Source organism: Brassica napus, chromosome C2, assembly GCF_020379485.1.
Source record: "Brassica napus cultivar Da-Ae chromosome C2, Da-Ae, whole genome shotgun sequence".
NCBI classification, from domain to species: domain Eukaryota; kingdom Viridiplantae; phylum Streptophyta; class Magnoliopsida; order Brassicales; family Brassicaceae; genus Brassica; species Brassica napus.
This window is the reverse complement of record NC_063445.1, coordinates 39,922,344-39,994,432: the sequence shown is the minus strand read 5'-3', so window position 1 is coordinate 39,994,432 and position 72,089 is coordinate 39,922,344. Positions and strand designations below refer to the sequence as shown.

The 72,089-nt window shown below is 41.2% G+C and overlaps 3 protein-coding genes, 1 long non-coding RNA gene, 1 other non-coding gene and 1 pseudogene across 5 annotated transcripts; 2 read left to right on the top strand and 4 right to left on the bottom strand.

Moving 5' to 3' along the window:
- Positions 1 to 12,532: 12,532 nt before the first annotated feature.
- BNACNNG60970D lies at positions 12,533 to 13,918 on the bottom strand. The gene is made up of 2 exons (XM_013857025.2): positions 13,519 to 13,918; positions 12,533 to 13,078 (listed from the first exon to the last, which is right to left on the bottom strand). Exons 1-2 carry the CDS (start codon positions 13,799 to 13,801, stop codon positions 12,705 to 12,707), a joined length of 657 nt encoding a protein of 218 aa, XP_013712479.1. The 5' UTR covers positions 13,802 to 13,918; the 3' UTR covers positions 12,533 to 12,704.
- A 1,123-nt stretch (positions 13,919 to 15,041) lies between these two features.
- LOC125581693 lies at positions 15,042 to 21,774 on the bottom strand. The gene is made up of 2 exons (XM_048747550.1): positions 20,367 to 21,774; positions 15,042 to 15,279 (listed from the first exon to the last, which is right to left on the bottom strand). The coding sequence occupies exons 1-2, from the start codon at positions 21,757 to 21,759 to the stop codon at positions 15,257 to 15,259; spliced, it is 1,416 nt and encodes a 471-aa protein (XP_048603507.1). The 5' UTR covers positions 21,760 to 21,774; the 3' UTR covers positions 15,042 to 15,256.
- A 1,092-nt stretch (positions 21,775 to 22,866) lies between these two features.
- On the bottom strand, positions 22,867 to 28,484 carry LOC125581694. The gene is made up of 2 exons (XR_007319354.1): positions 23,628 to 28,484; positions 22,867 to 23,531 (listed from the first exon to the last, which is right to left on the bottom strand). It is a non-coding gene; the product is annotated as an uncharacterized LOC125581694 (long non-coding RNA).
- Positions 28,485 to 34,485: 6,001 nt separating this feature from the next.
- LOC106412626 lies at positions 34,486 to 36,222 on the top strand. Its single transcript, XM_013853542.2, has one exon. The coding sequence runs from the start codon at positions 34,486 to 34,488 to the stop codon at positions 36,220 to 36,222; it is 1,737 nt and encodes a 578-aa protein (XP_013708996.2).
- Positions 36,223 to 47,793: 11,571 nt separating this feature from the next.
- Positions 47,794 to 47,900, bottom strand: LOC125582580. Its single transcript, XR_007320037.1, has one exon. It is a non-coding gene; the product is annotated as a small nucleolar RNA R71 (small nucleolar RNA).
- Positions 47,901 to 51,789, top strand: LOC125582390 (annotated as a pseudogene).
- The last annotated feature ends 20,300 nt before the right edge of the window (positions 51,790 to 72,089 follow it).

Here is a 72,089-nt window from a genome sequence, read left to right as displayed (position 1 = left end):
TTATGCGCTCCCTGGTTCTCTTCCTCCCCGTGATGGACGATTTTGTCGTTACGGGGGTTTCTCCTTTTAGGCTTCTGATCAGACCCAGGATCCCTCCACGATGTTTTTGTCATCCTCTGTTTTTGTGACAGGACTTTTGTCGTCTCTTCGATGATTATGTAGTCTATAGCCTTATGGAGCGCGTCCTGAATCGTGCGCGGTTTATCCAAGGTTATCCACTTCCTGAATTTTGACTTGTACCAGAGCATTTTATGGAGTGCATCCACCGCTATTTTGTCGCTTATTCTGCTGACTCTAGCCATGACGATCTTTAATCATTTTATGAAGTCGCGGAGAGGTTCGTCCTCTCCCTGGGACATGCTCCAGAGATCGACATCGGAGGTTTCTCGGTCTATGAACATAGAGTACTGCTTGAGAAATTCCGAGGCAATTTGGCGAAACCTTCCAATGGAATTTTGCTTCAGGCGAGAGAACCATTCGAGTGCTGCTCCTTGGAGATTTTCGACAAAGAGGCGGCATTCGCCGGCATCCCTTTCGCTTTCTCGGAATTTGGCTCTCCCCATCGTGATCTGGAAAGCCTGCAGGTGTGCCCTTGGCTCGGTCGTGCCGTCGTAAGGCGTTACCTTGATCTTTCCGGGATCTGAAACCCTAGTTCCAGTGATGCGGGTAGTAAAAGCCATTTTTCGAGATTCCTTGAGCAGCCGGTCGATCTCGGGCGCGGTGCTAGTGGCGTGGTGAATCTGAGATTTCACCGCTCTGACTTCTGCAGCCATTTTTCAGAGATGATCGTAAAGATCGCGGATCTGGGATTTCTCGCTAGCCAGTTTCCGATATTGTCGTTGTTTACCGCGAGTGTTCCGAGTCTGCTCCTCGGCCAGTTCTTCCTGTTCGTCCCTGAAGATAGCTTCTTCTTCTTCGGTCATAGGATTATCGAACTGGGAGCCGCACGACTTCTTGTCCGACGCGGATTTACGTCTGCGTCTTCGTCTGTAGGTTCGGACTGACTGCTAGAATCCACATCGACACGTTCAACTTCTCCATCTTCCTCGTCTTCCACGATAGGGGGAAGATCTCCTGGATGTTTTCGTCGCAGGGGTGTTTTCGTCGGGACTCTGCTCAGGACGTTTTCCCCTGCGCGTTGCCGGACTGGTTTAGAGGAGTCGTAAAATCGAGTCTTCTTCCGCGGATTCGGGCCGTCCCGCGAGGAAGGACGGCCCTTGTTCTTACCGTTTGGCTTTCGACCTGTTTAGCGAGAGAACTCATGACCTTGTCTCGTTCTTCCGACTTCTTTTTGAAAACTGAGAACATCTTCTGGACCTCCTCAAACACTGCGGTGTTGACGTTAACCGCGGTAATGTCTGCTGCTGGAGTGTTTTGAACGTTGTCGTCGACGGGATCGCCGTCGCGAGTTTGTTGGTTGCTGAGATCGTCAGTTGACATGTTCGATCGAGCGTTGGTGGCCGAGAGTTAGATTGATCCGTAATCCCCCCCCCCCTCCTCCTTCTAGCGCCAAACTGTGGGAACCAAAATTCGCACTGTCGATTTCCATTTAAATAAGGAAAGATAGGAAACCCTAAATTTCCCAGAGGTCCTGGATATCTGCTAAACCACACACCAAGCAAATCAGAACACGAAAGTATAGATAAGAAATAAATATATGGAATCGAAAAGAGAGCAAGAAGGGTTTTATTTTGAATCCGCGTTTGAGCGTAACAACAAGGTAACAGCCCTCGGCCACGAGAGCTGTCGGCAATATTCCTAGTTCCAGCAACCTAAGACTTGAAAACCTAGTTGTGTCGCAGCTCGAATAACAAAACCGGAAAAATACCTAAATTGCTCTAAGTATTGCTCTGGGTGACAAATCTCGTCTGTTCTCGCCCTTCAACCTCGATCTCCTTATATACTTCCTCTAAGGCGGTTTACCTTTTTCCCTTTCTGTCCCCGGTCGAGTTTATCGCTTCGTGGAAATATTCCATTTCCCTTCGATCTTGACATTTATCTTCGGAAACTTGACATTTATCTTTTCCTGCATAACTAAAGATAAACCGTTGTAAGTGGGCTCTTAGCCGAGTTCTGGCCCCCTTTTGGGCCATTTTCCGACTTAGGCGTTTTTACGATTTTATACAGAGAGCGCTTTCGAAACGACGTCAAATCTAAGGAACATTCCAATTCCTCGTATAGCGTAGGCAATCTGAGGTGTTTAGTTAACCGTTGCCGTTTTACACGATCAATCCGGATGTCCTTCGAAAAAGGACGCGTTCCCGCGGTTTTTAAATCGTAAAGTTCCAACGATGCCTCCGATCGAAACGAAAAAAGAATGATTTCGATGCATTTTTGGGAGAGGAGTTACGAGGACGAGGCGAAGACAGGTTTTGGTTGATCCCGCTTGGCCGTTCGCCGAACTGGACTGGTCCAGCCTGGCGAACGGCCAAGCTGTATCAGTTCGGGTCCAGCTCGGCGAACAGCCGTGCTGAATCCGTCTTGGGTGCAGCTCGGCCGTTCGCCGAATTGGACTGGTTAAGCTCGGCGAACGGCGGAGCTGAATCCGTCTCGGGTCCAGCTCGGGGAACGGCCAAGCTTAATCCGTGTTTCGATGATCGAGTTTGTATGTTTCGACGACTGATCTTTAGGCCTCTGATAGTTTTTTCCGTTCTTTCCTGACTTCATTTTTTTAATGAAGAGAAAGTTTTCTCGGACGTCTTTTCCTGCGTTGATTTCGTCGTAACCGATTTTGACCCCAACATTCACTTTTGTGGATTGTTCTCAGAGGAACTCAGGAGGAATTGTCAGAGACCTTGATGTGCAGATTGGTAATGCCCTAGTTCCAGTAGATTGTCATGTCTTGGATATCAAGTTGAACTGGAACGCTTCTCTATTACTTGGAAGAGCTTTCTTATCAACAGTAGGAGCAGTATGCAACATGTAAACCAACCAGTTGTGCCTGACACTCATAGACCCGCACGTCTACTATGATCCAATTCAAGTCATAAAGGCACAGACGTCCTCCAGAACAATCGAAGATGATCCAAGACTCATAGCTGTATGTCACTTTGGAGCTGAGTATGAGACAGAGTATTCCGCGTCGATCTAAACTCACACCCCCACATCAATCGACAATGCCAATCAGAAATCGATCGACAATCACCTCAAAGAATCGATGGACAGTAGTCCAAACGACGTAATAGAATATTTTCCAGAAGGTCCTATTGGCAGTTGGGAGAATGACTACTACAATCCCACTTTTGTAGTAGACACTGCAACACTTTCAGACAGAGCTAATCTGCATACATAGGAGTATGTTGAGGATTAGGAGGAGGAATGAGCTACAAAGTATCGAGGTATTCGTGCTGAGGAAGGTAGACTTCTCCACCATTCCTATTGGATAAGGAATGCGACGTCGACCGATAGAACCAGATGAGTTTGGTATTTTTAGGGAACCAGAAGGCTATGCAAGAGCAATGGATGGACATGCACTGCAAGTATCCATAGAGGACATCGCTAACATCCTTCAGATGGCTAATGGAGCAGAAAATCTCTTCATGCAACAACGCAACACTCCAGAGCACCTGCAAAGAGTTACAAACGAGTTTTATGACATAATTAGTGGTGTAGATGATCGTTTCAAGCCAATGTATCGACAACATACTCGACCATCGATCAACATTTGCATCCCAACGTCGATCAACAGACGCCCAAAATTTGGAAAAAGACCCTACGACTGTGATGGAATAAGGAGATTCCACTGGGAACAGAAGGAAGAGTATGGAGTCTACAGAGATGATCATGGACATGCACAAGGTGTAGATGGAAACATCATCAATGTATCTAAGAATGATATCATATATCTTCTCGAAAGAGCCTCAGTGGATGACCACAACAACATATGTCTTCCAGAACATGCAAGGACATTCACACAGACCAAGCTGGTACCAGAAATCTACACCAAATATGAGATAAATGGGATGCTTTATGGAATCTGTGGAGCTCAGGAAAATAATGAAGATGACTTCGAGATGAAAGCTTGATGGTGTCTACTACGCTTTGAATGATAGCATTAGTTGGTTGACTACATGCATGGAGGAGATGAGGCAAGACATAGCCAGAATGCATTCACAGCGTGCGGACGAAGCAACTACACCAGCATCGATCCACAGAAACATCTCGCCATCGATCGACGATGACCCATCACAATCAAATCCGACGAAGTCTGAACCAGATTCTTACACCAGAGGAAAGGTTTATCAGATGTTAGAAGAGATCTACAGACCTTTGGGAGCAGCAGTGAGATCTATTTCCCATGGGACATCACCATCAGTTCTTTGACTTCTCAAACAGAAGCAATGCAGAGGGAGATAGTGGAGATTCAGAGATACATCGCGATTCGCCCAGAGGCATCGACATCGATCGACAGACACATCAAGACATCGACCGACAGTCACAGTAGAACATCGATAGATAAAGGCACACCAACAGACCGAGGAAAACTAGTAACAAAGGTGACATCAGATATGTCTGATACAATCAACCATGGAGAGGAGATCTCAGATGACACATATGCCACACTTGTGAGACATCAGTTCGAACTTGAATGTCTTGGAGACAAATTGCAGAAGATAGAGAATACAACTGCAACAATAAAAGACAAATGGCACAGAGGAGACGAGGCAATGAGAGACTTCACTGGTACATGGTTCAACAAGAGCAAAGAAGAGATTGAGACTTGCTTCCCAGCAAGTACCTGCTTTCCACATTAGTAGCCAAATCACCTCCAAAGTCAAGTTAAATGACTATAACAAAGCGCTGAGTGGGAGGCAACCCAATACTAGATAATTTTAATTGGTTTTCATTAGTTTAGTACTTGTGCTAGTTTTGAATTTTTGTAGGTCATAAAGAAAAAAAAAACAGATCCGAGTAGCCAATTGCCAAGAACATCGACCGACGAGACCCTGCTGATATCGATCGATAGAACATCACCTGCCGCGACCGATGACAACATCTTAACATCGATCGACATGTATACCGGCTGGTGTATCGTTCTTACTTGTTAAATTGAGTCCTTTTGCTTTAGTTATCACCATAACTACGACTGAATTTACACCGGAGACAGTGTAGTTTATGTCTGGGGGAAGTTTACTGATATTAGTTTATTTAATGGGTCTTGTTGAAATGTTTTCAGAAAGAATTTTTTATTGAGTCAAGAAGGTGACAATGAACTTATTGATTTCGCTTGTTTTCTAACCACACCATTCTAGACTTACTAGTTGCAGATAGCACTAAAGATACCAAAGTTGATCAACATGTCAACTATGTTACACTTGCTGAGAATGTTTGAAGGAACCAAAGCTGACCTCCAACCTAACTGAGCTCAACTTTGCATGTCTTGGGCTTGGTATATATGGGATCGGATTCTTCAAACAGGTCTGGAATGTAAAGCCTTGTGTAGATTTATCACCATCTCTCTCTCTATTTCGAATTTTTTTTAAAAGTTATATATATATATATATAAGTATAGATGATAATTTAGGAAATGAATTCGAACATGACTTGGTGGTTACAACCATAAAGGCTTAATTCATAAGAATTCTATAGGTAAAGGATTAGAACATGATTTGGTGGCTACAACCATTAAGGCTTGATTCACAAATAATCCTAGGATATAGGTCAAAAAGAAGTGAACAGGATTTGGTGGCTAAAACCATTAAAGCTTGATTCATGGAAGCCTATACAATCTTGGTCAATGATCTTGCAATAAAAGCAGAATTTGACTGAGAGAGAAACTAGTAGAGAGAGAGGAAAGGAACTCTCATTTACCTTCAGGTCCAAATACTTGTTTGAGCATCCTTGCATCATGTGATCGATATTCCCAAGGTAAAGGCAACACTTTTATTTATGCAAGAAATGAGGTTGGTAGAGGGGATTGTCATACATGATTTGCTAAGTTGTTGACTAGGTGAATTTGGTTGCTAGACTAGGATACGGTATAATGTGCTTGGGAGATTAGGATTTCCTAAGGTGATGATTCTGAATTAAATTTGTGAGTACCTGCTGTTTTCAAACCTCTTTCAGAGAGACTCACTGTATGTTTTGCTTGAGGACAAGCAAAAAGGTAAATGTGGGGAATTGATAGGCCATGAATTTTACCCACTTTTAGCCATGGTTTATAAGTGTTTTAATAACTAATTACTATGTGTTAGAGTCTATTTAGTATATTTATAGGTTCAGGAGTGATTTGGAAGAAAGTGATGATTTTAGAGCATTTTTGAAGATAAAAGGAGAAGACATCCGAGCTGACCATCGAGCAAGACCAGAGGTCGAAATTCAGAGGAAATAATCGATCGATGCACACCTTGTGACATCGATCGACAGCGAAGCGCGCAGAAGCTCGTTTGGTTCCAGCCGACTTAGAGCCCAAGACTTAACCAAATTACAAGATTTCCCTTGGCGAGTTTTTAACCTAATATTTATAGTTTGCCAAAGTGTTTTAGGCAAAGTGTGCTTTCTTGTTTTCACAGCAAAAAGGTTTTCTAGGATTTTAGTAGAGTTGGAGAAAAGATCCAAAGAGATTTGTGATTGGAACTCCATTATTATCTATTATATATCTACTCAGTTTTTATACCTTACTGTTGTTATGAATTCCTTAGCTATGTCTGAGTAGTTCTACTGTTAGATTTAGGGTTCAAATAGGTTATGAGAGATTAGCCCCAACTATAGATTTCTAGTTGGGATATTCATCATTAGGATTGTCATTAATGTATGTTTCTAGTTTAGCTAGCTAGAACCTTGACTTAAGAGTTGTAGGCACAACTTAACACTTGAATCTCACCCCGAAACCGTCCTAATTGAGCTAGGATTCTTAGAGTAAGGCGAAAGCTGATCTAGGAAGCCTAGTGAGCATTATTCAACCCGCGCGTGAAGCCTGACTAAGAGCGCGTCGATCAATATTCCTATAGAATAATCGACCGACAGTGCAAAAGGTGCATCGATCGATATTCCTCCAGAATCATCGATCGACACTTAGATCTGGTCAATAGACAAACCTAGAAAGCAAACGCCGATCGTTTTGTTCATAAGCGATTGAGCTCTATAATATCATGCATACAACTGTTAAGCATATGCAGGATTATAATCGTGATTACCTGAATAGAAACCCTAAGTCTAGCTATTTCATTTAAGTGTCAAAACCCAATCAAACCAATCGAGCAACTACCTTACTCACAACCTGCTATTTACATTTAAACATAATGAACCTAGCTTCATCAATCTGATTAGAGTTATTAGGTTCCCTAGCTCCTTGTGGATTTGATCCCTAAGTAATACAATTGAACTTTTTATTTGAGAGGGCAATTCAGTCTTTAGGGTAATTTGAGTGAGATCAATACTTCAACTTCAGAAAGCTCCTCCATCGATAGTTTCACTAATGTGTTGTCCATGGCTTTTCCTTTTCGCATTGCTTCTTCATTCCTATGAGCTGTAGTGAGTGATTCCAGAGTTTCTCCGTGTTCTGCTACGGTTTCTGTAAGGGCATCAATCTTCTTCAACATAAGCGCGAGTTGCGCCATCACCAGGTTTTCGTCTCCCATGGTTTCGTTCGGCTCTGATACCAAATTGTTATGAGCCTGTGCCTGCGTTTGAGATCTCGTAACCGGAGCCGTGATTAACCAAGTAAGAACAGAGAATTGATAATAGCTAGACTTCCTTTAACCCTAGTCTCTCTTGAGAATAAGGTTCATTGCTGGAAGATGAATTTTATTAATCTCCTTGAACCCCTTTTATAGATCAAGGTACATATTAGTTTTCCTAAATTGATTTAGGAAAAGATCTTTATACTTAACAATAAGAAAAACACCAAAAATTTATTCTATTGAAAAAGGAAACTTGCTTTATCCTAACTTAGAAATTCCTTTGCTATGTCGGTCATAAGTAATTCCTTTACAGGATATTGGTTGCTTGCTTGACTGTTTTTGAAAGAGTTGGCTTTGCGATGGCTTTGTCTCATGGTGAGCATTCTAAACCAAACTCCACTTCATTTCTCCAACTATGATCATGTTTTTTTCATAACTTGTCTTCATTTCTTCTCAAGGGGTTCCAACGTACAGTTAAACTAAGTTAGCATTCTTGATATACCTGTGGTACCCTTAAACCAGGGCATGTGCACATATATGTCTACGAGTCCTTCTTAAGGTCGTATCTCTCACTCCATGAAAATGACATAGACCATACTTTTTCGGAGCTGAGGACAAGAGCTGGAGATATGGCTGTTATATACAGGCAATGACTTGCAAGCTATGATCAGAACAGAATCTTTGATATTCTGCAATATGTTGCTTTGCTTCACAATCAACTCCAAAGCCGCAGCAACCTCTGGTACACGACTTTAACTATATCTGATGGATAAGTAAGTCAATTTCCATTGTCATATTCATATCGTTTGTGATTCAGAAACGTGGAGTCAGAGCTCCTGCTAAGCCTAAGAAAGCCCCTAACGCCCAACCAGAACCTGAAGAAGTAGCGTCATCTAGCTCATCTTCATGTGACAGTGAAGCAGCAGGCCCTTCAAAATCAACTCCTGCACCAGCCTTTAGATAACAAAAACCCGCGTATTGTACAAAAAAGTAGTCTCTTCCCCAACACAAGTAGAAGCAGAACCAATGCAGATAGAAGAAGTGGAAGGAGAAGAAAATATCAGTGAACGAGAATTCAAAGGGGGAAGGTCCAAAGAAGACGGCAGGATGACTCGTGGAAGATGCTGTCAGAGGAAAGCCGTTGAAATAAAAGTTGTTTTGTTAATTACTTTCACATGTTGACAGGATCTAACACTAGTGGAAATGCTTGTATGAAAAGTATATTTACTTGTTTCTATCTTTTATTCGATTTGTTGTGTCAAGTGTAGTAGAAGGTGTCACACTTGGGAGTAGAAATGAAGCAAAAGTTGGTTGGGAAGCAGTTGAGGTTTGATTGCACCAAGGGTATTGTTGGTTTAGTTTGACAAATTGATGAGAGTAAAGAACACAAAAGTGTTTATGGAAGAATTATATTAGACTCTCATGAAAATAATGTTACAAGATGCATAGTTTATATAGAGAATAAATCAACTAATTTCCTAAACTAATATGGAATAGTATATAATAGATAATAATAAGTTTTATATTCTAATATATTAATTCATACTCTAATATTGGCCATTGGATTAAGTCGATCTTCTAGATCTCCCAATACCCTCCCTCAAACTCATACATGGTAACACATATGATATTGGACAATCTTTAAAATATAGTAGTAAAAATAACTCAAAAGTTTGTGAAACAGATGGTTGTTAATTTTGCGGAAGCTTGATGAATGTCCCATAACTCTTTTGCCACTTCGCGAGTTGAGATAGATGATCTGATTTTTGGTTTGATTGTTTGTTTTATCCATCCTACAATGAGATGATTGTTTGCTGTCTAATCTTCACGGTAGGATGAATCGGCTGCCGGTAGACTGCCGTCAAGAAATCTGAATCTTTCGTGAGCTAATAGCCATACGGAAGTTGATGAATGAATGCTTGAATTTTTGAATGAATTTTCTTTGCTTCAAATTGAGAAACAAAGAATAGAGAATAGGTTTGCTGATTTGCGATTTTGCAAAGACAGCAAAACTATGATTGAGTGAAAATCTTCTTCTTCAAGTCGTGAATAAAGAAGTTCTGAATGAAGCGTTGTTATCCTGTGATTTTTGCAGAGCAACACAAGAACAATGAATTTAGAAGTATTTGATGTTTTTAATTTTGCTCTTGCTCTGATACCATGACAAATTGATGAGAGTAAATAACACAAAACTGTTTATGGAAGAATTATATTAGACTCTCATGAAAATAATATAATGTTACAAGATGCATAGTTTATATAAAGAAATAATGTGGGATATATATCTCTAATACCCTTCCTCGAGATGATGACTCTTATCGGCCATAAATATCGGAACTTTAAGACAGTTATACTCAGTCAAGCGAGTTTATTACGACTTTATACCCGGTCGGGTAGGGTTAATTAATTAGGGGTTTAGGGTATTTAGGATCTGGGCTATGATACCATGTTAGATTCGGGTTTATTATGGACTTCAAACTTAAAACCAATTGGCGATTAGTGGATTGACCCAAGTCTCTTATATATTACTCAAGTCTCTTTCATATTTCGATGTGGGATCTTCTCTCCAATACCCTCCCTCGAGATAATGGTTCGTATAACCATTAATCTCGCAGAATCCATCATACCCCCTCCGAAATCATGCTTTATTTTCTAGCGATCTCGGCGGAACTGAGCCTTCTATGGGCCATCAGCTAATGGGATGATCGGGCCATTGTTCGGGCCGGATTAATGGGTCAGGGTATTGGGCCCGCTCTGATACCGTGATAAGTTTTCTGGGCTTTCAACTTAAAATCAATTAGCGATTAGTGGATTGACCCAAGTCTCTTATATATTACTCATGTCCCTTTCATATTTCGGATGTGGAATCTTCACTCCAATATAGTTGACGCCCCTAAAATGAAAAAATAAATTAAATTGCGTACTTGTTCAAAAAAAAAATTTTAATTGCGTAGATTTTGTTAAAGTGTCTCTAGCAAAAATGGTTAATCTCTTCTTATTGACAACCCCAAAACCTGGGTTAATCATCTTCTTTGACACCCTTTAATTTTAATTTTCAAAAGTTGTTCATATTGACCCCGGTTAAATATTACGTTGGGTCCGTCACTGGTTAATGCTCTTGCTAAATACCTAGTTAAGGTGTGATTGTATCCCCATGTGTCCAAAAGAGTTCTCCTTCAGATCTGAATGTATGAACAATATCTGACTTTGGTAAACTAGGTAATGATCTATCTATGGCAATGTGAAATAATCATCAACAATCACTTATATATTAAAAGAAAATCATTTGTAATAAATGTATTCACACACACATTAACGTGTCGGTCTCACAATAATTTCAACTTTAAAATGTTTACGTTTCAGCATTACAATCATTTAAAAATTAATGTGTTCACACACTAATTTTCTTAACTCAATCGCAAACAATTTAATGAGTTCACATCCTAATTTTTTTTAATCAGCTCATTTTTAGTTTTCATATTTTAACATTTGTATTAGTGAATTAAAGTTCTCTCCCGACAAGTACTGAATAGTATCTCCCGACAAGTACTGAATAGTATCATTGCTGAAATAAATAAATTACAAAATCATTGAGATTCACATCAACTAAAATGTCGGAACAAAAATGTTTTTAGAAATTGATAATTTCGTATCTTGCTGAACTTGACCATGGTTGAGGTGTATGCATACGAAAACTACAAATAATTGTGATTGGTTATGAATTAAGGTGAAAAACACAACACAAAATTGGATCTTTAGTTTAGCCAAGTATTGTTTTTCTTTACAGAGTTTTCATATCAAACCAAAAATTAGAAACATAATCAGATTGTTAAGAAAATCAGAAATAATAAAAGCTTTAAAAGAAAATAAAATTCGCGAAATCAATTTAAAAATAGAATTCATGTACGGAAGAGATCACATTATTTTTGACGCAACTCTAACCTATTTCACTCCACTGTATCGTGTTTTATCATATTTACCAAGAACTTTTATTAGAAAGTACACGTTATTAGTTATATACTATGTCAATTTTTTACCATGTCCAACAATATTGACACAACGCTCAACCATTTTTATTCGTATTCTTAAAGTATGGTCCAATAAGTATGTATGTAAAATAAGCCTAACATATTAGTTTTACATTTATTATTTTTCTTTATATTTGTACAAGAAAGTAAATTTGGGTAAAATATTTGGATCTGAAAAACCGAACCGAACTTGATTTAAAATTAATACTAAACACAAACTAAAATTGATTAAGTACTCAAATGGATCTAAAGGTTTAATATCCGGATAACCAAATCCAAATCTGATCCAAACTGAAATATTTTGGATACCGAAAATATTTAAAACATAATTATATATTTAAATATATTAGTTATTTTTAATTATATATCTATTAGATATTCATTAATATGAAAATATATAAAATAACAAAATATGTTCAAAATACTTAAACTATATATTTTTCTCCATCTAAATATTTAAAATGAACTATTTTTATGTAAATTTAAGTATTTAGTCTGAAATTATTTAACTTTTAATGTTTTATATTAATTTTGTTTTCGGATTTTGAGGATAAAATATATTTGGATTTTTGTTAAAAAAATAAATAACTAAAATAGGTACCCGAACTTGAATTTGAACCAAATCTACAATGATTCAACCCAAATCCAATCCAATTTCAAATATCTAAATCATATTTAAATTTCTAACTCTAAAAATCCAAATCTATTGACTAAATTTGAACGGATATCTGAATGTGTATCCCTTAAAAAAGCTATACGACAAATCTCTTACTACAGCGTAAAATACATAATCTAATCAATTATTTTCACTTTGTGTTGATTAATTTAGAACCTAAGTGTTTACTTATGTCATTTGTTTTTCTCAATTAGGATTCATAAATATACCGCAACTCATGTCTACTATATATATCAAAACAAACATTAAAGTATTTTCAAAGATGAGAAGATGATATCATAATGCATGAACGCAAAAATCAGAAATCCAGATATCCTAAAGTTTCTTTGGGCTCTACAAAAGAAAATATTACATATTATACCATTGTATTTCTCTGTTTCACATACTCTTCTTTCCCTCTGGGCTATGGCCGATAGACTCCAACTGGTTCCTGAGATTCTGATTATCCTCAAGCAGCCTATCATACTCCATCAGAAACCCATCAGCTGATTTTCTCAGAGCCTCTGTTTCAGCTTGTGCACTTTTCAGTTCTTTGCCTTTGCTTTCACTTTCAGATTCTAATTTCTTGATCTTCGCCTTCAACACTGCGATTTCTCCTCCAAGCGCTTTAACTTCTTCCCCATTCGTGTTTTTGCCATCCTCGAAACTTCTGTTCTGTTTCTTTGCGGTCTCCATTGTCTTCCTCAGCAACCGCAATTCTCTTATGTAATGGTGTAGTCGATCAATCATTAGCGAAAGAAACAGCACAAACCCTGAATTGTAAAATGTTCAGTAACAATAAAAAAAAAAAGAAACTAGCCAGCCCCAAGCAAATGAGATCTCATCCTTTTGAAAGCTGATGTCAACTCATATTGATCATGATATTCACTAACTACACTCCTCAACACCCAAACAAATCCTCTGTGCACAGATACTGATTGATAAAACGCTTAATAACCATATTGGTTTAACCAAAGTAAAATAGATTGGTATGTGAATGTTAAAGATTACAATACACCCATTAAAGCAGATCCTCCTCCTTGATCACTATAATTATATCAAGAAACCAATTTCAAATTGTTGGATCAGCGCCACAGAGATAGATTGTTACGTGTTCTAATCGATTAGTCAAATCAGTTCCTCTCTAAAAGAGTCAACAATCGTATCTAAGAAACTAACTTTTACTGATTTTAAGAGATCGAAGTTAACTTACCCATAAGAGAAGCTTCGAGAAGATGCTTGGAAGCGAGGACCTGATCAGTAGGATTGAGAACGGCACCATCCTCGGATCGGCGCTGGATACTAAGCAAGCTGTAGACGCTGGACATAAGAACGACGAAGACGGTGGCGCCGATTGTTTTGACGACGACGGGGCCGCGGCCGCGTTTGATGCGATCGAAGGTGAGGATGATGAGCTTCCGGAGAGGCGTCTTGAAGAGGAGAAGGAGGATCAACGCCATCTCGGCGAAGATCACCGAGTAAAGGAGCTGGATCATCGTTGTCGGTGTGAGCAAACCCTAGTTCGGAGAGAAATCACGAGAACGTGTTGTTGTTGAATCAAATAAGCAACAAAGACCTTTTTACTAGAGTTAATAGCCTTTAAATTTTATGTTGGGGCTATAAATGCCACGTCCTTTCTTATTAATCTTTCTCGCTAATATTCGAGGCTTACCGGGTTGCTGATTCTAGATGTCTCGGTTTACTTTTTCTTGAACCGGTGTTTTTGCCATGTGCTGTCCACGTGGTCTTGCTTCCGTCGGTCTGACCGACTCGGTCATAATTATCTTCTTTGTGCTGAGCTGGTTAGCTTGAATAGCAAAATACAACAAATCATAGTTTTTATACGGTTCTCTCCATGTTTTATGAAAGGTTGTCAAGTATCTCTTTCGATGATCAAATAGAACGTAATTCTTTTATACAGAATTATGTATAATAGATTCGTCTACTAATCGGATACATGCAATAAAACAACAAAGCATAACAGAAAAGCATTTAAGTTAGGTTCGCTAGACTAAGACCACCTAAAACTAATTTCCCTAAAAATAATCGGATGTACTTATGTAGAGCATGTGGAATCTAAGAAATCGTGAATAAAAGACTAATTGTTCTGTCTAAACTCTAAACCTTTGTTTACATAGTACTATCTAGGTTGGCCGTCTCCTTGTAGATTTGAACTTATCAACTTTCCATTCTTGGATTCTTTCTTTTCTCTAAGATTCACGTTTATTTTGTTCAAAAGTTTTCATTTTCTCGTTTTTATTCATTCTTCCTCTCCGAGCAAATATACCATCAATTATTTAAGTTTCGTTACAATTTTCATTATCACGGGCTGTTTTTTTAAGGTTATTGCTGGCCATTTTATGATTTAGGCCGTTTTATGATTTATGTCATTTTAAAAAAAAATTTGCTGTTTTCGTTCATTCGTTCAGAACTGCGGTTTTTATGATGTTAGTTTATGTAATGACGAAAATGATTTCTTTTCGTCCAAAAATATCTTTTAGTGTTAACAATTTAACTTTTTTGACTCAACGTTTGACCAGTTTTTACAGAAACAATGGGTTTCGAATACTTTTCGAAAAATGCTTTTACGGCTAGTTGTTACAAGCAAATGAGATGAGCACATTTGTGCGAGCACGTAAAGGAGGATAAAAAGGCAAGGAGGAGAGTGTGGCACCCGCCACTTTCGAAATATAATAAATTGATAAAAGCGGAAATAAAATAATAATACAACTCAAATAATAATAATCTTCATATAATATAAAAGTCAATACGGTACCAAAAGGCCTAAAAGCCCAACATCGATAACATCCGAAATATAAAATACGATATAAACTGAAAGTCTGAAATAGGAATAACATAAATGATAAAAGTCCAAAGGCCTAAAGGCCCGATAAAGATAAAAGCGGTAAAAGCGATAGAAGCCCAAAAGCCCAATAGCACCGGTCCGATAATCACTCCTGCTCATCGGTCTCACCTAAAAGGGGAAAGAATGAGGGGTGAGCGACAGGGGAATCGCTCAGCGAGGTATGGGATGCTACCACGAAGTCCATGGACCCGGACATAGCACTCCGAATAAATATAATTTAATTCTAATGCATGTCAAACACAGTACCTAAAGTACTCAAGCAACAAACAATGGTCCTAGCGAGGTGCACACTCGCCGCCCACTAACAGGCCAAAACACTACCGAAAAGGTGCTCGGTTCATACACACACCGAAAAAGTGCTCGGTAACACACGCCCGTAGACGATTTATCGACACTTCCAGTCTACGGCTCAACCGGTCGACTAAAGTTGGCCGTGACCTCCATACAATCCGGCATACAGCAGTCCGACTCTGTATCCGTCTCCAAACAAAAACAATCCTAGCTAAGAATTTACATTAAGTGAAACAATCAATGTTGAATCCTCTAACCCCCTAGTTCCGGTTTATGTAAAGAACCTAAAACTAAACAAGCAATGACAGACTCGATTTCACACAGACGGAACACATTAGAAATAAATTATACTTATTCGAGGTCCTAAGCCGAATAAGAGGAGTTCGGGAATAGACCCTCACCTTAGCAACAATAAGAGGTGGTATCTATGAACTCCAGCTGCTCAAATGGACTCCAAATCCGAAATCAGATCGAAATTTCGAGTCAGAACGCCTTTCGAACGGTTTAAAACGGATATTTACGGGAAAGTCAACCCGCTGGTCAAAGATTAATTATTTAATTAATTAATTAATTAATTAATTAATTAATCCGGTTTTCCTTAACCGATTTCCAATTGATTTTAACCGACCGGTTTAACCCAACCGAATCGAAATCGATTTAAACCGGTCAAACCACCGGTTGACCGAGTCACCGAGTTGACTCACCGGGTTGACTCGGCCGAGTTGGCGAGTCACCGGCGAGTCACCGGTGTCGGTCGCCGCCGGCGACGCGGCGGCTTACCGGAAAGTCAACGGCGGCGACGGCGGCGAGGCGGCGACGCGGCGGCAGCTTCCCGGCGGCGGCAGCTTCCCGGCGGCGAACGGACGGTGGTCGGTCACGGCGGCTCCGGCGAACGTTGGTCGGAGACGGCGGCGCGTGGCCGGAACTCGCGGTGGCTCCGGCGGACGGCGGTGGCGCGTGTGTTTCACGCGCGCGCCTAGGCGAATCTTCGGGAGGCGCGTGCGGCTTCGTCCGGGCTCCGTTTGAGGCGTGGTTGGTGTCTACGGCTTCGCCTCGACGAGAGGAACACGATGATGGCCTTGGATGTACGAGATGATCAATGGTTAGGAAGTTATGGGTGATTTACTAAACGGAAACGAAAATGAGCTTAAGAAATGCGGTTTTCGGCGGTTACCTAGGGCGTTTATCGGTGGTGGCAAGCTGAACGTGATCATGGCACACGGTTGCTCCGGCGACGAGCTCAGGTGAGCTTTCTCTCTCTTCTCTTCTCTTTCTCTCTCTCTCTCTCTCTCCTCTCTCTCTCTCTTTCTCTTAAAGAAGAGTGGGGATGTGGAGATGGTGGGAGTGGTGGGGATGGTGGAGATGGTGGAGATAGTGGGGATAGTGGAGGTGGGTCATTACAATTCTCCCCCACTAACAAGGAATTCGACCCCGAATTCACATCACCAAACTCTCCAATGACATCCCGAAACAGCTCTGGATAATCAATCCTCATTTGGGGCTCGGACTCCCAGGTATCCTCCTGAATTCCGTCTCCCTCCCAACGAACCTTGATCAACATGGTCATCATTCCACGATCTGCTTTCACTTGGCGATCCAATATCTCTACTGGCTGGCACAACCCACGTAACCCTTTGCCAAGGTTTCTAGGTGGTTGCTGCAAAATGAGCTCTGGCTCTCTCACTACTTTCCTCAAAACGGAAACATGAAACACGTCATGGAAATCTGATAACTCTCCTGATAAATTTAGTCGGTAAGCAACTGCTCCAATCCGCTCCAAAATAGGATATGGTCCCATATATCTTGGTTTAAGCTTCTTTAGCTTCCGAGTCTTAGATCCTCCCTGAAATGTCCTCATTTTCAGGTATACTAGGTCGCCAACTTGAAACTCCAAATCTCTTCGCCGTTTATCTGCATAACTCTTCTGACGGTCATGGGCTTCCTTAAGCCGCATCTTGAGCATCTCAACCTGTTCGACTGTCTCTTGAACCATGGCTGGTTCTATCTCACGTGCTCTCCCACTTCCGTCCAACAAAGTGGTGTGCGACAAGGCCTACCATATAGAGCCTCATATGGTGCCATCCCAATACTCGAATGATAGCTGTTGTTGTAGGCAAACTCGGCTAGAGGTAGATACTTCACCCAACTACCTTCCCAATCTAAAACACAAGCTCTGAGCATATCCTCCAAAGTCTGAATAGTCCTCTCTGACTGACCATCTGTTTGCGGGTGATAAGCCGTACTCATATGAACTTTCGTCCCAAGCGCCTTCTGGAAGGCTCTCCAAAACTCAGACGTGAACTTTGTATCCCGATCTGATACAATGCTGACCGGAACTCCATGCAATCTTACAATCTCGCTGATGTAAGTCTGTGTTAGCTGATCAGCTCTGTCTGTCTTCTTAACTGCTAGAAAATGGGCTGACTTCGTAAGTCTATCCACGACTACCCATATGGCATTCTTCCCTCCTGATGTAGTCGGCAAACCGTCACAAAATCCATAGTTACCATGTCCCATTTCCACTTCGGTAATGGCAGGTTTTGTAATAACCCCTAGGAACCTGATGCTCGGCTTTAACCATCTGACACGTCTGACATTGCGATACAGTTAAGCAACATCTCTCTTCATACCAGGCCAATGGTAATATCGCTTCAGATCCCTATACATCTTGGTGTTTCCTGGATGAATAGAGAAACTCGAGTGTGTGCTTGCTGTAATATCTCCTTTCTTAACAACTCATCATTGGGCACAAAATCCTGTTTCGATACATGAACTCCCGTTGGTTGCTGTAAAAAACCAATACTCTCCATCTCGATCTGCTTACGCAAGCTTCATCACTATCTGAGCTTTGCGTATCCTCCATAGTAAGTCTGCCCGCGCTACAGCCTCAGCGCCAACTGACTCTCCCTCTACAGTAACTGCACATAATCTTAGACTAGCAAGTGTCCCAGTAAGCTCCTGGACCTCTTTGGTTCCCGATATATCGCTTCTGCTCCTGCGCCTACTCAAGGCATCCGCCACATGATTGGCTTTTCCCGGGTGATATGTGATCTCCAAATTGTAGTCTGCTAACAACTCCATCCATCTACGCTGCCTCAAATTCAAGTCCGTTTGCGTAAATATGTACTTCAGACTCTGGTGGTCCGTGAAAATCTTCACCTTCTCTCCATACAAGTATGACCTCCAGATCTTTAATGCAAATACAACTGCTGCCAATTCCAAATCATGAGTAGGATAATTGGTCTCGTGAGGCCTCAACTGTCGTGATGCATAGGCAATGACCTGACCTTCCTGCATCATACACCATCCCAATCCGGTGCCTGACGCATCAGTGTAAACATCATATGGTACCCCTAGCCTCGGGAGTACCAAAACTGGCGCATGGGTCAGCTGTCGCGCTTCAACTCAGTGAAACTCCCCGAACATTCCTCTGTCCCATCAAACTCGTGTGTCTTTTCCTGTTAGCCGTGTCATTGGCTTTGCAATGCTAGCAAAATTTTTGACATACTTTCTGTAGTATCCTGCCAAACCGAGAAAACTGCGGATCTCCGTCGCATTCTTAGGTGTCGGCCACTCTGAAATGGCGCTAATCTTCTCCTGATCTACGGCAAATCCTGCTTCCGAAACCACGTGACCCAAAAATCCAATCTTTCTTCTGCCAAAAGCTACACTTACTCAGCTTGGCAAATAACTGATGTTCCCGAAGCTTACCCACACAATTTGCAAATGTTCAGCATGCTCCTCTCTACTCCAGAATAAACCAAGATGTCATCTATGAAAACGATCACACACTTATCTAAGTGCTCACGGAATACATCATTCATAAGCTTCATGAACGCGGCTGGTGCGTTCGTCAACCCAAATGGCATCACCACAAATTCGTAATGTCCATAACGGGTACGGAATGCCGTCTTCCGCACATCTCCCTCAGCTATCGCAATCTGGTGGTATCCCGATGCCAAGTCAATCTTAGAGAACCATGAAGCTCCCTGCAACTGGTCCAACAACTCGTCGATACGCGGGAGCGGGTACTTATTCTTGATGGTCACTTTGTTCAAACCTCTGTAATCTATACAAAGTCTGAAACTCTCTCCCATTTTTCTTCTTCACAAACAACACTGGTGCTCCCCACGGTGACGTGCTCGGCCTGATAAACCCCTTATCAGATAGCTCCTCCAATTGTTTCTTTAACTCTGCCATCTCAGTTGGTGCGAGACGGTATGGAGCTCGTGAAATTGGTGCTGCTCCTGGCTCTACTTCTATTGTAAGAACGTCCGCTCTAGCTGGTGGTGGCCTTTTAAAGGCTCAAAAACATCCTCGTACTCGGCGACCACTGGTATATCATGTAGCTTCTGTTGACCGTCCTCCTTAACCATCGAAATGGTTGCCAAGAATCCCTCTGCTCCACTTTCCAATAACTCTTCTGCACGCAACATGGAGACGATAGAAATTTCCCGGTGTGTCTGAATTCCCTCGCAAATGATCTTTCCTTCTTCTCTAGGGATATTAACTCTTGCCTTCGGACAATCCAAGACTACTCGATGTCGCGACAGCCAATCCATCCCAAGTATAACATCGTAGGAGCTCATCTCCATCTCCGTCAAATCTCCGAGCAACTCGACTCCTCCAAGTAGAACTGGTACATCGTGATGAATGCCAACTGCACCCAACTTCTCCGTGCCGGCAGTCTGGATCTGCTTAGCCTTCGGTTCAAAGACTCCCCGAAAAGACCAAGACTGGACTAAGCGCGGACTCACAAAACTATGAGAGGCTCCCGTGTCGAATAAGGTATAAGCTGACTCTCCTCCAACTAAAACCGATCCTACACGAGATTTTTACTAACTACACATGACAACCACGAGCCAAAATACCCAAACACAAACAAGTATGGAAAAGACTCATACCTGCTATCGGCTCAGCTCCCTGAGGATCTCCAACCGCAAACACACGTGGAGCGATGGCTAGACGCTTCGGTGGTGGTGGAAGTGCCGCATTGTCCTTCCTCGGGCAATCTCTGATGAAGTGACCTGGCTGACCACAGCCATAGCAAACATGTGCCGCTGCTGGTGCTGCTGGTGTTGCAATCTGTCTGACTGGTGGCGTATCCAATGGCCTAGCTCGACAAAATTTAGCAATGTGTCCAATCCTACCGCAAGTAAGACACCTCATACACTGCCCACTGTGACTGCGATGGCAACGAGGACATATCGGTAATCCCGACGGGTCCCCTGCTCTCCTTTGAGACTCTGGAGCTTTTCCAGACTTAACATGAACTGCTTTGGCGAGTTCCTTCTCCTCCGCCAAGCCTGCTTCCTGTTCGGCAGCTTTCTCCACCAGATCTCCCAACCGGTGGTGAGTGACTACGCGACACCTGTTACGAATCTCCACTCGCATCCCACTCAAAAACTTTCTAATCAAGTCTTCTTCTGAAATGCCCACTCCTGCAAATCTGCGAAGTTGGTTGAACACAACCTCATACTCCCTGATAGACATCTCTCCCTGGCTTACATGCTCGAACTCGCACTTCTTCCTATCCATCGCTTCCTTCGGAAAGTATTTCCAATCGAACTCTCGAATGAAATCAGCGAAAGTAAGTCTCTCTGGCCCAAAATGGCTCAATCGTATTCCCTCCCACCATATAAGAGCATCTCCACGAAGGTACTGCATAGTCAATCTGAGCGACAACTCTGGTGGACACTCAATAATCTCCAGCTTCCGCTGCAAGGCTAACTTCCAATCGTGTGCAGCTACAGCATCCACTGTCCCGCTAAAATGCTCCATCTCCATGTTTCTCATCTGACATGTCAGCCTGTAGAACCTCTCATTATAAACCGGGTAAACATGAGGTCGCGGTGGTGGTGGCGGTAGATCCTGAACACCATGAGCAAACTGCTGAACTGGACCCTGCTGCAGAGGAACCTGTGGAAGGGGAACCTGCTGAACGGGATCCTGATGATCGTGCTGAGCTGGAATCTGTTGATCTTGTTGGACATGAACCAGTGGAACTTGCTGAACCTGAATCTGCGGTCCCTGCTGAACGGTAGCCATCTGACGAGCAACCTCCTGAGCAGCTACTCGGGCGGCCTCCTGAGCGGCCTGCCTGGCTGCCTCCTGGGCAATCTGCTGAAGTGCTTCCTGAGCGGCCTGTCTAGCGGCATCCTGAACCATCTGTCTCAATGCATCCTGATCAACTGGTGGAGCCGCGGGTGGTGGAACTGCGGTCTGCTCATGCTCATCTACATTGTCTCTAACGGTTCTGGCGGTCTGGGCACGGGTGGTTCTTCTCCTTGGCGGCATCTAAAAGGAAAGAAAAAATTTAACTTACGCTGAACTTTGGATACCAACATTTTAAGGAGCAGTGATATCGAACGAAAAGGTGCTATTTATTTTTTATTTTCAAAATTCCCAAATCCCCGAAAATATTTTGAAATCGTGTAAAACCGTCAAAACCGAATAAAACCAGGTCTCCAAAAATCGCCATCCCGGGTCGGAGCCAGGACGGAACCTGCTCTGATACCAAATTGTGGCACCCGCCACTTTCGAAATATAATAAATTGATAAAAGCGGAAATAAAATAATAATACAACTCAAATAATAATAATCTTCATATAATATAAAAGTCAATACGGTACCAAAAGGCCTAAAAGCCCAACATCGATAACATCCGAAATATAAAATACGATATAAACTGAAAGTCTGAAATAGGAATAACATAAATGAAAAGTCCAAAGGCCTAAAGGCCCGATAAAGATAAATGCGGTAAAAGCGATAGAAGCCCAAAAGCCCAATAGCACCGGTCCGATAATCACTCCTGCTCATCGTCTCACCTAAAGGGGAAAGAATGAGGGGTGAGCGACAGGGGAATCGCTCAGCGAGGTATGGGATGCTACCACGAAGTCCATGGACCCGGACATAGCACTCCGAATAAATATAATTTAATTCTAATGCATGTCAAACACAGTACCTAAAGTACTCAAGCAACAAACAATGGTCCTAGCGAGGTGCACACTCGCCGCCCACTAACAGGCCAAAACACTACCGAAAAGGTGCTCGGTTCATACACACACCGAAAAAGTGCTCGGTAACACACGCCGTAGACGATTTATCGACACTTCTAGTCTACGGCTCAACCGGTCGACTAAAGTTGGCCGTGACCTCCATACAATCCGGCATACAGCAGTCCGACTCTGTATCCGTCTCCAAACAAAAACAATCCTAGCTAAGAATTTACATTAAGTGAAACAATCAATGTTGAATCCTCTAACCCCCTAGTTCCGGTTTATGTAAAGAACCTAAAACTAAACAAGCAATGACAGACTCGATTTCACACAGACGGAACACATTAGAAATAAATTATACTTATTCGAGGTCCTAAGCCGAATAAGAGGAGTTCGGGAATAGACCCTCACCTTAGCAACAATAAGAGGTGGTATCTATGAACTCCAGCTGCTCAAATGGACTCCAAATCCGAAATCAGATCGAAATTTCGAGTCAGAACGCCTTTCGAACGGTTTTCAAACGGATATTTACGGGAAAGTCAACCCGCTGGTCAAAGATTAATTATTTAATTAATTAATTAATTAATTAATTAATTAATCCGGTTTTCCTTAACCGATTTCCAATTGATTTTAACCGACCGGTTTAACCCAACCGAATCGAAATCGATTTAAACCGGTCAAACCACCGGTTGACCGAGTCACCGAGTTGACTCACCGGGTTGACTCGGCCGAGTTGGCGAGTCACCGGCGAGTCACCGTGTCGGTCGCCGGCGGCGACGCGGCGGCTTACCGGAAAGTCAACGGCGGCGACGGCGGCGAGGCGGCGACGCGGCGGCAGCTTCCCGGCGGCGAACGGACGGTGGTCGGTCACGGCGGCTCCGGCGAACGTTGGTCGGAGACGGCGGCGCGTGGCCGGAACTCGCGGTGGCTCCGGCGGACGGCGGTGGCGCGTGTGTTTCACGCGCGCGCCTAGGCGAATCTTCGGGAGGCGCGTGCGGCTTCGTCCGGGCTCCGTTTGAGGCGTGGTTGGTGTCTACGGCTTAGCCTCGACGAGAGGAACACGATGATGGCCTTGGATGTACGAGATGATCAATGGTTAGGAAGTTATGGGTGATTTACTAAACGGAAACGAAAATGAGAGTAAGAAATGCGGTTTTCGGCGGTTACCTAGGGCGTTTATCGGTGGTGGCAAGCTGAACGTGATCACGGCACACGGTTGCTCCGGCGACGAGCTCAGGTGAGCTTTCTCTCTCTTTCTCTCTCTCTTTCTCTCTCTCTCTCTCTCTCTTTCTCTCTCTCTCTCTCTCCCTCTCTCTCTCTTTCTCTTTAAAGAAGTTGGGGATGGTGGAGATGGTGGGAGTGGTGGGGATGGTGGAGATAGTGGGGATAGTGGAGGTGGGTCATTACAGAGAGGGTGATGATCTAAGAGCAAAGAAGTAACTGCGACTAGATAGGGCGAGGAGATAGTCACGAGGAAGGATCATCAAAGGGGCGAATATGAGGTCTTGTAGAGATGTGGGCGCGGAGAGATAAGCAAGGGGCAAGGAAGAGGATACAAAGGGATGAGCAAGGAAATAGATGGAGAGGAAGGAGAGAAATGGAGAGGAAGGAGAGAGATGGTGAGGAAGAAGAGAGAGGGTGAGTAAGGAGAGAGAAAGGGTGAGTAAGGTCCTCTTGTTGTCTCTTTTTGTCCTTCGTTTTCCGTTGATCATTTCGTGTAGTTCTCTTCGATTCTCCAAAGTTTATTTCTTAAAACATCAACATTTTTATGACTTTACAAAAAGTTGTCTGGAAAATATAGTTTTGTTTTAGGAAAGTGATTATCTAAAGCTGTCCAGCTTTGCTTTACGAAATATGGTCTGAAAACTTTATCAAAGTTAGTTTGGCAGAAGTTTGTTTCGTAGATACTGTTAACTTTTATGGTACAAAACATGTTCTTTAAACATTATCAATGTTAGTTTTGAAAATTTTAGTTTCGGAAAATAGTTAAGTTTCTTTTCACGAACAGATGTTTAGTAAAACTTTGTCGAAGTTAGCTTTACAGAAGTTTATTTCGTAAAAAATGTTTTGTTTTACGAAAAATGTTCTACTAAACCGTGTTTGTTGGGGTCAAAATCGGTCACGATGAAATCAACGTTCGAAAACTTCAGAAGAAATGTCCTCTTTCAAAAGAAGAAGAAGAATAGAGACGTGTGAAAACCTAAAATCAAGTTCGTAACAATTCCGAAAAGGATTCACACGATAAGTCTTCAAGAAAGGTTACACAAAGTCTCGAACAACGGATCCCGAACAGCGAAACACCCATCGTCCAACTCGCCGAAGGGGCGAGTTGGACCGGATACACCGACCAACTAGCCTAAGGGGCGAGTTGAACCGGATACACCAACCAACTCACCCGTTCGGCGAGTTGGATCAGTCCAACCTGCCGAACGTGCGAGTTAGGCCGAGCACGCCGTCCAACTCGCCGAACGGGCAAGTTAGACCGAACATGCAGTCCAATTCGCCCGTTCGGCGAGTTGGATCAACCTGCCTGCCTTCGTCCTGTCCTCGTAGCTCTCCCCTTCGGGATTAGATCGAATCTGCTCTTGTTTCATCTCGATCGGAGTCACCGTTGGAACTTTACGATTTAAAAACTGCAAGAACTCGTTTCCTCGAATAACATTCAGATTGATCATATAAAGCGGCAACTGTTAGCTGAACACCTAGAATTGCCTACACTATACGAGGAATTTGAATGTTCTTCGGAATCGACATCGCTTTGAAAGCCTTCTTTTTATGAAATCATAAAAACGTCTAAGTCGGAAAACGGCCCGAAGGGGCCCAGAACGCAGCTAAGAGCCCACTTACGATTTTATACGAAATCAAGCCAATCGTTATGACGGTTTATCTTTGGTTACGCAGGAGAAGATAAATGTCAAGTTCGGAAGATAAATGTGAAGTTTCCGAAGATAAATACAAAAATCAAAGAAAAATGGAATATTTCCGCGAAATGATAAACTCGACCGAGGGCAGAAATGGAAAGAGAAAACCGTCTCTAAAGGAATATATAAGGATGTTGAGGTCGAAGATGCAGAGGGATACAATTTTTCTACTCAGAACAAAACTTAGCACTTAGAGCAATTTAGGCAATTTTCCGTTTTTGATATCGTGTTGCGACTCAACTAGGTTTTCAGGTCTTAGGTGGTTAGAACTAGGTTCTCGCCGACAGCTCTTACGGCAGCCTTACCTGTTGTAAACGCTTATACACAAATTCGGAATAAGATCTTCTTCGCTCTCTTTTTGTTTTATCAATTTCATACTTAGTCTGTTTCACGTGTTCTGATTGTTTGGCGTGTGGTTTAGCAGATATCTGTGAACTCTGGGAAACTTAGGGCTTCCTATCTTTCCTAAATCAACGGAAATCGACAGTGCGAATTTCGGTTCCCACAGTGTTGATAGTTAATGATGATTTCATTAAATCCTTACTAGATAATGTTTTCGTAACGACTAAGTTCTCTAAATCAATTGATTTGGTTTAATTGTTTTGAATTACTAATAATTTTATTTAATATTCTTCCAACCTAAGCGTTTATGCATATCTATCTATCTATAATAATAAAGTAGACTTTGTTCTCTCCTTAGAATGCCATATCATCATGGAAAGAGGGGAAAACGAGGTCACGTAACATATTTACCAATTAAGCGTCTTTTTATTTCATTTATGGGCCGTGTTCATGAAAGGGCCCAATTAAAAAATTGATCCACTTATCTTCGGTTCCTTGCTTACCCTAGCAACCATCGGATAAACTGTCATTGTAACGCTGAAGGTGATCAATTCCTCTTTCTAATTAAGATTAACATTCTCCATTTACGACCCAAACCCAACCTCCCACTACTTAACATTAATTACTCCAACTCCTGCTCTTTCACTTTTCTCTATTTTGCTCATATAAATAGGAATGTAGGCATCGAGAAATATCATCCCCCAAACCACATTTCAAGAAGAAGTGGGTATCACTGAAGTCGAGGTACATGAACAACAAACTGATGACATCCTTCTTATTGATCCGAATAACCGTCAATATGAGATATTCCCAACGATATGAATGATGAAGCAGGTGAAGACGAGTTTGATGCAAGCGGTGATTATCATTCTATTGATATTGATGAAAATTCGAATGATTCAGAATGATGTAATGTATATTTGAAATATTTTTTTAATATATAAATCAGTTAAAGACTTAATGCATGTGTATGTTGTTTGATTATAATACATATTCCTTTGAATTTAGGGTTTAAGGGAAAATATGATATAGGAGACGATAGGGTAAAAGAGATATGATGTTATAGATAAGTGACTTTGGGGTTTTGGGATTTGATTTTCAGGAATTCATATATAGTCCTAGTAAATTCGTCGTAATGGAAAAAACAGGTCTGGTAGATTCTTGTAAAACACTTTTCCTTGTAAATTTGTCGTAATGGCTAAAACACTCGGCCTTGGTAGATTCCTCGTGATACACGTGTCCTAGTAAATTCGACGTAATGCATTCCTTGTAAATGCCCGTAAAGTTAAAAACGCGGTAACACTTTTAGTGTTTGAATTGGAAAATCTGAGTTTAGAAGAGAATAGCGAAGATATTAAGAGAGAATAAGAAAGAGTTGTGTGATTAAGAGACTAATGGAGAATCATTGTGAAATTTTTCAAGAGTATAGTTGTTTTGAACTGTCTAATCTCTTATTAATGAGAGAGTTTACAATATATAGGATTGAGATATAAGGGTTTTCTAAAAATTTAAAAAGATCCTAGGATAGATCTCTGGTACTGGAATGATAGAACATGGATAATCCTTGCAAAAGTGAATCAAACACTCAAAATTTCCAAGGCTTGTGGAATGAAGTGGGACACAAGAGGGATGGTTTGATCTCTTGATACTCCAAGGTTTCTTATCCAGATATTACACACTAAATCAGAAAACCCAAAGCTGGATATTAAACATCAGCAAGCTTCTAGATCTTGACAGATAAAGAAAGAAGGAACAAGTTTTTTTTTTGAAGAAAATGATTGATAGATTAGAAAGAGGGTTCTGGTTACAATATAATGCAAGAAGCTGTCCTTGGAAATATAAAGACATAACCCCTTTGTCCCCCATGCCTAGAGACAACCCAAGAAAAGTTTTTAAAATAAAACATAACATAAAAAATACATAAAAATGTCATAGAACTTAGATAACTAAAATGGACCAACAATTGGCATATGGTAAGGACAGTTGTGGCCTCGTTAAAAACCTAACTTGGAAAACTCAGTGGGTCAAAACCAAGCTAGGGAAAAAGAGCACACACAACAGCCTTTGCTAAATTTTTGATCAGCTGGTTGGAGAGAACTTCATAAAGGTGAAGGCTTCATAATTAGAAACTTGGCCAAGACATTCTTCTTGATCTTCAATATACTTAAGCATTCCAGTGACAGCTTCCATGAGCTTCTTTGATCTAGCACGAGTCATTGGAACTTCTTCTGGAATGGCTAAGATATCTTCACTGTTCATCTCTTCTTGAACAGGTTCATGTTGTATTCCCATGATCACATCATCCCCTCCCTCTTGAAAAGGATTTGTCCTCAAATTTGGATCATCTGCAACAAAAGGAGCCCAGTCAGAAATATTGAAATTATCACTAACATATTACCTTGCAGTTCAAGTTTATAAGCATTGTTGCTGATTTTGTGTGTGAGTGCGAAGGGACCATCAATACTTGGCATCATCTTTGATTTCTTTTCATTTGTAAATCTCTCCTTCCTCAAATGCACCCAGACTTGATCACCCACGTCAAAGACCATCTCACGCCTGCCCTTGTTTGCTTGTCTAGCATACTGCTTAGCCTTTTCCTCCAAGTTCCTTCTAGCTTCAGCATGAATCTGTTTCACCATCTCTGCTTTCTTTTTCCCATGAACACTAACTATTGTTGGGGTCGAAAACGGTTGCGACGAAGTTAACGTCCAAATCCCCGAAGAAGAAAACGAAAAACCTTCTTCAACAAATACTTTTTCGAAATAGATTCTTCCTTACGAAAAGCTTTGCAGAGGAAACGCGAGTCATCGGACAAGAGCTCGAAAAGGGTCGCTACGCAGCGACCGAGCTCGAGCAGGAGAATGCATGGACTAATGTCGTATCGATGTTTGGGAAGAGCTCGGTCGCTACGTAGCGAGCTCGGTCGCTACGTAGCAAGCTCGGTCGCTACGTAGCGACCGAGCTCTTCCCAAACGTCGATACGACATTGGTCCATGCATTCTCGGCTACCCTTCGATGCTATCTCCCGAAGACCGTAGCGAACCCATTTCACGTTCCCCGCCATTCTAAGTTATCGATCAAACTTTACCGTAAAAACCGCGGAAAGATCGTTCTTTATCGAAAGAAGCCGTAATAAACGCTTCGAGTCAGAAGACGGCCCAAAGGGACCTAAGACATGACTCGAGGCCCAACTTACGATTTCTTAACCAACAACCCGTAAGCCGCATGACGATTTAGGCTTGGTTCGCAAGGAAAGATAAATGTCAAGTTTCCACGGATAAATACGAAATTTTGAAGATAAATACGAAGATCGGAAAAAATGGAATATCTCCATTTTTATGCTATGGCGGCTTAAGGGCTGAAGAGGAAAAGCGTAAACCGACCTAGGAGCCAGTATATAAGGAGTCCTAGGCGAGAGGCATGGGAGAGGACTTTTCTCAGAGCAAACTTAGCACTTAGAGCAATTAGGCAACTTTCCGTTTTTGTTATTTCGAGCTGCGACTCAACTAGGTTTTGCAGTCTTAGGTTGTTAGAACTAGGAATCTCGCTGACAGCTCTCGTAGCCAACGCTTCTACCTTGTTGTAACGCTCATACGCGGTTTCAGAATAAAACTTCTTTTGCTCTCTTTTACGATTTTCTTATTCCTTTTCGTCTTTAATTGCGTGTTATGATTGCTTGGCGTGTGGTTTAACAGATATCCGAGACCTCTGGGAAGTTAGGGTTTTCCTAACTTTCCTAACTTAAACGGAATTGTAATCGAATTTTTTAGAGATTTCAAAATTTTTTACTACAATATGCGTCGCTTTTTTTTAAGACACTTGCGCTTCAATTAACGCAAAAGTCTCGGAACACGCTTAGAAAATCTACAAACGTTAATACTCTTGCCAGCAGCCTCGTACGGGCCAAAATCGTAAAACAACCTCGCTTCAGCACAGAAAATATATGTATAGTCTTCAAAATAACTGCAAGACGTCGCCAAGTTAAAAGTCGAGACGATACGAACAAATTGTCCGAATGCGACCACCAAAAATCTTACACTCCGTTCGTCGATTGGTCCCGACGAACACATCAGCGGACTTTAAATCGGTACGAATCAGGTAGAAATCGCAACAGGAAAACCGATAGCCGGCTAGTCACCGCACAAACCTTAAAACCGAGAGTAAACCTAGGTCTTGCCCTAAACCCATCGCATTGGTCTCAGACATCTCAAAGACATGATATCTAAACGATACGAGATCCTAAAACATGTCTCTGCGTTCATATCTCAACATTTCCGAAAGATCGTAAGAATAAATAATTTTTACGAAAACTCACGTCTCGAACAAACCAACAGATTAAACGCCTCAACGAAGTTAAATATGAGACGACAACTCGTGTTTACTTCAAACCCACTTGAAACAAACTAACTCAAACAAACATCCACTATATAAACCGCATAGCGGTAGGGGTTGAAAGCCACCAACGACCAGTCCCGATAAAAATGGCCAAAACAGGCCCATACAAAGTTCGAAGGCCACACTCGGCTGGACATATATGAACAAAGGCCACACTCGGCCGCAAAATACTAGATAAGGGAAAAACTTCTTCCTGTCAAAACGCTCACAGATCAAAGTTAAAATTCCCGGACAAGGAAGCTCCGAATGCATCCGCGGGATAGTTCACTTCCTCATCGTCACCGGCAAAATCAGTCGTGGTTTCTACGGTATCAGGAGAAACTGGGATGAGATCCTAGAATCCCTGAATCTTCCCATCGATCGGAGAAATGAGTGTCTCAGCGTGAGCATGATCCTTCATGCCACCCTTCATTAACTCCATCTCCCTCTCGAAAAGGTAGTCATCCGCCCACGTCTTCTAAAGGCTCCCGACTGAGCCGCGACACTCACGGAAGTCGCCCAGCGAGTTGAAAGCGTCCTTGAGATTCCCGTACTCAACCTGGAATTGAGAAGCGCGAGTCTTCATCACCTCGACAATTTCCCTCTTGCCCTTCCGTTCCGCCCTACGAACAGCCCTGGCATGATCACGAGCGAGTTGAGCATCTCGCGCCAACATCTCTTCTCGCATGCGAGCAAGATCCTTTTCCGCCTTCTCCGCTTTAAAGCGATCGATCATGGCCTCTCTATGGTTCGCTTCAATGGACGATCCAAGCAAGTTCTAGATAGATTTATCACTCTCTCTCTCTCTCTTTATTTTCGAAATATAGATATATAAAAGAATATTATTACTTATATATTAGAGATTTATTTAGGAAGGAATTCGAACATGACTTGGTGGCTACAACCCTTAAAGCTTGCTTCATATGAATTCTATAAGTAAAGGATTAGAACAAGACTTGGTGGCTACAACCATTAAGGCTTGCTTCACAAATAATCCTAGGATATAGGTCAAAAAGAAGTGAACAGGACTTGGTGGCAATCACCATTAAGGCTTGATTCATGGAAGCCTGTCCAATCTTGGTCAATGATCTTGCAAATATAAGCAGACTTTGACTAGGAGAGAAATTAGTAGAGAGAGAGGATAGAAACTAATGTTTACCTGTAGGTCCAGATACTTGTTTGAAATTCCTTGCATCCTGTGATTGATACTCCCAAGGTAAAGCCTACACTTTTATTTATGCTAAGAAATGAGGTTGGTAGAGGAGAATGTCAGACAAGAATTGCTAAGTTGTTGGCTAGATGAATTTGGTTGCTAAGCTAGGATATGGTATGAAGTGCTTTTGTGATTAGGACCTCTTTGATGTGGATTGTAATATTGTAGAGGTGATGATTCTAAGTTTTAAATCATGTGAGTCCCTGCTGTTTTCAAACCTCTTTCAGAGAGACTGCCTGTTTGTTTTTCTTGAGGACAAGCAAAATGGTAAGTTTGGGGGAGTTGATAGACCATGGATTTGATCTATTTTCGTCCATGGTTTATAGGTGTTTTTACTATTTATTATTATATTATAGAGTCTATTTATTATATTTATAAGATCAGGAGTGATTTGGAGATAATGGATGATTTTGGAGCATTTTGGAGATATTTTGAGCAAGCACCCGAGATGACCATCGAGCTCGACCATCGGTCGATATTGGAGGAGGAATATCGATCGATGTTCACACTTGAACATCGATCGACAGCGAAGCGCGCAGAAAGCCCGTTTGGTCACAGCCAACTTGAAGTCTAAGTCTTCACCAATTTACAAGATTACCCCTGTCGAGTTTTAACCTAATTATATAAGCTTTGCCACCATGTTAGAGGCAAAGTGTGATTTTCTGTGTTTTTAGTTTAATTACTTTCAGCAAAAGGTTTTAGGATTGTGATAGATTGGAGAGAAGATCCACAGTTATATTTTGTGATTGGAACTCCATTAATATCTATTTTACTATTCTACGAAGTTTTCTAACCTAATTGCTTTCATGATTTTCTTGGCCATGTCTGAGTAGTTCCACTAATAGATTTAGGGTTTAAATAACTTATGGGGGATTAGCCCCAAATATAGATTGCTGAGTTGTAGTAATTTTCATTAGGATTGTTCATTAATGCCTGTTTCTAGATTAGCTACCTAGAACTTGCCCTAGGATTGATAGATAAAAGCGAAAGCTTCATTCTCATCCTGAAAACATTCTAACTGAGCTAAGTTTCTTGCTAAGAGTAAGGCAAGAGCTGATCTAGTGAGCTTAGTAAGCTTTATTCAACCCGCGCATAAAGCTTAACTAGAAGCGCGTCGATCGATATTCATTTGGATAATCGATTGACGGAGCGAAAGGTGTATCGATCGATATCCCTATAGGATTATCGATCGACACTGCTATTGATCGAACACATTTCTTTGGGTCATTAGATCTAGTGAATAGACGAGTTCAAACATGCGATAGCTGATGGACTTGTTGAATAGACAGTTGAGCTTTACATTATAATGCACACAACTCATTAGGCATCTGTAGGATTATAATTCCAAGTTTCCTGAATATAAACCCTAAGTCTAGCTATTTCCTTTTATGCACCAAAACCTCAACCAATCAATCGAGCAATTACTTGCTCAACCAAAATTGCAAATTTACATTTTAAATCTTAAAAACTTCCTACTTAACATATCATAATAGATCCATTAGGTTCCCTAGCTCCCTGTGAATTCGATCCCTAAGTACTACAACTCGACCTCTTATTTGAGAGAGTATAAATCACTCCTTACAGTAATTTGAGTGATATCAGCCATATGGCGAGCCTGACTTGTTCGCCCTGCTCGCCATTTGGTGAGCTGGACTTGGACCAATTGTACGGCTGAGATACGATCTATACACTATGATCGAGGAGACACTGAACAAGCAACAAAATAATATGACTATAGGGGAAGATGTAGTGCTATGGAAACATAATACTGAAGTTTTTAAACCAAAGTTCATCACAAGAAGTACGTGGTCGCTCCTCCGGACCACAAGACCCCGAGTTAGCTGGTTTTCTTGTAACACCACGGAACTGTCCTAGACATAGGTCGACCCACCTACCAACAATCAACCAAGAGCATGACCCACGGACGATCCACACCAAGGGTTGGAAATGAAAGGCCAACAATCAAACAAGAACATGACTGTCCGTCCAACCCAACACCATGGTCTGGAAGCGCTATGTGACGGATTAGGGACTATTCGGTCAGAGTTACAAAATTTACTTCACGACCTAGACCAGTTCATCCACTAACTCGTCCCGCTGCATCAAGGCACAAGGCTTTGCAACCTGTACCTAGAGTTAGCATTTCCCGTTAGATCGAAGACTAAAGCTTTTCAACCCGTACAACGACCTAACGTTGTGTTAGACCAGACCAGTCAAATATCAGAGTACTCATGATGCGCATATAAAACAATTACTTTATTGATTTAGGAAATATTCATACATTTAATAATTCAAGACTGGGTCCGGCCTAATGCAAAATCGAGCCAACAAACACATAACACAATACCGTTTACAAAGGTATGAAATCTACTCCGGCGGTCCTAACGTCCAGCTCCAAGCTATCTGATCATCCTTAGCTATACACTAGTAAAAAAATACCACATTGCAACGAAACTGCAACGATGAGTTCGTAGCAAATCAAAAAAAGATACGAAATTGCAACGCATTTGCTACGAAAACAGGAAACGTGGCAAAACGTAGTACAATCGTAGCAAACGTTACTACGTTTTTGCTACAAAAACAAAACGTGGCAAGCTTTTGCTACGGAATTGCTACAAAAATGGACGTAGCAACTGGATACGATTTGATATCGTATCAAATTCGTAGCAACCCACCGAAAAATACGTCCCACCAGTCAAATCCTGAGCAAGTGGCAGCGATAAAAACAAAAAAACAATAAGGAACGTGAATTTTCGTCGCTTACTCTAAAGTAATGTCCCCTCAATCTGACAATTTGCTAGGTAAATAATGCTAGATATTTTGGAGCTTGCCACGATTATGGATCGTAGCAAATTTCGTAGCTATTTTCGTAGCAAAACGTGGCAAGAAACGTAGCAAGAAATGTAGCAATGTCATAGCAAAATCGTGGCGTTATTTTTTTCTATAAAAGAAAACCGAGCGCTTCACTTTCGTTAGAACGAGTTTTGTATCACAGAGAGTTCGATATTGTTGGAAAAAAGTTGAGCGTTCAATGTCGATTTATTTTTATTCAAGAGATTGGATGGATCGACACATTGATCCGATCAATAATTGTGTTTCTCGAGACTTTAAAGAAGGGGTTGATGTTTTTATCGCATTTTCTTCCAATCAAAATTCCTTTTTAGTGGGGAAAACCATGTTATGTCCTTGTTTGAAATGTCAAAACCGAAAACAACGTGACGCGAGAACTGTGTCTCGCCATCTTTACCGAGTCGGATTCAAGAGTAATTACTACTTATGGTCAAGCCAGGGAGAAAATTACTATGACGTTGGCGGATCATCAGCAGGAGGTCCATTTATGGGAGAAGAGACATATCAAGAGAACTTTCCTGATATTATGGGTGGAGGCACTGGATCAACTCATGTATTGGAGAATGTGATGGAAGCACCCGATGAGGAGCAAAATGAAGATAGTGTGTTTCAAGCATTTGAAGCCACTAATCAACCATTATATGAAGGTATTTCTCAGTCATACTTGGCGTCACAATTAATGAAAGTAAAAACCGATCATAATTTGTTAGAGTCATGTTTGGATGAGATATCACAAACTTTCAGAGATGTTCTGCCACAACCAAATCAAGCTCCTGCATCATATTATGAGACGAAGAATTTGACAAAGGCGCTTGGTCTCCCTGTTGTGAAGATTGATATTTGCGAGGATAACTGCATGTTATTTTGGAAGGAAGATCAAGACTTGTTGGTGTGTCAGTTTTGTGGGAAAGATAGATATCACCAGAACCGTGGAAAGGGAAAAAATCGGCCGAAAAAAAGAATGTTTTACATGCCTATTACGGAGAGGTTGAAGCGGTTGTACCAAGTTGAGGCGACAGCATCACAAATGCGATGGCACGCGGAACATGAGTCACCCGAAGGAGAAATGCATCACCCTTCTGATGGAGGAGCTTGGAAGCATTTTAACAAGGTATATCCCAATTTCGCTGCAGAAAGTTGGAATATATATCTTGGATTAGCAACAGATGGATTTAATCCAGTTGGTATGAGTGGTGAAGCCCACTCGGTCTGGCCCGTAATCGTAACTCCATATAACTTACCTCCTGGTATGTGTATGAAAAGAAAATATTTCTTTCTATCAGTCTTAGTGCCCGGACCAAGACATCCAAAGAAGAGCATTGATATTTATCTGCAGCCGCTAATTGAAGAATTACAAAGTTTGTGGAGTCACGGGGCAAAAGCATACGATATCTCTAGAAAGGAAAATTTCACGATGCGGGCCGCATTAATGTGGACCATTAATGACTTTCCGGCATATGGCATGATGTCAGGTTGGATGACTCATGGTCGTTTAGCTTGTCCATATTGTCTAGATGATACAAAGTCATTTTGGTTGCAACATGGAAGGAATCATAGCTGGCTTGACTGTCATCGAATGTTTCTGCCTAAAGAGCATCCTTACAGGAGAAATGTCCAAGCGTTTCGAAAGGGAAAGACGATAACCGATGATCCTCCACCATGGTTGAATGGAGAAGAAATTCTCCGTGAAAGAATCAACAACATCGAAGGATTGAAGAAAACTGTTGAATGTGGAGGCAATGGACACGAGAAACCTGCGAGCAACATAGACGGATATGGGAAATATCACAATTGGGTGAAGAAGAGTATTTTTTGGGATTTGCCGTATTGGGAAAATCTTCTTCTTCGCCACAATGTGGACTTTATGCACGTTGAGAAAAATTTCTTTGATAATATTATCAACACGGTGCTTAATGTTCCCGGGAAGACGAAAGATAATGCAAAGTCAAGGATGGATCTACCTGATTTGTGTAGAAGGCAAGAGTTACATATCAAAGATGATGGAACGATGCCAGTGCCGATATTTCGGTTGTCTAAAGAAGAAAAAAAAGAATTCTTGTGATGGTTGAAGGATGATATAAAATTTCCAGATGGGTACGCTTCAAAGTTTAGTAGATGTATTGACGAGACAAATTCGAAGCTTTCGGGCCTGAAAAGTCATGATTGCCACGTCATCATGCAACGACTTCTTCCATTTGCATTTAAGGAATTGCTTCCCAAAAATGTCCACATCGCAATTTCTGGTAAATTATTTTTTTTTTTTTGTATAAGTGTTACTTACTACCTACTAACTCAAAAATGTTTTGTGTAGAGATAACACTCTTCTTTCGGGATATCTCTGCAAAGGTATTGAAGAGTGAAGATGTTGCAATTTTAAAAGAAAGCATTGCAGTGAAGCTTTGTAATTTGGAAAAGATTTTCCCTCCTTCATTTTTTTATGTTATGGAACATCTCGTAGTGCATTTGCCAGATGAAGCTACCTAGGTGGTCCAGTGCAATATAGATGGATGTATCCTTTCGAGCGATACATGTACCATCTAAAGAAAAAAGTTAAAAATAAGGCACATATTGCAGGTTCTATTATTGCCCAATGTCGTAATGAAGAGATTTCTACATTTTCTGCACACTTCTTTGGGAATCCAGAAGTGCCCGCTCAAGTCTTGCAACCTGGAGATATTCTATTCACATATCAAGATCCAGATGTGCCAAATATGTTTTACCATGAAGGTCGAGTGAGTGGAAAAGTATAACAGAGGTATCTAACCGATGATGACTACACTGTGATGCATAAATTTCTGATGCTCAATTGTCCTACATTTGAGCCATACAAAAGGTATTTCAACCAATTTTTATATTCTACATTTCTAACGACGTTAACTGGAAATTTTAATCATTTTATAACAACAACCGAACAGGATGTTTGAGGAGTTTATGATGGAAAGAAATCCATCTATATGTGGTAATGATCTACAGATAGCGAAAGACAACCACTTTGCAGAATGGGTGAAAAACTATGTAAGTTTTTGATATAATATGACTATCAATGTGAATTTATCATTTATAAACATGATTTTAATTAATAGGTTGTCAATGCGAGTCAGTTATATGATTTTCCATTGTGGATGTTGAATTTCGTACAAGGACCAAAACACAATTATAAAGCTTGGCCGATTTATTTCTCACGAGGATACTGCTTCCACACACATAGCCATGGCCAAGATAAGACAACCCAACATTACGGTGTCCAAGTCCGGGGTACGACGGACACTGATTATTACGGGTTGATCAAAGAGATAATGATGGTTGAGTATTCTGGTTCTTTTGGGCTTAAGGCCATGGTTTTTAAGTGTAAGTGGTTTGATACAGTTGTAGGTTGGGGGATTCGAAAACATAAATCAGGAATCGTCGATGTGTCACCGCGCTGGCAGTACGAGAAATATGACCCATTTATCTTATCTGGTAATTGTGATCAAGTTTGCTTCATTCCTTATCCGCAAGTTTGTCGTACATCAGCAAGCGATTGGTGGGCATGTACGAAAGTTGTGCCTAGAGGGGTTCAAGAAACTTCCAAAGTTGTTCTTACTGCGTTACAAGATGATACACGCAACCAAGTTGTTGCCCAAAGTGAAATGTTACGCATTGAATCTTATGTTGTGGTAGATGATTCAGATTATGATTCAACGCCGGTTGTTCCTCCCTATGACGAATACATTTCTGAAGATGAGTTAGAAGAATCATGTACTGATTCTGATTCCGAATCTGATTCTGATTCTGATTCCGAATCTGATTCAAGTTCTTAGTTTTTAAAAGATATACGAATGTATAATATAAGTTCTTAGTGTTTGTAAAATATATGAATGTATAGTATAAGTTCTTAGTATTTGCAAGATATATGAATGTATAATATAAATTCTTAGTGTTTGCAAGATATGAATGTTTAATGTATAATATAAGTTTATATGTAGTTTGTAGTATATAAAAATGTATCATATAAAAAATATGAGTGCATAATTTAAAAAAAAAATTTTTTTTTTTTTTAAAAAGATATGAATTATCCTACTTATACTATCTTTAAACCCTATCTATACCCTAACTAACCCCTAAATTCTTCAAATTCTACAAAATCTTCAACATTTTATTATATAATTTGTAATTTACAAAACTGTCTCATATAAAAAATATTAGTGTATAATTTATTTTTTTTAAAAGATATGAATAATCCTAACTATACTATCTTTAAACCCTATTTATACCCTAACTAACCCCTAAATTCTTCAAACTCTTCAAATCTTCAACATTTTATTATATAATTTGTAAATTTATAAAACTGTCTCATATAAAAAATATTAGTGTATAATTTAAAAAAAAAAGATATTAATAATCCTGATTATACTATTTTTAAACCCTATCTAAACCCTAATTAACCCCTAAATTCTCCAAATTCTCCAAAATCTCCAAAATCTATTATTCCCTCCAACATTTTAGAGCCCAATACCCAATTCCCTCCAACATTTTGGACCCCAAAACCCATTTTCCCACACTTAGCATTTTTTTCAACTTTTGTTTCCTTAAGAAAGTCGTAACCTTTCTCTAAGTCGTAACCTTTCTCACCTCTCGTCTCTCACCTTTCGTCTCTTTCGATCTCTCTTCTAGGTCTCTCTTCCATGGCTGCTTCTACCGAAAACACAACCAACGACCGTCGTCGTCCTCGCCCTCCCGGCTTGACTCTTCCAGGTGAGGTTTCGATTTCTCTCTGTCTCTCTTATCTCTTTGCTTCTCTCTTTTCATTTTGTGTTTCTCTCTTCCAGTTAGGGTTTCGTTTTTCAATCGCCACACCTAGATTTTCATGTTCTAGTGTTTCGATTTCGATTTGGGTTTCAAGTTATGGTTAGGGTTTTGATTTGGGATTATGGTTTGCTTTCGGTTTTGATTTGAGATTACGGTTTGCTTTCGGTTTTCAATTTGGGATTAGGGTTTGCTTTCGGTTTGGATTAGGGTATGGACTTTCTGTTTCGATTTTACTTTCACGTTATAGTTAGGGTTTGCTTTCGGTTTTGGATTTGTGTTTTAATTTTTCTACAATCTTAATAGCTTCTTATGTTTATTTCTGTCTACAGATGTGAGATACTTGAGACCCCAATTGAGAACCGCGTCAATGCCTGCTGTTACGACTCCTGCTCCTGCTCCTGCTCCTGCTCCTGCGCAACCAATAGGACCTTCATGTTCAGGATCTGCGGCTCCTCCAGCGGCTCCTCCAACCTATGTGAGGAGAATAGAAGATGCTCTGCTACGTGCTCCATCCAGAATAAACCAGCCACACCTTCATCCTGATAAGCCCAATGGAGCATTGTGGTAAGTGATATCATTTACTTACCATTAGTTAATGACATTTAGCTAAGTGTTTATTATAAATTTGATGCCTTTTTTAGTTACCTTAGTTATGTGTTAATATTGTCCTTAGCTAATTCTTCTTATCCGTGTGCTTAATGACGTTAGCTAAGTCTTCTTATCTGATTTTGTTTGATGCTTAACATTTTCTTTGCAGGTTTGGGGTTGATCCTGAATTTCATGCTTTTATCCGAGCAACATGGCAGGGAGATTACTGGGGGCCGTGGCAAAGCTGGATAAAGGTTCCAGAGCCGAAGAGAATAGGATGGTGGCACTCATTCATCATAAGTGATCCTGAACCATCTCCATTTCTATTCCTAAGTATATTTTTGTAGCAACAAACTAATCACTTCTCTTCTTTTCCAGCAACAATACTACTGGGAAGACAGTCTTCATGAGGAAATCCACTTTAAATGGAAGCTTCAGACTCAAGTGTCTATCTGCGGACGCATAAGCCAAAAAAGGAAAAAGAACAAGATACCTAAATACATCAGTAAGAATGACTGGAAAATAGTCCTTGCGAATTGGTCAACAGATGAAGCAAAAGCCAAGAGCCAATCAGCAGCTGATTCTCGCACTTCGGCTCCTGTGGGGTTGAAGATGCACGTCCATGGTGCAGGACCACGCTACTTTGTAAATATTGGGTATCGTATGGTCAGCTTTCCAACTTGTCTTACTTGCATTTTTCCATTTATTTAACTGCTAAATGTCTAACTTTCTGTTGTTCCTTTGTTGTAGATGATCGACCAAGGTTTGGATGCACTACCTTCATATACAGACCTTGCAAGGAAGACTCATACTCGCAAAGATGGGACCTTCATGGACGAACGAACTGAGCAACTGGTTCTAGAGGTTGAGCAAGCAGTTGAAGAGATGTTAGAAGATGGTTCTCCAGTTGGAGATTGCCAAACTTGCTCAAATGCTGCCACAGAAAATTCTAAGCACCTTCTCCTAAACCAAGAATACATCATGGTAATAATCTCTCTTGCTCATTATATTTGTTTCTTCTTACTCTTGTATTGAAATTGTAACCAGATCAGACTGCATTTTTTGTGACTGAATTTTCTCTGTGATAATGTTATCTTGTTTTTGTGTCCTTTTCAGCGTGGAAAAGACACGCAAGAGCACCATTTATGGGCTTGGCAGTGTTCAATTCAACAACAAACATCCTTCTGAGTCAGTTCCTGCTTCACTCAACCGAAACATCGGCTTAGAGACGAGGGTTTGTGGTTTGGAGACCATCTCTCAGGAAATCAAGTCTGATTTCCAGACTTTGAAGTCTGATGTTCAGGCTATCAAGACTAACTTCAACCAAGGGATGGCTAAAACTCAATCAAGTCTCGACATGATTCTGCAGTTTCTTCAGCCTCAAGCTTCCAATCATGCTTCATTTACTGCACAACCAACTCAGTCTCAAGCTCCATCTCAAGGTTAAGCTCCACCTCAAGGTCAAGCACCATCTCCAGCTCGTGATATGTCTCCAGCTCAAGGTGAATCACAACCTCAACACATCACCAGTAACAATTCTGAGTTAGATAGGTGGTGCAACACATTGGGTTTGTAGGTCTTAGATGTGGCTTGCCCTAAATCAAGTTTATGTATTATGTTTTAATCTTTTGAACCTTCTGAATGTTGAATCTTTTGAACCTTTTGGATGTTTGATCTTTGAACCTTCTGAGCTCTTAAGAGGCTCAATATGTAATATAATTTATGTTTCTGTTTCAAAAAAAAATTGTTTCTAATTAGTTTTTTTTAAATTGTTAAAATACCTATTCACGAAAACCATCGTAGCAAAACAAAAACAAAGAGACGAAAACATTCATCTCTAATCCATAGCAAATTGTGCGACGAAGTAGCCGTGTCCAAATTCGTAGCAAACAAAATAAAAGATACGAAACCGTTCCTCTCTAAATCGTAGCAACTTTCCACGTACACGTCCGTAGCATCTTCGTAGCATGTTGAAACAATGTTTGCTACGAACCGAATTTGCTACGATCATATAGCTACAATTTTGAAATCGTCGCATTTCGTAGCAAGCTCTCCATATAGCTACGAAAAATCACTCATAGCTACGATTTTTGACCGTTGCTATTTACGTTTTTTTTACTAGTGATGGCTACCTTCAAAAAAGACAACGGAGTTGAAAGAGTAACCTAATGTCACTCAGTGAGCCGGTGGCCTCTACCCGCAACCTAGACTCTAACCCGGACAACCCAAAATAACAATCAATCTAGCACTACCATCCAATAAAAGCTAAGGCTAAGCAAACCGTTACTAAGTTAGACCCAACCTCCTGCAATGATCTAGCTTCATGTAAGGGGAACCTGCATTAAAACAAGTCAACAACCAATCCCTAGTTAACCATATATACGCCTAAGTTCAGTACTCATGTAGTGTTAGACACATACACTATACAAGTATCATTAATCGGTCGACCAATGATATCACTCAAATTACCCTAACGAGTGAATTACTCTCTCAAATAAGCGGTTCGGATGTAGTACTTAGGGATCGAATCCACAGAGACTCTAGGATTACACAATAGATTATGGTCTTGAAATAAATCTAGATCGAATGGTTTATAAGTTTTAAAGCAGTAAATGGATTGGTGAGCAAGTTTATTGCTCGATTGATTGTTTTGAGGTTGTTAACAGTTATGTAAAGTAGCTAGATTCAGGTATATTCTCAGGTATGATAAGTAAAACTTAATTTGGGTTTTTAGGGTTTTATTAATATTAATTGTTCTTGAATTCAAACTAAGATATAATCTATTTGATTGTCTAATCTGGATCTCGGATCTCAACTCTCGTATGTTAATCACGAGAAAGTGTCGATCGATAATTCTTTATGAATATTGATCGATACACCTTTCAAAATATCGATCGACTAGCCTATCGCTACGTCGATCGATACTTCATCCAGAAAGCTTTATGAACAGGTTTGATTTATATTCTCCCAATTAATCCTAAGATCTAAGTTTAAAGGTTGATCAATCCTAAACTTAGCTTTAAGCACAACTAGATGAATGAACTATATTTCTAAACAACCTAACAATTGTTGTGTCAGTATTACATTTATCAACCCATTTGAGAAACCTAAATCTAACAGTAAGGACTACTCAGACATATTCATGAAACACATAGTTATGATGGTCTGAATAATACTTAGATAAAATAAACAATAAAAGTAAACAGAAATAGTGAAATCAAAAGAGTTCAAGATCTTCTCTGTTTTGCAGTAGATGATCTATCTCTCCAATCCAAAGCTCTCCTCTTTTAGAATGATGGCTTCTTGCCTCCTCCCAACTAGGTCTAAAAGGTCTCTAGGCAAGTCTGCTTCTAAACTGATACAAAACCCTAATAAATATCCTAACAGGCGGCCAGAGACTAATGATGTAATTATTGAGACTTTTGTGAAACTTGAAATCTTCTAATTTATCATTAACTCTCGGGTGGCTTCACTATCGACCGATATGAGGAGCTCAACGTCGGTCGATATTTGGTGATAATTGTCGGTCGATATTGAGTGGTGACTGTCGATCATCTCTTGCTTCCAGCGAAGCTCAAAAGACCTCCAATTGCTCCAAATACATCATTTCCTTTTAGATAGTACATGGACCTATAAATACTCTAAATAGACTCTATATAGTAGTAAATATATCTTAAAACACTTATAAAGCATGGCTAATAATGGGTAAAATCCATGGTCTATCAACTCCCCCAGACTTACCCTTTTGCTTGTCCTCAAGCAAAACAGACGGGTAGTCTCTCTGAAAGAGGTTTGAAAACAGCAGGGACTCACGTGATTAAAACTTAGAATCATCACCTCTACAATATTGCAATCCACATCTAAGAGGTCCTAATCACAAAAACACATTATACCATATCCTAGCTTAGCAACCAAATTCACCTAGCCAACAACTTAGCAAATCCTGTCTGACATTCCCCTCTACCAACCTCATTTCTTAACATAAATAAAAGTGCAGGCTTTACCTTGGGAGTATCGATCACAGGATGCAAGGATTTTCAAACAAGTATTTGGATCTGCAGGTAAAAGTTAGTTCATATCTTTTCTCTCTACTAATTTCGCTCTTTAGTTAAAGTGTGCTTCCATTGCAGGATCATTGACCAAGATTGGACAGGCTTCCATGAATCAAGCCTTAATAGTTGTTGCCACCAAATCATGTTCACTTCTTTTTGACCTATATCCAAGAATTCATGTGAATCGAACCTTGATGATTTCCGCCACCAAGTCCCGTTCGAATTCTTTTTGTTGGAGTCCTTAGGAAGCAAGCCTTAATGGTTGTAGCCACCAAGCCCTGTTCGGATTCCACCTAACTAACACCTATTATATATATATATATATATATATATTTTTATTTATATATATATATATTTTTGGAAATAAATATCTCTACCTATAAATCTAGGGTCGAAATAGAGAGAGAAAATGTGATAAATCTACACAAGGCTTTACCTTCCAGACTTGTTTAAAGAATCCGATCTCATGTATACCAAACCCCAAGACAAGCAGTTGTGTCAAGTTTAGTGTTGGAGGTCAGCTTTGGTTCCTTCAAACAATCTCAACAAGTGTGAATAGTTGACAGGTAGATCCACTTTAGTGTCTTTAGTACTATCTGCAATCAGTAAGTCTAGAATGATGCTAAAGAGTGTTAGATAACAAGCAAAAATCTAATAAGTTCATTATCCTCTTCTTGACTCAATAAAACATTTTTCTTTGAAAATATAGATTTTTAGAAATCATATAATAAAATGATATCAGTAAATACCTCCCCCTGACTTAAATCTCACTGTCCCCAGTGATAATCAGTCTAAGATTAGTAGGTTAGAGAATAATTAGTAAATATTGGTTAGATGTTAGACAAGAGAAAAGAATGTGTTACCCTCTGTCTCGAGGATCGATCGGCATGTACACCGCATAATCGATCGATATCATTGCATCTCTGTCGATCGAAGTAAACGTCTCGTCGTCGATCGACAACGCAGAGACAAAAAACGTCTGCGCTAGCTGCAATGTATCCCCGTGTCTAAATGTATCCATGTGTCTAACTCACTTTCAGAATTAGCATCAGTCAGCTAGGTTAGCTCTGTTAGACAATCCAAACACATGCAAGATTAGCAAAATAGATAAACTCCAGTCATAACATAGAATAAGTAGTTCAAAAGTAAATCCTAAGAGTTCGAAAATAGACTAGTCCTCATCAACGGTCTCGTCGCTGGAGGTGCCTATGTGCTGGCGGGATGGTCCTGCTGCTGATGGTGAGCTGGCACGCACACCTGCTCGAACAGCGACATCTCGATACTCTAGCCCAGATGGCGTGAGAGCATCGACTACGACGCGCTGGAAGTCTCCCTCAGGACGTGTAGACATGTCTGGCATAGGGGGGAATGGCGGTAGTGCGTCCTCGGGCTGATGCGGCTGAGGCCTCCAGGTCGCTGGACCATGTAGCGGCATGGCCGCTGGGGCTCAGATGAGGCGAGGGTCAGGTCAGAACTGAATGCTGGTAAGGCCATGGGCGAAGTCCGTGAGTGACCGAAGTGGGAGTCTCACCAAGTGTATTCCGTCCTCATCCCTGAAGCACCAGTCGTGGTCGTCTTTGAGCCACTGTGCGCTCGTGAGGTGCGCTGCATCCATGTAGACGATCCGGTCGTCCATATCAGGGTCGTCTAAAGGGACTCCGCAATGGTGGAAGATCGGAGTAAGTAGGCTCCCAACCGTCTCCCTCTTCTTTCCCTTTGACTGGAAAGGCTTCATCTTGAGCTTGGCCAGATGCTCAGCGAATACGGCTCCAAGGTTGGGCCACTCATCGTCCGCAGGCTCCTTGATGTTCTCCATGTGAACCAAACTCCTCACCGCATAGTAAACCAATGTAAGCTCCTGCACCCGAACCTTACTAGGTTCCATCTTACACAACAAGGTGTTGGCAAGGGCCTTCATGAAGTAGCACAGAGTCGGGTGACAGATGTCTGACTGAACAGTCTTGGCGGAGTCGAAGAAGCCAATGGCTATGTGGCCCCAAAATGTCCCTATGCCTGCAAACTCGGGTACGATGGCGTGCTGTGATATCTTGCATATTTGCATTGTTTTAAGTCTCCATTTTGCACATAATGATCATATAGATTAGGAATTTAGCATCTTTAGAATCCATATTGCATTCATATGTCCTAATCAGGTAGTGGAGTGTCCTATGGAGTAATTGGAAGTTTTTAGAAGCATTATGGCTCAAGAAGAGATGGAAAATGAAGTTAGTTCGAGTTCAAACGAGCACAACTCGGGTTGAACCAACGCGGGTACTCTTACCCGCGTCAAGGCATCGAGAGGAGCAACGCAGAGCTCCAACGCGACTTGGATCACGCGGACACCGTTACCCGCACGCACCGAGAGAAACGAAGCATCGACGATCTCACGCGGTTTGAGTGATGCGGGGTCGCATACCCGCGTAGGAAGAAGAGAAGACGACGGTCCGACGCGGGGTGAGGCCACGCGGAGAGGCCTACCCGCTCGCATGAAGAAAGAAGCTCGATGACTATCCGACGCGGGTGGTGCGACGCGGGGTGTTTCCAGTTGTTTCGACCTGAGTCGAGACTTTACCTTAGTCGAATTTTTAATGTTTTTAAGGGCTTTTAAGACTTTTTAATGGAAACCATTAGGTTTACCAAAGACATATAAATACTCTTGTAATCCTAAAGTTGAGAGGAATCTTGTTTTCTATCTAATCACAAAGAACCTTTAGGTAAGAGATCTAATCTTGATCATTATCTCTTGTAATTACTTGATTATCTTGATCACTAATCATGATTAACACCAAATCATCAAAGATTCTTGGGTTTAGCATGAAGATTAGTGAGTAGTCATCTTTGGATTCATGGGTTAGGGAGACTAAGGTTGATTAAGCTAGATCTAAAGTGTTTTATTATAGATCCATCTTGTTCCTTACTAGTATAGTGCTTTTAATGCAATTTTAGAGTTGGCCTCTCTAAACTTGAGCTTTAGGCATTTCACACCCGAAAGGTGTTCGATGAAATGGCTGAACCAACTCTACTAAGCTTTTAACATTCTTTACCAAAGAGATTTGTTGTTAAAGGTGTTAAAATGACTAATAGACTTGAAATTAATGATTGCTTAGATAACATTCAACCAAAGAGATTTGATTCTTGAGTTATCTTAGTGAATGAGCATTCATCTAGAGATAGAGTTTGTTTAGAATTGTGTCTAGGTCTAAGGTAGATAGATTGATTGAAAGTTGTTACCTTTAGATTGAAATTTGATCACCCAAGGTCAATTCCCCTAGCCCATGAGTTCTCCCATCTCATAAGAAAGAAAACTTTGCTCTTTATTGCATTTTAGTAGTATTCTAGTTCATAATCATCTCAGCAACTAATAGCACTTAGATTAAGCATGGTCTTGCATTCCCTTTGCTTTAGAATCACTTAGAACTGGTTTGACATCATTTATACTACAACATTTGATTAGGAGCCTTGAAAACTCCTAACATCAAATTGGCGCCGTTGCCAAATTCTAAGTTGATTGTGACATTGAGATTTAGTCATTTGCTTGAGACTAAGTCAATTTTTGTTTAACTGTGTTATTGCTTTTCTTTCTTTTTCTCCCTTTGCATTTCATGTGTATGAACACAAGGAGCAGAGGTCCAACAAACCTAGTTCCAAGAGTTAAAGACATTAGAGCACTTGAGAGGGAGATTGCAAGACAGAGAAGAGAAGTAGAGCAACAGGCTCACTTGCAAAGGTTGGGGTTTGATATGGAGAATCTGCCTCAAGATGGTGATGCCCAAGGAGGCATTGATCCAAGAGCTGATCCTTTTAGACAACACCGCCAGCCACAACATCCACCGCGCCAAGCTCGTGCCATTGGAGCCTATGATCAACCTCACATTAATGGTCATAGGTTGCGAATCAGAGCACCAGCTGTAGAGAACAACAACTTTGAGATCAAGTCAGGGCTGCTCAACACCATAGCGAACAACAAGTATCATGGTCTTGCTGCTGAAGACCCTTTTGATCACTTGTACAAGTTTGATAAGTATTGTGGCTTGTCCAAGACAAATGGTGTTTCTGAAGATGCTTTCAAGTTGAAGTTGTTCCCTTTCTCTTTGGGAGACAAGGCACACCAATGGGAGAAGACTCTTCTAAGTGACACTGTCACTACTTGGGATGAGTGCAAGAGAGCTTTCCTAGACAAGTTCTTCTCTACTTCAAGGACAACTAAGATCACGAACAAAATCTATGGATTTCAACAGAAAGGTCTAGAGAGCTTCAGTGAAGCATGGGAGAGGTTCAAGGGCTATTGGTCATAATGCCCTCATCATGGTTTTAGTAAGGAGAGTTTGCTTAGCACCTTCTATAGAGGAGCTCTACCATAGTGCAGAAACATGCTTGATACTGCCAGCAATGGTTTCTTCTTGGGGAGAACCGAGGAAGAGGCAGAGGAACTGGTAGAGAACATGGCTAAGAGTGACTCAGTCTACAGAGAGGAGCATGATAGGGTCAACAGAAGTGATGATCAGCCGACAAAGAAAGAGATCAAGTCCTTGCAAGAGAAGATGGACTTGCTTCTTTCCAACCAAGCTAAGCAAGAGCATATGAACTTTGTGGGTGGTCCTATTCAAGAGGTTTCTCCCAAGATCAATGAGGTTGATGGTTTGGAAGGCCAAGAAGAGCTGTGCTTCATCAACAACAATGGTTCTTGGTACAGGAAGGAGCCTAACTTTCAGTACAACAACTACCAGCAAAGGTCTTACTCTAACAACCAGCAAGGAGGATACCAGCAGAAGCAAAACACCCAGGAAGGGAGCTATCAGCCTAGGAAAAACACCCCTCCTGGTTTCACCAATAACAACAATCAGTCTACTCAAGCTCAAGGAAGTTCTTCACAAGCTCCAGCTTCAGATACAAGTGTGGATGCAATGTTCAAGAAACTTTTGGATTTTCAGGCAAAGAATGAGAATACAATGGGTTATGAGTTCAAGAACATTCACTCCAGGATTGATGGAAGCTACAATGAGCTCAACAACAAGATCCAACATTTGGAGAACCAGTTTGCTTCAATGAACTCTCAGCCAAGTCGCCAAAAAGGGGCATTACCTGGAAAGCCAGAGCAAAATCCCAAGGAAACAATGAAAGCAATCACCCTACGGAGTGGTAGAGAGTTACCTCCAAGAGTTCTCACCAAGGATGGTGAAAAGAAAGGTGGGGAGGTGGCTATCAACATTGATGATGAAGTGGTGATTGTAGATGAGAAGGTTGATGAAGAGATTCTTGAAAAGATTGTTGAAGCTAAGGGTAAAGGAAAGGTTGGAGAAGAGAAGAGGACAGTGAAACATGGTGAAACTGCTACTCCAACAAAGGAATCCTCTTTTTTTCCTCCTTTCTATGAGCCAGAGCTACCATTCCCCGGAAGATTCAAGAGACAGCTATTGGAGAAGTACAAGGCCCGCTTTGAGAAACAAATGAGTGAAGTTCAGGTCACAATGCCCATCATTGATGCTTTTATGTTGGTCCCTCAATACAGCAAATTCTTGAAAGATGTTGTAGCTGCAAAGAAGAAAGAGATGGAGGGCATGATGATCCTTTCTCACGAGTGCAGTGCCATTATCCAAAGGTTAGATGTTCTAAGGAAGCTAGAGGACCCAGGGTGTTTCACTTTAACTTGTGCTCTAGGACCTATGGTGTTTGAGCGGTGTCTATGTGATCTTGGAGCCAGTGTCAGCTTGATGCATTTGTCTATTGCAAAGAAGCTTGGATTCACTCAATACAAGAAGTGTAGACTCTCTTTGGTGTTAGCTGACAGATCAGTGAAGATTCATGTTGGTATCTTAGAAGACCTTCCCGTGATGGTTGGTAACTTTGAGGTCCCTACTGATTTTGTTTTGTTAGAGATGGGTGAGGAAGCCAAAGACCCTTTGATCCTTGGAAGACCATTCTTAGCCACAGCAGGAGCTGTTGTGAATGTCAGAGAAGGAAAGATTGATCTTCATCTTGGAAAAGGAAACATCCTCCACTTTGACATCAATGAAGTGATGAAGAGGCCAACCATCCAGAACCAAGTTTTCTACATTGATGAAATGGATGCTCTAGCTGATGAGCTTCTAGAGGAGTTGGCACTTGAAGACTCTCTACAGCATGCCTTAACAATTGAGAGAGAAGTCCAAGTGATTGAGAACAAGGAAAGTGATGCCTATGTGAAGATGCTGGACTCTCACAAGGGGATTAGTGGTGAAGAACAGAATGAGGAGCTTTCATATGAGATTCACCATGCTTCCTCAGCTACTCAACAAGAGAACCTCCAAGAGGATGATTGGAGTGAACTCAAGGCACCAAAAGTGGAGCTTAAACCTCTTCCCCATGGTGTAAGGTATGCTTTCCCTGGCCCTAATGAGACTTATTCTGTCATAGTGAGTAGTGAGCTGAGTGAAGATGAATTGTCTAAACTTTTGAATGAACTTAAAAATTATAAAAAGGCAATAGGCTACTCACTAGATGATATTAAAGGGTTATCACCTTCTTTGTGCATGCATAGGATACATCTAGAGGATGAATCTATGACTTCTATAGAGCATCTAAAACTCCTAGTTGCAGTAGTAATCTATCCTACTTCGGATAGCAAATGGGTGTCTCCTGTGCATGTTGTCCCAAAGAAGGGAGGAATAACTGTTGTTAAAAATGATAAGGATGAACTAATACCAACAAGAACAATAACATGACATAAGATGTGCATAGATTATCGAAAACTTAACTCAGCATCTAGAAAGGATCATTTTCCATTGCCATTCATTGATTAAATGCTAGAGAGACTTGCAACTCATCCCTATTATTGTTTTCTTGATGGGTATTCAGGGTTCTTCCAAATCTCCATACATCCAAATGATCAAGAGAAAACGACTTTCACATGCCCCTATGGTACCTTTTCTTATCCAAGGATGCCATTTGGGCTATGTAATGCTCCAGCCACTTTCCAAAGATGCAAGATGTCTATTTTCTCTGATCTTATAGAGGATGTTGTGGAGGTGTTTATGGATGACTTCTCTGTCTACGGATCTTTGTTTTATGCTTGTTTGTCCAATCTTAGCAGGGTCCTCAAAAGATGTGAAGAGACCAACCTTGTGCTGAACTGGGAGAAGTGTCACTTCATGGTTAAAGAAGAGATTGTGCTTGGACACAAGATTTCAGAGAGGGGGATTGAAGTAGACAAGGCCAAGATTGAAGTGATGGTTGGGTTAGCTCCACCAAAGACGGTTAAAGACATTAGAAGCTTCCTTGGTCATGCTGGATTCTATAGAAGATTCATCCAAGACTTCTCAATGATAGCAAGGCCAATGACTAAGCTTCTATGCAAGGAGGCAGCATTCAACTTTGATTGGGAATGTCTAGAAGCATTCAAGAAGTTGAAAGACAAGCTGGTTAGTGCCCCCATTGTGCAGCCACCAGATTGGGATCTCCCCTTTGAGATCATGTGTGATGCTAGTGACTATGCTGTGGGAGCTGTTCTTGGTCAAAAGAAGGACAAAAAGACTCATGTGATCTGCTATGCGAGCAAAACTCTTGATGAAGCCCAAATGAAGTATGCTACAACTGAGAAGGAGCTGCTAGCCATTGTCTATGCCTTTGAAAAGTTCAGAAGCTATTTAGTTGGGTCAAAGGTCATAGTCTACACTGATCATGCTGCATTGAGACACCTCATGACCAAGAAGGATGCTAAGCCAAGGCTGTTGAGGTGGATCTTGCTGCTACAAGAGTTTGACCTTGAGATCAGAGACAAGCCAGAAGTTGAGAATTGTGTAGCTGATCACTTGTCTAGACAGAAGATTGAGAGTGGGATCCCCATTGATGAAGGGCTTCCAGAAGAACAAATCATGGCAATCGGAGCAGTGGTGGCAGTTTGTGAAACTGGAAAGAAGCTTGAAGAGGTGAAGGGAATTGAAGAGAAAGGGCCTTGGTATGCTGATTTGGTGAACTACTTAGCTTGTGGAAGAGAGCCAATGGGTCTTGAAGGATATGCCAAGAAGAAGTTCTACAAAGATGTGAAGAGATACTATTGGGATGAACCTTACCTCTACATCCTTTGTAGAGATCAACTCTATAGAAGAGTAGTAGCTGAAGAAGAAGTTGAAGGGATCCTCACACACTGTCATGGATCATCCTATGGAGGTCATTTCGCTATTTTCAAGACTGTCTCAAAGGTGTTACAAGCTGGGTTTTGGTAGCCTCATATGTTCAAGGACACTCAAGACTTTGTCTCTAGGTGTGATTCATGCCAAAGAAGAGGGAAAATCACCAAAAGGAATGAGATGCCTCAAAACCCAATTCTAGAAGTGGAGGTGCTTGATGTGTGGGGTATTGATTTCATGGGACCATTCCCATCATCTTTTGGCAACAAATACATCCTTGTAGCTGTTGATTATGTCTCCAAGTGGGTGGAAGCTGTAGCAAGTCCCACCAATGATTCTAGAGTGGTGATCAAGATGTTTAAAAGCACCATCTTTCCAAGGTTCGGAGTTCCAAGAGTTGCCATCAGTGATGGAGGCTCTCACTTCATCAACAAGCTATTTGAAAGTCTTCTCAAGAAAAATGGTGTAAAGCATAAGGTTGCAACTCCCTACCATCCTTAGACATGTGGTCAAGTTGAGATCTCCAACAGAGAAATCAAGTCTATTTTGGAGAAAACTGTGGGGACTACAAGGAAAGATTGGTCTATCAATCTAGATGATGCACTTTGGACTTATAGGACAGCTTACAAGACCCATTTGGGAACACACCTTTCAACCTTGTGTATGGAAAGGCTTGTCATCTACCAGTTGAGCTTGAGTACAAGGCATTATGGGCTGTTAAGTTGCTGAACTTTGACATCAAGAGTGCCAAGGAGAAGAGACTTCTCCAACTAAATGAGCTTGATGAGATTAGACTTGAGGCTTTTGAGAACTCAAGGATCTACAAAGAGAAAACCAAAGCTTTTCATAACAAGAAGATCTTGAAGAGAGAGTTCAGTGCTGGAGATCAAGTGCTTCTCTACAACTCTAGACTGAAGTTGTTTCCCGGGAAGCTCAAGTCAAGATAGTCTGGTCCTTTCAAGATCAAGGAAGTTAGGCCATATGGGGCAATTTTGTTATGGGACAGGAATGGTGGAGACTTCACAGTCAATGGACAAAGAGTTAAGCTCTACATGGGAACCACAATGGAGGAGAAAGGAATCTCGGTTACACTCTCCGACCCCGCTACCGCCTAGCCAAAGGGAAGCAAAGTCAATCTAGAGACTTAAAACAAGCTCACTTGGGAGGAAGCCCCATGTCTATCCTTGTATATACTTCATTAGGATATAAAAAAAAAAAATTGTAGTCCCACGCGGGTTACCTTACCCTCGTAGCATACCTCACCCGCTCGCACGGATTTGATCGTTCTTGAAGATCTGACACGGGATGAGCGACGTGGGGTCGATCCGATTCCTTCAACCCGCGTTGACGATCCCAACCCGCTCCAAAACGTCCCAACCTTGACGACCCGACCCGGTTACACCCTAAAACACCTACCCCGAATCTCTCTTTCCCGTTTCCCTCATCTCTCTTTCACAAAACATCAAAACCTCCCTCACCAAATCATCTGATATCTCACTCAATTCTTCACCAAATCGATCCATTCTTCTTCATAAATCCAAGCTTTCGCCCCTGTAGTCTATTTTTTTGTTTCACATCTTCATTTCCTTTCATCTAAAGCAAGGTATTGTATCATAAAGTTCAATTTCGTAGGTCTCATGAACCCTAGAAATTTGAACTTGAAATTTGATCTTTCTCCTGCTTGATACTTGTGAAATAGACTAGGGAAAGCTTATATATCATGTTGGGTTGTTGATTCTATGGTGAAATTGAGTTGAATTTGAACTTTGATAAACTAGGGTTCATGAGATTTGGGGATTTTTCGAAATTGCTATATTCCCATATGATTTTGGTTTGGTTTGGTTAGTTAGGGTGTTTGAGAACTTAATTAGAGAACTTACTAATTGAAGAACTCATTTGATGCTTAAATTTTGCTTAAAAGCCTTATTTTTTGCTTATGATCATCTCTTGTGTGCAATGTGAAAGTTTTGTTAAAGCTGAATCATTATGAATTGAATTCACATTTGCATTGTCAAGTTTCCTTCTTCCATTTGCTTATTCTTTTCCAAGGTTTGAAATTTTCAGGTACAAATGGGGAGAAAGGACCAACAAAAGATGGAAGCTGAGAAACAAGAGCTTGCAAGGCAAGAGACTGCTAGACATGGGAAGTGTCTAACCTCCGTATCTACAACGGGAAGAACTTCTAGGCAGCAAGTCTTGGTAGCAAAGAAGAGAGAAGGCAAGCAAGTTGCCACAGTTGAGAGTGTGGATGCTGGTGGTAGAAGGTCAGCCCCTCCCAAGAGGTCAAAGGAACCGAAAGGCAAAGGGATAGCTCTTCCTCAAGAGGAGGAGAATGAGAACATCACTGAAGAAGACCAAGTTCCGCACAAGAAAGCCAAAGTGTCTAAGGGGAAGAAGGTTGACACTAAGAGGGATAGAACCAAGACACCAACTGAAGATGAGCTATGTGGGCATTTGAAGAATGGTGTGTTGTGTCCTCCAACTCGATTTGCGGATATCAAGATCATGGAAGAGTTGGAGATAGGTGACGACATTAAGCAAATGTTGGAGCACATGAACATGCAAAGCTTCTTCACTATGGCCTATCCTACCTATGAAGATGAGTCATGTCAGTTCTTGGCATCATTGGTGGCCACTTTTCACACGACCAAACATGTGAGGCAAGGATGGGGAAAGATCAAGTTCAAGGTTCATGGGAAGGTTTACAACATGACCTTCAAGGAGATTGGAGAAGCGCTTGGTCTTAAGGATTTGGAGGAATCATCCATCCCCATCCTATATGATGCTCCCAGGGAAGAGAGATTTGCTAGAATGGTTTGGAAGGTGTTGGCGGGGAAGACTCGTAAGCCAAGCCGTGACAAGAATGCTTCCATTCGCCACCCTTCAGTGCGCTATCTCCACCGGTTAATTGTCCACACCATCTTTCCAAGAAAGGAACCATGGACTGTTAATGATGAGGAGCTACAACTTCTTCACCAAACCTTTCAGCATTATGCTCATCCTTCTCAGTTGCCTCTTGTCGATAATGATTTCTACAAGAACTTTGGAATGGTGGGATTCTTTGTGAAGCACCTCATCCACTACAAGGAATGGGCTTGGACAACAAGTGACTCAGAGCCTCAGGTTGGCATTGGTGGTTTGATAACTCCATTGCTTCAGTTCAAGGATATACCCTTAGAAGATGATCCAACTGGTCCCGCCTTCTTAGATGCAAGCTACTTGAAGAAAGCTCAGTACTTCAATGGAAGGTTCAATGGAACTTGCGTCTTCTCTTACATACAGTCTACAAGGGAGGTTGAAGTGCTTCTCCCAAACACCGACCTAACAAGCTTGACTAGGGCTGGAGCTATTAGCTTTGATATTGGGAGCGAGCACTTCCTTGGACCCCATGGTCCTCTAGGCCGAATGAGATCTCCCAAGAAGAATAAGACAGCAGATAAATGTGGTGTGTTCCAAGAAGACGTTTTCGGTCTAAACTCCGAGCTCCTCTATGGTCCTCCTCATTACCACTTTGAGCAGCGTCCGGGAGCTCTTCCCCATGGACCCCTTCGCCAAGCTCATGAGAATATAAGCAACCTCCAACGATGGAAAAAGGCTCAGGACAGAACTATCTTCAAGCTCAAAGACAAGTGCAAGGCGTTGAGTAAGACAGTGAAGAGGCAAGCAGAAGCTTCAGCTCAGTTCATGAAGAAGGTAGCTGATATACTGACTAGAGGAGCTGTAGCGGGATGTTCATCATCAGACTTTGACTTCCTTGCCCCCCAGCCTCAGCCTTCAATTGGTCCTTTCACTCAGACTTCCCGCCACCAAGAAAGAGCTGCTCCACCGGAAGAGAAACCCACCAGCTCAACCGTCCGATTCAGGAAACAAATCTCCATCCCTTGCCTCGACAGATGAGGAAGCTGACACCGAGGATGAGGCATCGGCCTCTTCCCACGCTTCATAGAGAGGTACTCCACCACTTTCCCATTGTATATACAAGTTTTTGTTTGCATTTATCTCTCTTTTCGATATCTCCTTCAACTTCCTAATACAGAGACTGTGTGAACTAAGTTTGGGGGAGGTATCAAATATTTGATCATGTTTTCTTTGATGATTTGAGTCTCATGTGTTGCATTGTACATACATATATGCATAGAAAAAACCAAAAAATTTGAAAAATTTGAAAAACACAAAAAGAAACATGTTGTTGCATCACTTGCACTTTTAAGATTGAGTCTAGAGCATATAGGTTACATTAACTTGGATTGGGAACAATGATTTAAAATGTCTTGCAAAGAACTCTTGTCTAGAACTCAAAATGACACCCTAGGTAAACATATCATGTAGCTTAAGCATCTCTTGAAAGCCTGGCACGCTTCGAGCCTTGAAAACTCTTCTTGAAACTTGTTTGCTTGCTTGATGTTAGGATTGTTCTTAAGATCAGCTCCAATCTGAATTTGGATTGAATGAACTTAATCTCTCTTGCATATGGGCATTTGCATACTTGATCATGGATCTCATACACATTTGGGTTATCTTATTCCTATATACCTATCTTTGTTAACCCAAATGGCACTCCTTACCCTAAAACTTTAACCATTCCTTGAGACCAAACATTGAATTGCATGAGTGAGACCTCTTTTGACAGCTTGTCATATGCAAAATCTTGAGAGTATTGGAGGCGACATAGGTTTATTCTCATCTCTTGCTAGCACAATGAGTTAGCATTTGGGGATGGTGAGAGGGGTTTGTGTGTTCAAAATTTCAATATCTTGGGTTTGGGGAGTGAGAAAGATGAGAAAAATAGTATAAATAGAAAAGAAAACTCTAGGGACAAAAAGGAAAGTATAAAGCTCTAGATTATGTAACAAAGAACCTTCCCCCATATATATAAAAAAAAAAAAAGAATCAAAGAGAAGATGGGGGAAGAAATGAGAAAGAGTTAGAGCATGTAAAAAGTGAATTAAAGTCCCTAGTGGTTGTGTCAAAAGAAAAAGAGAGTTGTTCATTGGGTGAGTGATGTGAGGGGTTTATTTTGATTTTGAGAAAAATGGTAGAACTTTTGATCACTTATAACAAAAGGGGGTAGAATGATGAGAATGAATCTATGTATGCATGAGTTGCTTCTAATCTTAGATAAATTTTGCATAATGATCAAGCTCCTTGTTTTGAGTGATAACCACCTTTAAATGAAAACATTTGAACCCCTCTCTTCATTCATATTAGACCATTGCTTACCTAGCAAAATGATTGAGATCAAATACCCATTTGTGGGAATTCACTTTGTGTGTGTGTGTGTGTGAATCAATGCGAGAGCTGGTTGAAGGAACTTGTTGGTGATGAGTATTGCAACTTGAGTAGAGGCAAAAGAGTATGGATAAGCCTAGAGAAGCTAGAGTATAATAAGGAAGATGCTCATGCTATTTGCTATGTTTCTTTAGGATGTTAAGTTGAGTGCTAGGAAGTGTTACTTTTGGCTATGAGTTCCCACCTTCAAACCTTTTTCCCTTATGAGTTCTTGCAAAATCACTTGAGAACAAGTAAATAACAAGTTTGGGGGAGTTGATATCTTGCATATTTGCATTATTTTAAGTCTCTATTTTGCACATAATGATCATATAGATTTGGAATTTAGCATCTTTAGAATCCATATTGCATTCATATGTCCTAATCAGATAGTGGAGTGTCCTATGGAGTAATTGGAAGTGTTTAGAAGCATTATGACTCAAGAAGAGATGGAAAATGAAGTTAGTTCGAGTTCAAGCGAGCACAACTCGGGTTGAACAAACGCGTGTACTCATACCTGCGTCGAGGCATCGAGAGGAGCCAACGGAGAGCTCCAACGCGGCTTGGATAACGCGGACACCGTTACCCGCACGCACCGAGAGAAACGAAGAATCGACGATCTCACGCGGGTTGAGTGACGCGGGGTCGCATATCCGCGTAGGAAGAAGAGAAGATGACGGTCCGACGCAGGGTGAGGCCACGCGGAGACGTCTACCCGCTCGCATGAAGAAAGAAGCTCGACGACTATCCGAAGAGGGTGGTGCGACGCAGGGTGTTCCCAGTTGTTTCGACCGAGTCGAGACTTTACCTTAGTCGAATTTTTAATGTTTTTAAGGGCTTTTAAAACTTTTTAATGGAAACCATTAGGTTTACCAAAGACATATAAATACTCTTGTAATCCTAAAGTTGAGAGGAATCTTGTTTTCAATCTAATCACAAAGAACCTTTTAGGTAAAAGATCTAATCTTGATCATTATCTCTTGTGATTACTTGATTATCTTGATCACTAATCATGTTTAACACCAAATCATCAAAGATTTTTGGGTTTATCATGAAGATTAGTGAGTAGTCATCTTTGGATTCATGGGTTAGGGAGACTAAGGGTGATTAAGCTAGATCTAAGGTGTTTTAGTATAGATCCATCTTGTTCCTTGCTAGTAGAGTGCTTTTAATGCAATTTTAGAGTTGGCCTCTCTAAACTTGAGCTTTAGGCATTTCACACCCGAAAGGTGTTCGATGAAATGCCTGAACCAACTCTACTAAGCTTTTAACATTCTTTACCAAAGAGATTTGTTGTTAAAGGTGTTAAAATGGCTAATAGACTTGAAATTAATGATTACTTAGATAACATTCAACCAAAGAGATTTGATGCTTGAGTTATCTTAGTGAATGAGCATTCATCTAGAGATAGAGTTTGTTTAAAATTGTGTCTAGGTCTAAGGTAGATAGATTGATTGAAAGTTGCCACCTTTAGATTGAAACTTGATCACCCAAGGTCAATTCCCTTAGCCCATGAGTTCTCCCATCTCATAAGAAAGAAAACTTTGCTCTTTATTGCATTTTAGTAGTATTCTAGTTCATAATCATCTCACCAATTGATAGCACTTAGATTAAGTATGGTCTTGCATTCCCTTTGCTTTAGAATCACTTCGAACTGGTTTGACATCATTTATACTAAAACATTTGATTAGGAGCCTCGAAAACTCCTAACATCATGCTGGCGCTCGTTCTTGAACCCGTAGATAGTGCAGAGAGTCGAGAGAGGGACTCTGTAGTGGATGCCGCGAATGAAGAAGGTCAAGACACCCTCGCTAGCTTTCTTTGCCCTCTTGTTGGCATAGTAGACGTTCCCTGTGGACATGAACTGACGGACCAGCTCTGGGTAGAGAACCTCTGGGTGAGTAGCAAAGTTTCCCATACCCAACTCCACGAACAAGTCCTCGAGGTCCGATCAGATGCCCAATGTTCGAACCACGTCTCGATGACGAACCGAGTCGGTTCTTTGGAAACCTTCAGCCATTCATTGTAGAATATGTTGTCATAGTCATCCCAGGTCTCCTCGATTGCACGGTTTCTCCATGCCGAGCTCTTTGCCGCTTTTTGCGTGTCCGCGAAGTGGTCAAAGAGTGGAATAGGTCCATCCTCGGGCTCTCTCGGCCAAGGTTCTTTGCACGGACTGGAGCCGTGATGCGGGTGTCTAATCTCCTCTTCGTTTTCCTCTCGTCGGTCTGTAAACAAAGTTCACAAACAAGAATAAATCAGTGAAGTTCGATGGTGTAATTGTCGTTGTCGATCGACAGAGATGTCTCGATGTCGATCGACACGTATGGAATAAGATCGATCGATAAAATTAAGTGTTATCAATCGATAGAGATGTCTCGATGTCGATCGACACGTATGGAATAACCCAATTATGCAATTCGATTTGCATGGTACAGATAATTTGTTTAATCGATCAGTATTCCCTATTATATTGTTCCTTAAACACAAATCGATCGATATAAACTTTAAAATCTCAGTTCAAATCCGATTTCTATTTCAACCCTAGGAAGAACGAAAATTTAGAAAATTTCGTCTTAATACCATGATGATGCGTGAGTTAAGTGATCTAAGCTGATAGAGGGTTGAAATTCGAGCGGATTGAGCGCAAGAATCGTCGGATTTTGGTGAAAAACGAGAGAGAAAAGAGATGGGAAAGTTTTCATAGGGTTTTCGGGTTTGTGCGAATGTCGACTTAAGTGATCTAAGCTGTGTCTGTGCATTTGATGTGGATCGATGATGTGGTGTTGTGGTCGAACGACAGGAGTTTTGTTTTCCGATAATTTTGTGTGTGTGTTTTTTTTTTAAAAAAAAATTCTAAAAATTCTAAAACTAAAAATGGGTTAACTGCCATTCAGCGCTTAATTTAAGTCCTTAGCTTGACTCGATATTCGATTTTTCTAATTATCGGGAAGGGGGCCTAAGTTTATAGGCCCGATATTTGGCGGTTTAGCCCAATAGTGCTTTGATCGTTGGCCATTTACCGGAAATTCCTCTCCTTTATGATTTGTAATCGTAATGGCTCCACAAGGATTGGCATTCACAACAGTGAAAGGACCTGACCAACGAGATTGGAGTTTTCCGGGAAACAGCGTTAGCCGAGATATATAAAGCAGTACTTGATCATTTGGTTCGAAGTGCCTGGAAATGATCTTTTTATCATGATATTCTTTCGTTTTTTCTTCTCATTGGCTAAATGTCTAATCTCATCCAGTTCGTTAAGCTGTATGAGCCTCCTTTCGGCAACTGGTTTGATGTCGAAATTTAATAATTTAATGGCCTAGGCTGCTTTGTGTTCCAGCTCAACCGGTAAGTGACATGATTTTCTATATAGCAGGTGAAATGGGGTGGTTCCTAAAAGAGTTTTGAAGGTAGTCCGGTAAGCCCAGAGTTCATTGTCCAATTTTCTAGACCAATCTTTTCTAGATGTGCCCACGATCTTTTCTAAGATTTCTTTGATCTGTCGATTTGAGACTTCTACCTGCCCACTCGTCTGCGGGTGGCAGGGTGTAGCAACTCTATGGTGTACTCCGTTCTTACGGAGTAGTCCTTCAAAAACGTTGTTGCTGAAATGGGAACCACCGTCACTTATGACTATTCGGGGTATTCCGAATCTCGGGAAGATAATGCTTTTGAAAAGCTTAATAACTACGAATGCGTCGTTTGTTGGGGAAGCTACCGCTTCAACCCACTTTGACACATAGTCAACATCGACTAGGATGTATTTATTTCCGTACGAAGAAGGGAAAGGGCCCATGAAATCTATTCCCCAACAATCAAAACTTCTACCTCTTGAATAGACTTCTTTTCCATTTCGTGTCTTTTACTGATTTTCCCCATCGTTGGCATATGTCGCATTGCGCTATGAATGCATGAGCATCGCGAAACATGGTTGGCTACCAAAATCCTGCTTGAAGAATTTTTGATACCGTTTTAAAGGTTGCAAAATGCCCAGCATAATCGGATCCATGGCATCGGAATAAAATATCGTGTATTTCAGTTTTGGCGACGCAGCGTCTATACATCCCGTCAGAGCAGTGTTTGTAGATATATGGTTCGTCCCAGTGATATCTCCTAACCTCTCTTAAAAATTTCTTCCTTGTGTAGCCTCTCAACTTTTCAGGTTCTATGTCAGCAGCTAAATAGTTTACTATATCAGCGTACCAAGGTCTGTCCTTTGAACCTTGTCCGACTACATGCACTTCTCGATGCAGACTTTCATTTACGGGGGAATCATGGTCAGGGTACAGTTTGTTGTGCGCGACGTTAACTTTTATATCCAAGGTGAGGGTTTTGGGATTTGTATATTCGCTCATAATATCTGAAGTGTCGATCGACATACTATCGTCGTCGTCGATCGACCTTTTATTGTCGTAATCGATCGACATTGCATCGTTATCGTCGATCAACAGGTCCTCGGAAGTGAGACATACATTCCTGATGAACGAATCCGTTTGGTAAACGTTTTCAGTTGGCAAGAAATCATCGATAGGGACGTTGTTTTCTATTCTTATCCGGGAAAGATGATCTGCAACTCCGTTTTCTACTCCTCTTGTATCTTTAATCTCGATGTCAAATTCTTGAAGTAGAAGGATCCATCGCAGGAGTTGTGGTTTCACGTCTTTCTTTTGCATCAAGTATTTAATTGCAGCGTGGTCAGTATGGACGGTGACTCGCGAACCGACCAGGTATTGACGGAATTCTTCGAATGCATAAACCACGGCGAGCAGTTCTTTTTCTGTTGTTGCGTAATTTCTTTGTGCTTCGTCGAGAGTTCGACTGGCATAATAAACTGCATGTAGCTTTTTGTCTTTCCTTTGGCGCAGAACTGCTCCTACAGCGAAATTGCTCGCATCGCACATGATTTCGAAAGGAAGATTCCAGTCAGGTGCTTGTACGATGGGGGCGGTAATCAAGGCTTTTTTTATTTCCTCAAAAGAGTTTACGCACTCTGGTGTGAAGTCGAATTTAACTTCTTTACAGGGGAGTGAGGTGAGAGGTCTAGCGATTTGGCTAAAATCTTGTATGAACCTTCTGTAAAATCTGGCATGTCCGAGAAAACTTCCCACATCTTTTACGTTTGTGGGTGCCGGCAGGCCGGTCATTACCTCAATCTTTGCCTGATCTACTTCTATACCAGTAGAAAACACTTTATGTCCTAGGACGATTCCATCGTTAACCATAAAGTGGCATTTTTCCCAATTTAGAACGAGATTCTTTTCTTCGCATCTTGCCAAAACTTTACATAGGTTATCGAGACAGTTTTTGAAGCTAGATCCATATACTGAGAAATTGTCCATGAAAACTTCCATGAAATCTTCTATCATATCAGTAAAAATTGACATCATGCATCGTTGGAAGGTGGCAGGGGCATTACAAAGACCGAATGGCATTCTACGGTATGCGAACGTTCCGTAAGGGCATGTAAAGGTGGTTTTTTCTTGATTGTCAGGGTGTATAGGGATTCGGAAAAATCCAGAGTATCCGTCAAGTAAACAATAGTATTGGTGATTCGCCAATCTTTCCAACATTTGATCGATGAATGGTAAAGGGAAGTGATCTTTTCTGGTAGCAGCGTTTACCTTTCTATAATCAATACACATTCGATGTCCAGTGACGGTTCGCATGGGAATGACTTCGTCTTTGTCATTCTTCACCACAGTGATTCCGCCCTTTTTTGGTACAACATGCATGTTGGGGTAAAAATTGGCACGACGGAGTCAATGTCTGAAAGCCCCCGTAAAAATCAGCATGAACGTTTTTACAAAAAGAAATCTTCGTAAAGAGAACTTTACGAAGAACTTTGTGGTAAAATCTTGCACTAATCTCGGTTGATTCATCGAACCTAAACACCAATAGTCTGAGAACACGTTCATGAAACGTTAGATAAAGATCCAGACAAGGTCGCCACGTAGCGACCGGTCCACGAACGAGCCGGTCGCTACGTAGCGACCGACCCGCGACCGACCAAGCCACTAGGTTGGTCGCTGCGTAGCGACCGACCCGCGAACGAGTCGGTCGCTACGTAGCGACTTACCAAACCATTTGGTCGGTTGCTACGTAGCGACCGACCAAAACTTTAGTTCGGTCACTACGTAGCAACCGATCCAGCGCGGACTAGGTCACTACGTAGCGACCGAACTGTCTCGGACATCGATCAACGGGTAAGACCCAAATCCATGCATTCTCGTATGTTCCTCAATGCTAGCTCCCATGTACCACAGCCATATCATTCCGATCAAAGTTACCGTTGAACCTTTACGATAAAAACCGCGAGAACTTGTTTTGTCGAAAAGAAAATCGTGACAAACGTTTTATGTCGTAGGTACTATGGCGGTTTATGTTTTTATTTTATTAAAACAAATATAAAGATAAGTTTCCGCAGAAAAAATGTTAAGTTTCCGCAGATTTCAGAATAAGATCTCTTTTGCTCTCTTTTCGATTTCTTATTTTTCTCGTCTTTATTTCGTGTTCTGATTGCTTGGCGTGTAGTTTAGCAGATATCCGGGACCTCTGGGAAATTAGGGTTTTCCTAACTTTCCTTACTTAAACGGAAATCGACAGTGCGAATTTCGGTTCCCACAAGGGTTGTTGTTCAAAAAATAATAAAGGCCGAAAAGGACCAAGGTTAAAAAAAGCCATTATTCAGAAAAAGAAAAAGAAATAGCGACATGAGTTCAGGTCCGAGACCCTCTCGGCATGACAGACGAATCCACGTCCATCTCAGAAACCAGCGGAATGGCTGGTTAATCCTCGAAAGTAGGAGGGGGAGCACCTTTGTTCCTGATAGACCATGGATTTGACCCATTTTCGTCCATGGTTTATAGGTGTTTTTACTATCTATTATTATACTATAGAGTCTATTTATTATATTTATAAGATCATAAGTGATTTGGAGATAAGTGATGATTTTGGAGCATTTTGGAGTTATTTGGAGAAAGCACTCGAGATGACCATCGAGCTCGACCATCGGTCAATATTGGAGGAGGAATATCGATCGATGTTCACACTTGAACATCGATCGACATCAAAGCACACAGAAAGTCCGTTTGGTCACAGCCAACTTGAAGCCCAAGTCTTCACCAATTTACAAGATTACCCCTGACTAGTTTTAACCTAATTATATAAGCTTTGCCACCATGTTAGAGGCAAAGTATGATTTTCTGTGTTTTTAGTTTAACTACTTTCAGTAAAAGGTTTTAGGATTGTGATAGATTGGAAAGAAGATCAAAAGTTATAATTTGTGATTGGAACTCCATTAATATCTATTTTACTATTCTATGAAGTTTTCTAACCTAATTGCTTTCATGAATTGCTTGGCCATGTCCTAGTAGTTCCACTATTGGATTTAGGGTTTAAATAGGTTATGAGGGATTAGCCCCAACTATAGATTGCTGAGTTGTGGTAATTGTCATTAGGATAGTTCATTAATGCATGTTTCTAGATTAGCTACCTAGAACTTGCCTTAGGAATGCATCCTGAAAACATTCTAACTGAGCTAAGTTTCTTGCTAAGAGTAAGGCGAGAGCTGATCTAGTGTGTTTAGTAAGCTTCATTCAACCCGGACATAAAGCTTAACTAGAAGCGCGTCGATCGATATTCATATTGGATAATCGATCGACGGAGCGAAAGGTGTATCGATCGATATCCCTATAGGATTATCAATCGATATCCCTATAGGATTATCAATCGATATCCCTATAGGATTATTAATCGACACTGCTATTGATCGAACACATTTGTTTGGGTCATTAAATCTAGTTAATAGACGAGTTCAAACATGAGGTAGCTTATGGACTTGTTGAATTGACAGTTGAGCTTTATATTATCATGCATGCAACTCATTAGGCATCCGTAGGATTATAATTCCAAGTTTCCTGAATAGAAACCATAAGTCTAGCTATTTCCTTTTAAGCACCAAAACCTCAACCAATCAATCGAGCAATTACTTGCTTAACCAAAATTACAAATTTACATTTTAAATCTTAAAAACTTCCTACTTAACACATCATAGTAGATCCATTAGGTTCCCTAGCTCCCTGTGAATTCGATCCCTGAGTACTACAACTCGACCTCTTATTTGAGAGAGTATAAATCACTCCTTAGGGTAATTTGAGTGATATCAAATTTGGCGCCATTGCTGGGGAGCTTTGATCGCCTATTGATTTATTTTTTATTAACTTTTGGACATAAAATTTTTTCTTGGATTTTTAGGTGCATGCCCAGCAGTACTAGAAGCAACAAGGAAACTCAAATAATGTTCTCACCAGATCCTGCAAGCTTGAAGCTTTCAATCCGCAAAGAAGCACACTCCTCATCGATAGATAGCACCACCTGTTCTTCGATTGGTTTCTGTCAACCATCTTCGGCGCAGACACTAGTCCCGTCGACCGATATTCGTTCACCACTATCGACCGAAGACACTCATCTTCCATCGACCGACATCTTCCATTCGACATCGATCGATACTTCAATCCGAACATCGATCGATACTGAGCCGTGAGACATGGCTGCTACTTTGATACTTGTACAAGATAACAGAGGAAACCTGCATGACCAGGAGGGTCATCTGCTTAATGCAGCAGGTCAGAGGATAGATGCTCAGGGGGCTGCAATCCCTGAGTCCGATACTGATGCTACTGGAGCCACTCTACCTGTAGATGAGGTTGCTCGAACCAGAACGTTGGCTGACTACAACCGTCCAGATCAGTTCTACACCAACCGATCAGCCATTCGTCCTCCCACTATTCAGAGGGATTTCGAGTTGAAGCCATAGTACTACACACTCGTGGGACAGACACCCTACTATGGGTTATCTCACGAGTATCCTATGGACCATCTGGAGAGGTTCGAGGATCTTATATCTGCTATTAAAGTTGAGGGAGTCTCTGAAGACTACCTCCTATGCAAGCTCTTCAAGTACTCACTTGCTGGAGATGCTTCGCATTAGCTTAAGCAGTTACCACCAGGATCTCTAACATCCTGGGGCGCCATCAAGAATGCAGTCTTATGCAACTTCTTCGATGACGCACGTGCTGAAGACTTGAGGAGCAAGAATGCTACATTCACTCAGGAGCCTGCAGAGTCATTCAAAAGCTCCTGGATTAGATTCAAGTCTTATCAGAGAGACTGTCCACACCATGGATTCAATGAAGTACAGCTGCTCAGTACGTTCTACAGAGGAATCGCGGTGCAGTACCAGATGGCTCTTGATGCTTCTAGCAATGGGAATTTCAACACCAGGAATCCACTGACTTTGAGAGGAAGAAATCTGCCACCATCTTTGACAATGATCAGATGGATGAGGTGAAGGCAAAGCTGGACAATGTTCATATGCTTCTCAGGAAGCATGTCTGCTTGGTTGAAGAAGCAGAGGCTGTAGGCACAGAGGGTAGAGCAGAGGAAGCAGATGTGAACTTCATCAGTGGAACTGGATTCCAAGGTTCGGGGAACCAGGGAGGAAACAGAAACTCCTATGGAAATATGGGTAACTTCAACCAGAGTTCGCAACACTAGAAACCCTACATCAACAACTACAGCAACAACAAGGGTTATGGAAGCTCCTACTACCAGAAGCCACCACCGCCAACTCAAGAGAGCAAGATTGAGGAGATGCTTGATAGAGTCCTAGAGGGACAGCAGCGCATGACGGTGGACTTCAATGGGAAGATTGATTCTGTCTACACCAACCTGAACACAAAGTTTGAAACTTTGAGCACTCATGTGAAGAAGCTAGAGATGCAGGTCGTTCAGACATGAGAAGCTGTTAAGAGGCAGGGAGCCTTAACAAAAGGGGTAGAAGATGATGTGATGAGACACCACGTGAATGCCATCATTGGGGATGATTTCTGGTAAGTGGTGAAGGAAGAGAAGCTGCAAGAAGGAGATTTCGAAGTAGAAAGTCTGATGAGTTTCGGCGGATCACATTGGTGTCGATCGATGCCAAGCCACAAACATCGATCGACAGATGTAATCCAAAATCAATCGATGTCCTCTCCTAGACATCGCTCGACAACACCTACGGAATCAACCGCATCTTGCAAATCCATGAGGATCATGACTCACGAGGAGTTCGCAGCAAAACACCCACATCCGCCCAGCCATGTCTACGTAAACATCGATCGACATTCTGAACCCACCATCGATCGACACCAGGAGACCGTCATCGATCGATAACCTCAAGCGCCTATCGATCGACGAGCACCTATTACGTACCGAGTGCAGATGCTAAAGATAGATGTTGCACGTCTTAATGCACTCAGGCCCAAACCCAAACCTTCAGAAAACCCACCGGAGACCGTCAGGAGACCTTCAAATGTTGGAGTGGATCCTATGGAAGTTGATAGGGTTCCTAAGGGAAGAACCCTGAGGAAAAGAAAGGAAATAGTAGCGAAACATCTGAAGAGGGGGGCTAATGAAAAGGAAAAGAAAAGTTTCCGGAAAAGAGACTTCAGGATTCCTCAAGATAAGCCATTCAATGAAGCTTATTATACCCACAGATTGTGATTGTTCTTCAGAAAAACTAGAGAGACAGAAGAAGACATTAGGAGAATGTTATGTGAAGCTAAAGAAAAGATGAGGATGAGGATTACATTGAAGAAGAAGAGTGATCCTTGGCAATTTGTAATACCTTGCACGGTGAGGGGAATTAAATTTCCACATGCCTTGTGCGACACAGGAGCATCAGTCAACATCCTACCTAGGGTTATGGCAGACCATCTGGGTGTACAAGTGGAGCCTTCACAGGAATTAATAACTTTTGTGGATTGTTCCTAGAGGAACTCAGGAGGAATTGTGAGAGACCTAGAGGTGCAGATTGGTAATACCCTAGTTCCTATAGATTTCCATGTCTTGGACATCAAGCTGAACTGGAACTCTTCTCTATTACTTGGGAGAGACTTCTTGTCAACAGTGGAAGCAGTGTGCACCTTGCAAACCAACCAGTTGTGTCTAACACTCATCGATCCTAATGCCCACTACGACCCTATCCCAGTCAAGAAGCCACATATGACCTCCAGAAGAATCAATGATCCAGGAATCATTGCAGCTTTCCACTGTGGAGCCGAGTATGAGATAAAATTCTCAGCATCGATCGTAACTCACAATGCAACATCGATCGACAGTGCCCATACGAAATCGACCGACACCCCACAGGAAGAATCGGTCGACAGTAGACCAGATGAATGGGAAAACGACTACTACATGCCCACTATGGCAACACATACCATGGATACATAAGCGTATGATGAAGATTATGAGGCAGAACAAGCAATAGAGCAAAGAGCGACTCTTGACGAGGAAGATAGACTTCTCCATCAATCCTCTTAGAAAAAGAAGTCGCTATCGATTGACAGATACGGTTCAACATAGATCGACACTCAACCTCACCAACGAAACCACCTTCGAGCATCGACCGACAACGCCTACTTTGCATCGATCGACACTAACATCGACGCTACCAGAGACGGAGATTACTCAACTGGCTGTTGGGCAGATAATCGCTATCATGAGAGCTATGTAGTGGAGACAGCATACCGTGATCAAGGAGATGATGAACTTAATGAGGGTTTCACATACGAGGAGCTTCTCAACATGCAAAAAACGCGATGAAACATATCAAAATCAAGCAGCAGTTGCTTGGGAAAGAACACGCTTCAGCCATCCGATCGACAGGGACAGCTGTCCATCGATTAACACCAATCATTCACAATCAATCCACATCAACAATACAACATCGATCGACATCAAAAACCCCTGTAAGCAAAAAGATAAATCTGATAACCAGTATTTAACTCCAGACGAATTTGGTATTTTCAGGGACCCAGATGGCTACGCAAGAGCAATTGATGGACGTACAGTGCACGTATCTCGAGAGGACATCGCAGACATCCTTCAGACAGCTAATGGAGCAGACAACCTGTTCATACATCAACGCAACATTCCAGAACACCAACAGAAAGAGTCCTATGACACAGCTAGCAGCATAGACAAAAGCTTCAAACAAAGGACTCGACATCCAACTCAACCATCGATCGACGTTGACGTCCCAACAACGGTCGACAGAAGGCCATAATTCGGCAGAAGAGCTTTCAATCTTTTGGGTACCAGGAGATTCTACTGGGAAGAGAAGGATGAGTATGGAATCTACAGAGATGATCAGGGATACGCCAGAGATCTAGATGGACACACCATTCGTGTTCACAACAAAGATATCAGAAGACTTCGGGAAAGAGCTTCAAGAGATGAGCCAAGCTACTTATGTCTTCCTGAACATGCAAGTTCATTCACACAGACCAAGCTTGTACCAGGGTCTACATCAAGGATGAGATCAATGAGATGTTCTATGGAGTTCGTGGAGAACACGAGAAGAACAAAGAAGCCTTCTAGATGAAACTTGATGGTGTCTACTATCCACTGAATGATAATATCAGCTGGCTGACAAATTGCATGGAGGAGATGAAGCAAGACATAGCCAGAATTCAGAGCGCGACTGACGTTGCTCGAGCTACATCGATCGACAGTCTCTTACACACATCGATCGACAGTCGCTTACACACATCGATCGACAGTCGCTTATAGACATCGATTGACAACCACATACCAGCAACGGTCGACGACAATCCACCACACCCACATTCGATAAAGTCTCAACCAGATTTTCACACCAGGGCAGAGATAGATCATATAGTAGAAGGGATCTACAGAGTTCTGGAATCTACAAAAGAGAGGCGTGATGGGAGATGTGATTACATCTACTTCCCAATGGATCTTAGAATTAGTGCTTTGACCTCAAAGATAGAAACTATTCAAGGGGAATTGGTGGAGATTCAAAGTTACATTGCCCGTCGACCAGAAGCATCACCATCAATCGACATAAGCAAAAAGAAATCGACCAATATTCATCAACATATATCGGTCAAGGCTTCAAACCGAGGGAGGCTAGTTCAAAAGATAACATCCGACATGTCTGATACACACAACCATGGAGAGGAGATCTCAGCTGACGCATACGCCAGACTTATGAGACATCAGTTCAATCTGGAGAGTCTTGGAGATAGATTGCAGAAGAGAGAAGATGCAACTACAATAATGAAGGAAAAATGGCACAGAGGAGATGAAGCAATGAGGGACTTCACTGGTACATGGTTCAATAAGCGCAGGGAAGATATGGAGACATGTTTCCCACCAAGTGCCAACTTTCAACATCACTAGCCCAATCACCTCCATAGTCACGCTAAATGACTATAACAAAGTGTTGAGTGGGAGACAACCCACTATTAGGTTATTTTATTTAGTTTTTATTAATATATTATTTATGTTGGATTTTATTTATTGTAGGTTATAAAAAAAAAAAGAACAAAAACAGATCCGAGTAGACGATTTCCCTTAGTATCGACCGATGAGACACTGTCGACATCGATCGCCAGGACAGCACCTTCATTAACTGATATCAAAATCCTTACATCGGTCGACATCCATTCCGGTCTGGTATATCATTCTAACTTGTTACATTGAGGACTTATGATTTATTATCACCATAACTCCGACTGAATTTACACTGGGGACAGTGTAGTGTAAGTCTGGGGGAGGTTTACTGATATTAGTTTATTTATGAATTATAAACATATATTTTCAAACATAAAGTTTTTATTGAGTCAAGAAGAGGATAATGAACTTATTATATTTTTGCTTGTTATCTAACCACTCTTTAGCACCATTATAGACTTACTGATTGTAGATAGTACTAAAGATACTAAAGTGAATCAACCTGTCAACTATGTTACACTTGCTGAGATTGTTTGAAGGAACCAAAGCTGACCTCCAACACTAAACTTGACACAACTGCTTGTATTGGGGCTTGGTATACATGGGATCAGATTCTTCAAACAAGTCTGGAAGGTAAAGCCTTGTGGAGATAGATTTATTACCCTCTCTCTCTCTATTTTCGAAATATAGATATATAAAAAAAATTATTATTTATATATTAGAGATTTATTTAGGAAGGAATTCGAACAGAACTTGGTGGCTACAACCATTAAGGCTTGCTTCATATGAATTCTATAGGTAAAGGATTAGAACAAGACTTGGTGGCTACAACCATTAAGGCTTGCTTCACAAATAATCCTAGGATATAGGTCAAAAAGAAGTGAACAGGACTTGGTGGTAACCACCACTAAGGCTTGATTCATAGAAGCCTGTCCAATCTTGGTCAATGATCTTGCAAATATAAGCAGATTTTGACTATGAGAGAAATTAGTAAAGAGAGAGGATAGAAACTAATGTTTACTTGTAGGTCCAGATACTTGTTTGAAATTACTTGCATCCTGTGATCGATACTCCCAAGGTAAAGCCTACACTTTTATTTATGCTAAGAAATGAGGTTGGTAGAGGGGAATGTCAGACAAAAATTGCTAAGTTGTTGGCTTGATGAATTTAGTTGCTAAGCTAGGATATGGTATAATGTGCTTCTCTGATTAGGACTTTTTAGATGTGGATTGCAATATTGTAGAGGTGATGATTCTAAGTTTTAAATCATGTGAGTCCCTGCTGTTTTCAAACCTCTTTCAGAGCGACTACCAGTTAGTTTAAGTCTGGGGGAGTTTATAGACCATGGATTTGACCCATTTTCATCCATGGTTTAGAGGTGTTTTTACTATCAATTATTATATTATAGAGGCTATTTATTATATTTAGATGATCAGGAGTGATTTGGAGATAAGTGATGACCATCGAGCTCGACCATCAGTAGATATTAGAGGAGGAATATCGATCAATGTTCACACTTGAACATCGATCGACAGCGAAGCGCGCAGGAAGCCCGTTTGGTCACAGCCAATTTGAAGCCCAAGTCTTCACCAATTTACAAGATTACCCCTGACGAGTTTTAACCTAATTATATAAGCTTTGCTACCATGTTAGAGGCAAAGTGTGCTTTTCTGTGTTTTTAGTTTAATTACTTTCAGAAAATGGTTTTAGGATTGTGATAGATTGGAGAGAAGATCCAAAGTTATAATTAGTGATTGGAACTCCATTAATATCTATTTTACTATTCTATGAAGTTTTCTAACCTAATTGCTTTCATGAATTGC

Bases quoted from the DNA above. Each gene is read 5' to 3' on its own strand.
- LOC106412626 (XM_013853542.2), top strand. From the start codon at position 34,486: ATGTTATGTCCTTGTTTGAAATGTCAAAACCGAAAACAACGTGACGCG.
- LOC125581693 (XM_048747550.1), bottom strand. From the start codon at position 21,759: ATGCCGCCAAGGAGAAGAACCACCCGTGCCCAGACCGCCAGAACCGTT. The intron at 15,280-20,366 runs GTATGAGTCTTT...TTCCCCTTTTAG, and splicing joins GGGAGCTGAGCCGATAGCAG to GTGAGACCGATGAGCAGGAG.
- BNACNNG60970D (XM_013857025.2), bottom strand. From the start codon at position 13,801: ATGATCCAGCTCCTTTACTCGGTGATCTTCGCCGAGATGGCGTTGATC. The intron at 13,079-13,518 runs GTAAGTTAACTT...TTTACAATTCAG, and splicing joins TCTCGAAGCTTCTCTTATGG to GGTTTGTGCTGTTTCTTTCG.